A 72089-nucleotide genomic window follows, 5' to 3' on the forward strand; every position below is an offset into this window, starting at 1 on the left:
ATAGTTTTCCTTAGACTTATTCATAGATATTTGTTGTGAGTGGTATCATTTTGATGAAGTCCAATTTATCAGGTTGCTTTTCTCTTATTAGCTTTTGTTTTTGGTTTCAAGTCAAGTTTCTTTTCATAACAAGGTCATGAAGATTTTTCTTTTTTTACATTCTAACTTTCTTTTATTATATCATTGGTTCAGACCCCTATCATTTCTTTTTTGATGCATTTTATTGAGATATATTTGCCCACCAGATCATCATCTAAAATGTACAATCATTGGTTCACAGATTCATCATATAGATGTGCATTCATCACCACAATCAATTTTTTAACATTTTCATTACACCAAAGAAAAATAAGAATAAAAATAAAAGTAAAAATGAACACCAAAAACATCCCGTCGCCCTATCCCCCCTTATTATTCATTTACTTTTTTGTCCCCACTTTTCTACTCATCTGTCCATATGCTGGATAAAGGGAGTGTGAGCCACAAGGTCTTCGCAATCACACATTTACACCATAAATGCTATTTACTTATACAATTGTCTTCAAGAATCCAGGCTACTGGATTGCAGTTCAACAGTTTCAGCTATTTCCTTCTAACCATTCTAAAACACTAAAAACTAAAAATGGATACTTATATAATGCATAAAATATACTCCCAAATGACCTCTTGAATCCATTTGAAATCCCTCAGCCACTGAAATTTTATTTCATTTCATTTCTCTTCCACCTTTTGGTCAAGAAAGCTTTCTGAATCCCATGATGCTGGGTTCAGGCTCATCCCTGGGAGTCATGCCCCATGTTGCCAGGGAGATTTTCACCTTGGGAGTCATGTCCCCCATATGGGAGAAGGCAGTGAATCCTCCTGCAGAGTTGGCTTGGAGAGAGAGATCACATCCGAGCAACAGGAGGTACTCTGTGGATGACTCGGGCATAATTATAAGGAGGCTTAGCCTTTCCTTTGCAGTAAAAAGCTTCCTAAGTGCAAGCCCCAAGATCGAGGTTTTTGCCTTCTAAACTGTTAGTCCACAATGCCCGTGAGAATATCAGGAATTCCTTAGATGGGGAAGTTTAATGTTTCCACATTTCTTCCCAGTCCCTCAAGGGTGCCTTTGCAAATACTTGTTATTCCCTGCCCAAATTACTCTGGGATGTATCAGGGCTTCACACTAACCTGGACAATCCAACCAGATCTCACTTCCTATTCAAGGTTCCAGGTAATTATGGTGTTTGAATAAACTGACCATATGAGGTAAATTATATAGTGTGCTACAGAAAATATAGATTTTTCACCAAATATACATCTCTTCCTTTTGCTCTCACAGAGAAGTTGAAGTTTTGAAACACAGTCAATATCATCCTTTACCCTTTAGTCTGATTTACCTTAGTCCTAACCAATTCCATGTCATTCATATTTTTAACTGAAGTCTGATCTCTTTTTTCAGACTCTTTAACATTTGTTGTATGGGGTAATGCTGCCATTCATAGCTGTAGACTCTGGCTCTGAGTCTCAGCTGTCACACAGATACCTGAAGTTCCGGGGACCAACCTGGTTATACACAAAGAGCTCATCATCTCAGAATTTAGAAACAACCATTACAAGTCTTGAATAGATGTGACTGCTGTAAGAGCTTACAATCTAGGAACCTTTACAATAAGCCTTCCGCTGATAACCTATGCTCTCAGATTCACTTCTCAGATTTTGCACATTATAGTTAGTCCATATTAGTGAGGTGCTATGTTTGTCTTTTTGTTTCTGCCATATTTCACTCAACATACTCTCCCTTCACCTTATTCATGTCACACAACTTCATTCCTTCTCACAGATGCTCAATATTCCATTGTATTCATTCATCCCAGTTTGCCATTCTGTGCAATCAATTTTTCAACATTTTAATTATTTCAAAAAAAAAGTAGGAATAAAATAAAAATAAAAGAGAACACCCCAAACACCCCATACCTCTTAGCCCACACTATTATTTATTTATTCATTTGCCTTTGTTTTCTTACTCATCTCTCCCTACACTGGATAAAGGGAGTGTTAGTCACAACATTTTCACAATTACACAGTCACACCTTAAGAGCTATATATACAGTAATCTTAAGGATTCAAGTCTACTGGATTACAGTTCAACAGTTTCAGGTATTTCCTTCTAGCTATTCCAATACACTAAAAACTACAAAGGGGTATCTATATAATGCATCAGAATAACCTCCAGAATAACCTCTCAACTCTATTTGAAATCTCTCTGCCACTGAAAATCTATTTTGTTTCATTTCTCCTCCCCCTTTAGGTCCAAGAAGCCTTTTTCAATCCCACAATGCCAGGGCCAGGCTCACATCCAGGAGTCAAGTCCCACATTGCCAAGGAGACATAAAACCCTGGGAGTCATGTCCCACATAGAGGGGAGGGCAGTGAGTTTACCTGCAGAGTTTAGTTAGAAAGAGGCCACATCTGAGCAACAAAGGAGGTTTACAGGAGGTGACCCTTAAGCAGAATTATAAGTAGGCTTAGCGTCTCCTTTGCAGGAATAAGTTTCAAAAGGGCAAGCCAAAATATGGAGGGCTTGGCCTATTAAATTGGTAATCCCCAATGCTTGCAAGAACATCAGGAATTCCCAAAGTTGGGACGTATAATATTTCCACATTTTTCTTTACTTTCTTCTCTTCAAATATAAGCATTGAATGCTATAAGTTTTCTCCTAATCATTGCTTTAACTACCTCCTATAAATTTTGATATTTTCTCTATTTTTATTCAATTGAAAATGTTTTCTAATTTATCTTGGCCCAAGCTATTTAGAAGTATATTTTCTTATTTTCCAAATATTCTTGGATCTTCTAGAAATATCTGTGTTGAAATCTATTTAACCTTTTGCAGTCAGAGAAAATATTTTGTATTACCTTAGTTTAAATTTGTTAAGGGTTGTTTTGTTGCCCAGAATGTGGTCTATCATGGTAAATGGTTCATGTGCACTTGCAGAGGATGTTTATTCTGTTGTTTGATGGAGGTGATGCTTGTTGTAAATTGAATGATGTTTCACAGAAAGACATATTCTTAGTTTTAATCTATTCCTGTGAGTTTGAACCCACTGTAAATAGGACCTTTTGAAGAATTTATTTTAGTTAAGGTGTGGCAAACTGTGTCAAGATGAGCCTTAATCCTATTTCTGGAGGCCTTATAGAGAAGCCCATGGAGAGAAAGCCATCAGGAGAAATGAAAGCTTGAAGTCAATGGAACTTCTAAGAGAAGTTCCTTGCTATGGGGATTGCCATGAGACAGAAAAGCCAAGGACCCAAGTCTCATGGCAACTAAGACTAGAATGCCACAGTTTTGGGTTAGAAAGCATTGCATTGCTGATGCCTCAATATGGACATCTTCTATCCAATAAATTCCCATTGCTTAAGCCAACCCATTTTCTGTTATTTGTGATGGCAACTGAGAGACTATGACAGTGTTGTTCAGGTCTTCTATATTTTTAATTATTTTTTATTTGTTATATTTGGTTACTGTAAGGGAAGGGTTGAAGCCTCCAATTACAATTATGGATATATCTGTTTCTCTTTTCATTTTTATTCATTTTTAATTTATGTATTTGGAAGCTTTATTGTTAAGTGTATACACCCTTAAGATTGTCACTGTCTTCTTGATGACTTTACCCCTTCATCACAATTTCTGTCCTTATACTTGATTATATTCATATGAAGTCTATTATTTTTTAACATTTTAAGTTAATCTATTCATTTTATTTCTTGTAATGCAGTTTTACTGAGATATAATCACACACCATACAAACAATACAAAGTATACAATCACTGGCACACAGTATCATCACATTGTTGTGCATACAACCCAATGATCAATTTTAGAGCATTTTCATTACTCCAGAAGAGAAATAAAAATAAAAAAGAAAATCCAAATCTTCCCATACCCCTTATCCCCTCTTTTTATTGACCTATTGTATTGGGGTAGTAAATTTGTTAATGTTAGTAAAAGAGTATTAAAATATTACTGTTAACTGTTGTCCACAGTTTGCAATAGGCACATTTCCCTCATAACTCCCTCTACTATTAACTCCTTGTGATAGTGTCATACATTTGTCCTAGTTCATGAAATACCTTTTTATATTTGTACAGTTAATCATGGACATTGTCCATCACAAGATTCACTGTGTTGTTATCTTGTAATCTTGTATACTGTGCTGTAATCTTGTAAATTCCCATGTTGTAATCTCCAACTTTCCTTCTGGTGACATACATGACTCTAAATTTCCCCTTTCCATGACATTCACACACCATTTAACACTGTTAATTATTCTGACATTAACATGCTACCATCACCTCTGAACATTTCCAAATGTTTAAGTTCAACCTCATTAAACATTCTGCACATATTCAGCAACAGATCTCCATACTTTAGCCTCATTCTATATCCTGGTAATCTATATTCTATATTTTATGTCTATGAGTTTACATGTTATAATTAGTTCATATCAGAGGATTCATACAATATTTGTCCTTTTGTGTCTGACTTATTTCGCTTAGCATAATGTCCTCAAGGTTCATCCATGTTGTCACATGCTTCAGAATTCCATTCCTTCTTACCATTGAATAATATTCCACCTTATGTATATATCACATATTGTTTATCCTTTCAAATGTTGAAGATCACTTTGGTTGTTTCCAACTTTTTGCAACTCTGGATAATGCTGCTCTGAACATTGGTGTGCCAATGTCCATTTGTGTCCCTGCTTTCGGAACTTCTGGGTATATACTGAGTAGCAGGATTGTTGAGTCGTAAGGCAACTCTATATTACCTTCCTGAGGAACCACCAAACTGTCCTCCACATGGTTGTACCATTTTAGCAGTGAATAATTTCAATTTCTCCACATCCTCTCCAACACTTGTAGTGTCCTGTTTGTTTAATAGTGGCCATTCTTATAGGTGTGAAATGATATCTCATGGTGGTTTTGATTTGCATTACCCTAATAGCTAGTAAAGCTGAGCATCTTTTCATGTACTTTTTAGCCATCTCTATTTCCTCTTCAGAAAAATATTTATGCATGCCCTTTTCCCAGGTTTTAATTGCATTGTCTTTTTATTGTTTAGTTGTAGGATTTCATTATGTATTCTGGATATCAGACTCTTATCATATATGTGATATCCAAACATTTTCTCCCATTGAGTCAGTTGCCTTTTCACCCTTTGGCAAAGTCCTTTGAAGCACTGAAATATTTGATTTTGAGGAGCTCCCATTTATCTATTTTTCTTTCATTGCTTGAGCTTAGGGTGTAAAGTCTAAGAGACTACCACCTATCACTAGATCTTGGAGATGTTTCCCTGTAAATTCTTCTAGGAATTTTATGGTATTGTTTCTTATATTTAGGTCTTTAATCCCTTTTGAGTTAATTTTTGTGTAGGGCATGAGGTAGGGGTCCTCTTTCCTTCTTTTGGTTATGGGAATCCAGTTCTTCCAACATCATTTATTGAAGAGATGTCTGTCCTGGTTGAGTGGGCTTGAGAGCCTTGTCAAAAATCAATTAACCAGAGATATGAGGATCTATTTCTAAGCTTTCAATTCTATTGCATTGATCAATATGTCTATCTTTATGCCAGTACCATGCTGTTTTGACCATTATAGCTTTAGAATATTCTTTAAGGTCAGGAAGTCTGATACCTCCCACTTTCTTCTTTTTCAAGATGCTTTTAGTTATTCATGACTCCTTACCCTTCCAAATAAAATTGATTATTAGCTTTTCCAAATCTGCAAAATTGCCTGTTGGAATTTAGATTGGTATTGCATTGAATCTGCAGATAAATTTGGATGGTATTGACATCTTAACAGCATTTAGCCTTGTGATTCATGAATATGGAATGACCCTACATTTATTCAGGTCTTCTTTGATTTCTTTCAGCAATAGTTTGTACTTTTCTGTATGCAAGTCCTTTATTTATTTATTTTTTTTTTTTGGCTTTTATAAAAGGGGGTTTATTTGGTTACAGAGTTACAGTCTTAAGGCCATAAAGTGTTCAAGGTAAGGAATCAACAATAGGAGAAAGACCATTGGCATCCAGAAAACCTCTGTTAGCTAGAAAGGCACGTGGCTGTCATCTGTTCTGGGGTTCTGGTTTCAAATCGGCTTTCTCCCACAATGTTTCTCTCTAGGCATTTGCTTGCTCCTGGATTGCATTCTCTGTAAGCTGCAGCTCCTCCAAAATGTCACTCTAAGTTGCCCTGAGGCCTTCTGTGTGTGAACTCCTTTATACAACTGCAGTGATCCAATTAGCACCCACCTTGAATGGGCAGGGTAACACCTCCATGGAAATTATCCAATCAAATATTTCACTGACAGTTGATTGAGTCACATCTCCGTGGAAACACTCAATCAAAGAATTCCAGTCTAATCAACACTAATACATCTGCCCCCACAAGATTGCATCAAAGAACAAGGTGTTTTGGGGGACATAATACATCCAAACCAGCACAGGTGGTTATTTCTCAGAGTCTCAAATCAAGTCCTCTTCATTCTAAGTTCAGTTCACTTTCCCTTATTTCATGTTCCTCAGACAGAAAATAGGAGCTCACATCTTCCATTAATTAATTAATTCAGTACATACTTATTAGGTGCTCAGTATGCATGAGGTATTCTGCTAACTGGAGGTCTGTAAGACCTTAATATATATATATTTTTTTTAATCATCATTTTACTGAGATATATTCACATACCACTCAGTCATACAAAACAAATTGTACTTTCGATTGTTTACAGTACCATTACATAGTTGTACATTCATCACCTAAATCAATACCTGACACCTTCATTAGCACACACACAAAAATAACAAGAATAATAATTAGAGTGAAAAAGAGCAATTGAAGTAAAAAAGAACACTGGGTACCTTTGTCTGTTTGTTTCCTTCCCCTACTTTTCTACACATCCATCCATAAACTAGACAAAGTGGAGTTTGGTCCTTATGGCATTCCCAATCCCATTGTCACCCCTCATAAGCTACATTTTTATACAACTGTCTTCGAGATTCATGGGTTCTGGGTTGTAGTTTAATAGTTTCAGGTATCCACCACCAGCTACCCCAATTCTTTAGAACCTAAAAAAGGTTGTCTAAAGTGTGCGTAAGAGTGCCCACCAGAGTGATCTCTCGGCTCGTTTTGGAATCTCTCTGCCACTGAAGCTTATTTCATTTCCTTTCACATCCCCCTTTTGGTCAAGAAGATGTTCTCCATCCCACGATGCCGGGTCTACATTCCTCTCCGGGAGTCATATTCCACGTTGCCAGGGAGATTCACTCCGCTGGGTGTCTGGTCCCACGTAGGGGGGAGGGCAGTGATTTCACCTTTCAAGTTGGCTTAGCCAGAGAGAGAGGGCCACATCTGAGCAACAAAGAGGCATTCAGGAGGAGACTCTTAGGCACAAATATAGGGAGGCCTAGCCTCTCCTTTGCAGCAACCGTCTTCCCAAGGGTAAAACTTATGGTAGAGGGCTCAACCCATCAAACCACCAGTCCCCTATGTCTGTGGTCATGTTAGCAACCATGGAGGTGGGGTAGGCGAATACCCCTGCATTCTCCACAGGCTCCTCAAGGGGGCACTACATCTTTTTTTTTTCCTTGTTTGTCTTTTTTCTTTTTTTTTTTTTTTAACTTTCCCTTCTTTTTTAAATCAACTGTATGAAAAAAAAAGTTAAAAAGAAAACAAACATACAATAAAAGAACATTTCAAAGAGACCATAACAAGGGAGTAAGAAAAAGACAACTAACCTAAGATAACTGCTTAACTTCCAACATGTTCCTACTTTACCCCAAGAAAGTTACATAATATAGCAACATTTCAGTGAACTTGTTCCTACTACATCCATCAGAAATTAACAGACCATAGTCATTTCTGGGCATCCCCAGAACGTTAAATAGCTTATCTGTTCTTCTTGGATTATTGTTCCCCCTTCCTTAATTGCTCTCTACTGCTAGTTCCCCTACATTCTACATTATAAACCATTTGTTTTACATTTTTCAAAGTTCACATTAGTGGTAGCATATAATATTTCTCTTTTTGTGCCTGGCTTATTTCGCTCAGCATTATGTCTTCAAGGTTCATCCATGTTGTCATATGTTTCACGAGATCGTTCCTTCTTACTGCCGCGTAGTATTCCATCGTGTGTATATACCACATTTTATTTATCCACTCATCTGTTGAAGGACATTTGGGTTGTTTCCATCTCTTGGCAATTGTGAATAATGCTTCTATGAACATTGGCGTGCAGATATCTGTTCGTGTCACTGCTTTCCGATCTTCCGGGTATATACCAAGAAGTGCAATCGCTGGATCGAATGGTAGCTCTATATCTAGTTTTCTAAGGAACTGCCAGACTGACTTCCAGAGTGGCTGAACCATTATACAGTCCCACCAACAATGAATAAGAGTTCCAATTTCTCCACATCCCCTCCAGCATTTGTAGTTTCCTGTTTGTTTAATGGCAGCCATTCTAACCGGTGTTAGATGGTATCTCATTGTGGTCTTAATTTGCATCTCTCTAATAGCTAGTGAAGCTGAACATTTTTTCATGTGTTTCTTGGCCATTTGTATTTCCTCTTCAGAGAACTGTCTTTTCATATCTTTTGCCCATTTTATAATTGGGCTGTCTGTACTATTGTCATTGAGTTGTAGGATTTCTTTGTATATGCAAGATATCAGTCTTTTGTCAGATACATGGTTTCCAAAAATTTTTCCCATTGAGTTGGCTGCCTCTTTACCTTTTTGAGAAATTCCTTTGAGGTGCAGAAACTTCTAAGCTTGAGGAGTTCCCATTTATCTATTTTCTCTTTTGTTGCTTGTGCTTTGGGTGTAAAGTCTAGGAAGTGGCCTCCTAATACAAGGTCTTGAAGATGTTTTCCTACATTATCTTCTAGGAGTTTTATGGTACTTTCTTTTATATTGAGATCTTTGGTCCATTTTGAGTTAATTTTTGTGTAGGGGGTGAGGTAGGGGTCCTCTTTCATTCTTTTGGATATGGATATCCAACTCTCCCAGCCCCATTTGTTGAAAAGACCATTATGGCTCAGTTCGGTGACTTTGGGGGCCTTATCAAAGATCAGTCGGCCATAGATCTGAGGGTCTATCTGAATTCTCAATTCGATTCCATTGATCTATATGTCTATCTTTGTGCCAGTACCATGCTGTTTTGGCAACTGTGGCTTTATAATAAGTTTCAAAGTCAGGGAGTGTAAGTCCTCCCACTTCGTTTTTCTTTTTTAGAGTGTCTTTAGCAATTCGAGGCATCTTCCCTTTCCAAATAAATTTGATAACTAGCTTTTCCAAGTCTGCAAAGTAGGTTGTTGGAATTTTGATTGGGATTGCATTGAATCTGTAGATGAGTTTGGGTAGAATTGACATCTTAATGACATTTAGCCTTCCTATCCATGAACATGGAATATTTTTCCATCTTTTAAGGTCCCCTTCTATTTCTTTTAGTAGAGTTATGTAGTTTTCTTTGTATAGGTCTTTTACATCTTTGGTTAAGTTTATTCCTAGGTACTTGATTTTTTTAGTTGCTATTGAAAATGGTATCTTTTTCTTGAGTATGATCTATTCTGGAGAAAGTTCCATGAGCACTAGAAAAGTATGTGTATCCTGGTGATTTGGGATGTAATGTCCTGTATATGTCTGTTAAATCTAATTCATTTATCAGATTGTTTAGGTTTTCAATTTCCTTATTGGTCTTCTGTCTGGTTGATCTATCTATAGGAGAGAGTGATGTGTTGAAGTCTCCCACAATTATTGTGGAAACATCAATTGCTTCCTTTAGTTTTGCCAGTGTTTCTCTCATGTATTTTGTGGCACCTTGATTGGGTGCATAGACATTTACGATTGTTATTTCTTCTTGCTGAATTGCCCCTTTTATTTGTATGTAGTGGCCTTCTTTGCCTCTCAAAACATCCCTGCATTTGAAGTCTATTTTATCTGAGATTAATATTGCTACACCTGCTTTCTTTTGGCTGTAGCTTGCATGAAATATTTTTTCCATCCTTTCACTTTCAGTTTCTTTGTGTCCCTGTGTCTAAGATGAGTCTCTTGTATGCAACATATTGATGGTTCATTTTCTTTGATCCATTCTGCGAATCTATATCTTTTAATTGGGGAGTTTAATCCATTTACATTCAACGTTAAAACCGTGAAGGCATTTCTTGAATCGGCCATCTTATCCTTTGGTTTATGTTTGCCATATTTTTCCCTCTCTCTATTAATATCCTTTATTGTACCCATACCGAATCTCTTTAGTACTGAACCTTTCTCCAAGTCTCTCTGTCCTGTCTTTGTTTCTCTGTCTGTAGGGCTCCCTTGAGTATCTCCAGTAGGGCAGGTCTCTTGTTAGCAAATTCTCTCAGCATTTGTTTGTCTGTGAAAAATTTAAGCTCTCCCTCAAATTTGAAGGAGAGCTTTGCTGGATAAAGTATTCTTGGCTGGAAATTTTTCTCACTCAGAATTTTAAATATATCGTGCCACTGCCTTCTTGCCTCCATGGTGGCTGCTGAGTAGTCACTACTTAGTCTTATGCTGTTTCCTCTGTATGTGGTGAATTGCTTTTCTCTTGCTGCTTTCAGAACTTGCTCCTTCTCTTCTGTGTTTGACAGTGTGATCAGTATATGTCTCGGAGTGGGTTTATTTGGATTTATTCTATTTGGAGTTCGCTGAGCATTTATGATTTGTGTATTTATGTTGTTTAGAAGATTTGGGAAGTTTTCCCCAACAATTTCTTTGAATACTCTTCCTAGACCTTTACCCTTTTCTTCCCCTTCTGGGACACCAATGAGTCTTATATTCGGACGTTTCATATTATCTATCATATCCCTGAGGTCCATTTCGATTTTTTCAATTTTTTTCCCCATTCTTTCTTTTATGCTTTCATTTTCCATTCTGTCATCTTCCAGGTCACTGATTCGTTGTTCAACTTCCTCTAGTCTTGTACTATGTGTGTCCAGAATCTTTTTAATTTGGTCAACAGTTTCTTTAATTTCCATAAGATCATCCATTTTTTTATTTAGTCTTGCAATGTCTTCTTTATGCTCTTCTAGGGTCTTCTTGATTTCCTTCATATCCCGTACTATGGTCTCATGGTTCATCTTTAGTTCTTTGAGTAGCTACTCTAGGTGCTGTGTCTCTTCTGGTCTTTTGATTTGGGTGCTTGGGCTTGGGTTATCCATATCGTCTGGTTTTTTCATATGCTTTATAATTTTCTGTTGTTTTTGGCCTCGTGGCATTTGCTGAACTTGATAGGGTTCTTTTAGGGTTTGTAGACCTATTGAAGTCCTTATCTCTAATTTATCAGATCTACAGCTTCGTGGAGTACACTTTCTCTAACTAACCAGCAGGTGGCGTCCACGAGCCACCTGTTCTCCACAAGCCAGTTCTCCCCTGCTTAGCCTTTTTGGTGAGTGGGGGAGTGAGTCTTGTGGGGCCCTATTGGTGTACCAAGATTGCGTGTGTAGTTGGTGTTGCCTGCCCTGTATGTGGGGTGTGTTTCTGGGCAGTCGGGGAGGGGGGGTCGCCCTAACAATCAAATCTCCCTGATGATCCTAGAGTTTTAAAGCTGCTGCAATAGTCTAATCCTTCAGTTCAGTCCTGCCACAGTTTGTCTCTGCCACTGACCCACAAGTCTTTGGTATTGGTGTATGGCTCCTGAGACTTGCAAGTGGGCCCCTCTTCCAGGCTGTGCACCCCGGGTCCTCTGTTGAGGGATGACTGTGCTATGTCACAGGTGAGTGCCGTCCCCCCAGGGCAGTTCTGGGCTGCTGGGCTGTGTAGGGAGGCTCCCAGTCTGCTCAAATGATGGCTGAATGGGGCTTTGTTAATTCACACTGCTCCACCTTCCCAGCTCTGGGACATTCAGCTGAGGTTGCAGGGAAGGCTAATGTCCACGCCCAGTTTTGTGGTGTGTGCCTGTTATTTGAAGCACTTCCGTCACACTGGGTTGTCTGGGGCAGCTCTGGGCTATGGGGCTGGCGATGGGCAGGAGTGTTTCCTGTCCACCAGGATGGTGGCTGTGAGCAGACACCCCCCTTTTCTTGGGAAGTTGTGTTGTTTAGTGAATTTTCTCAGCCACTGGATTATTGCCTTTTGTCTCAGAGCTCTCTTAGTTCTGCTCTTGACTTGACATGCCCAAATTGCAATTCTTTGAAGCTTTCTGTATTGGGCTTCCTAGAGTAATTGTTTTAGAAAAAGAAAAAAGGATTTAAAAAAAAAAAAAAAAAAAAAAACGGCCCTCCTCAGAGATCTAATGGGTTATTGAAATGCTAATAGACAAAGCAACCAGGGCCATTAAGGAAAGGTCCACAGGGCAGAGAGATCAGCTTTTCTTTGGGATTTGCATATGCGCCTCAAGGCCTGAGCTCCGCCCTTCCCCTTTCTGTGTTCACCAGAACTCCAAAAATCCTCTGCTTTTATTTTGGAGTTTTTCGTGTTGTTTTTTTTCTATGCCTGTCTCCTCTCTGCTGGGCTGGCTGCTCTCAGAGTCTCTGGTGTCTGGTCTCAGTCTATCTATGGTTGGAGTTTGAATCAGTAGAATGAGTTTCCGATAAGAGCAGCCACTGCAGTTCTCCCTTCTCCTTCCCGGAGCTGACAGCCCCTCCTCCCCCAGGACTGAGCCTGGCAGGGAGGGGCGCGGGTCCCCTGGCCGCAAAAACTTACAGATTTCGCTGATCTCAGCAGTTCCACGTTTTCATGAGTGTTGTATGAAGTATGCCCAAAGACAGATTGCTCTGTGGTGTCCAGTCCACGCAGTTCCTGGCTTTTTACCTACATTCCTGGAGGAGTAACTAAAACTTACAGCTCACCAGTCTGCCATCTTGCCCCGCCTCCGCAAGTCCTTTAAATACTTGGTTAAGTTTACTACATATTTGATTATTTTAGTTGCTACTGTAAATGAAATTTTTTTGATCACCCCCTTGGGTAGCTCATTATTACTCTATAGAAACACCATTGACTTTTGCATGTTATTTTTGTATCCTACCACTTTGCTGAACTCATTTATTAGCTCAAGTAGTTTTGTTACCTTTTTTTCTGGATTTCTTAAATATAGGATCATGTCATCTGTAAATAACTACAGTTGTACTTCCTTCTTTCCAATTTGGATGCCTTTTATTTGTTTCTTCTCTATATGCTCTAGCTAGAATTTCTAGCACCTTGTTGAATAATAGAGTGAGCATCATTGTCTTTTTCCTGATCTTAGAGGGAAAGATTTCAGTCTCTTCCCATTGAGTATGATGTTAGCTGTGGGTTTTTTTATGCCCCTTATCATGTTGAGGAAGTTTCCTTTGATTCCTACTTTTTGAATATTTTTATCATGAAAGGTTGCTGAATTTTGTGAAATAACTTTTCTGCATCAGTTGTGATGATCCTGTGTTTTCCTTTTTGATTTACTAATGGGGTGTATTACATTAATTTATTTTCATGTATTGAGACACCCTTGCATACCTGGGATAAAACTCACTTGGTCATGAGGTATAATTATTTTAATATGATGTTGGATCCTATTTGCCAGTATTATGTTGAAGATTCTTGCATCTATATTCATTAGAGCAGTGGTCTGAAGTTTTCTTTTCTTGGAATATCTTTATCCAGTTTTGGTATTATGGTAATGTTGGATTCACAGAATGAGTTAGGTAATGTCCCCTTTCTTTGATTTTTTGGACGAGTTTTAACAGGAATGGTTTTTTTTTTAAATTTTATTTTGAAATAAATTCAAAGTTACAGGAACAGTTGCAAAAACAATACAAAACCCATGCACAGAACTCCAGCATACCCCAACCCCCCTCCCCCAATACCCCAGTCCACCAACTTTAACATCCTGTCACATCATCATTTCTTTCTTTCCCTCCCTCCCTATCACCCGTCATCTATTGCTGTCTTCTGAACATATGAGAGCAGTCTGCATAGATCCTTGAACAAACAATATAATTCACATATACATTTCCCATGAACAAGAACATTCTTTCATCCATTCCCATTAAGTGCAGCTAAGAAGTTCAAGAAATTCAACATTGATACAAAGCTTACATTCTATATTTCCTTTCTTTTCCCTTATGTCCCAACTGTGCCCCTTTCAGCCTTCTCTTCTCCATCCTCAGATCCTATCCAGGATCTTCTTTGACATTCAATTGTCATTGCCTGTTTATATTGCCTTTTTCTCCTTTTTTTTTTCTCAATTGTGGAAACATATATATAGCCTAAATCTTCCCATTCCAACCCCTCCCTAGCATCCCATTATGGGATTAATCACATTTAGAAAGTTGTAATGCTATCACCTTCCCAACACACATTACTAGAAATTTCCCTTCACCCCAAACAGCAACCCTACACTCATTTCTTAACTCCCCATTGCCTCTTCTCCCACTTCTCGTAACCATACTCTACTTTTCATCTCTATGGTCATGTTCTCTGATAATTTCTTTGTGTTTACCGTGGGGCTTAAATTTAACATCTTAAATCCATAACAATCTTGGTTTTCTTTGATACCAACTTAACTTCAATAGGACACATAAACTATGTTCCTATACTCCTCCATTCCCCCACCTTTATGTAGTTCTTATCAGAAATTACATATTATATATTGAGTCCAAAGCCACTGATTTGTCATTAGAGTTTATGTATTTTATAACTTGTAGGAAGTAAACAGTGGGGTTACCAATCAAAAATTATTGACTTCTATTTGTATTCCATTGTGGTCAGAGAATGTGCTTTGAATATATTCAATTGTTTTTTTTTAATTTATTGAGGCTTGTTTTATGCCCCAGCATATGGTCTATTCTGGAGAAAGATCTGTGATCACTAGAGAAAAATGTGTGTCCTGGTGATTTGTGATGTAATGCACTATACATGTCTGTTAAATTTTTCTATATCTTTCTCTCCTTTGTTTCTCTGTTGGTAGGGTTCCCTTTAGTATCTGAAGTAGGGCAGGTCTTTTATTAGAAAAATCTTTCAGCATTTGTCTGTGAAAAATTTAAGCTGTCCCTCAAATTTGAAGGAGAGTTTTGCTGGATAAAGTATTCTTGGTTGGAAATTTTTCTCTCTCAGAATTTTAAATATGTCATGCCACTGCCTTCTTGCCTCCATGGTGGCCACTGAGTAGTCACTACTTAGTCTTATGCTTTTTCCTTTGTATGTGGTGAATTGCTTTTCTCTTGCTGCTTTCAGAACTTGCTCCTTCTCTTCAGTATTTGACAGTCTGATCATAATATGTCTCGGAGTGGGTTTATTTGGATTTATTCTATTTGGAGTTCACTGGGCAAATATGCTTTGTGTATTTATATTGTGTAGAAGGTTTGGGAAGTTTTCCCCGACAATTTCTTTGAATACTCTTTCAAGACCTTTACCCTTGCCTTCCCCTTCTGGGACACCAATGAGTCTTAAATTTGGACCTTTTGTTTTATCTATGGTATCCCTGAGATCTATTTCAATTTTTTTCAATTTTTTTCCCCATTCTTTCTTTTGTTCTTTCATTTTCCATTCTGTGGTCATCAAGGACACTGAGTCATTGTTCAACTTCCTCTAATCTTGAATTATGAGTATCCAGAGTCTTTTTAATGTGGCCAACAGTTTCTTTTATTTCCATAAGATCTTCTATTTTTTAATTTACTCTTGCAATTTCTTCTTTATGCTCTTCTAGGGTCTTCTTTATGTTCTTTATATCCTGTGCCATGCTGTTCTTCATGTACTTTATGTCCTGTGCCATGCTTTCATTGTTTGATTTTAGGCCTTTGATTAATTGTGCCAAGTACTATGGCTTTTCTGATATTTTGATTTGGGTGTTTGTGATTGGGTTCTCCATATCGTCTGGTTTTATCATATGCTTTAAGATTTTCTGTTGTTTTTGGCCTCTAGGCATTTGCTTTACTTGATAGGGTTCTTTCTGGATATAATACTGATATCTAATTTTTCAGATCTACAGCTTGGTGGTGTATACTTTCTCTAACTAGCCAGCAGATGGCATCTGTGAGTCACCTATTCCCCTCTAGTCAGTTCTCCCAACTTTGTCTTTGTGGTTTCTTGTGGGGTTCAATTGGTGCACTAAGTTTGGGTGTGTTGTTGGTGCTGTCTGCCCTGAATGTGGGGTGTGTGTCTGGGTGGTTGGGGAGACAGGGCAGCTTTGATAATCAAACCTCCTAGGCGTTCCTGGAGATTTAAGGCTGTTATGAGAGTCTAAGCCTTCATTTCAGTCTTGCCACAGATTGTCTCTACAACTGACTCACAAGTCCTTGGTACTGGTGTAGGGTCCCTGGGAATTCTGAGCGAGTCCCCCTCCCTAGCTGTGCTCTTCCAGGACCTCTGCTGAGGGAAGGCTGTGCTACATCACAAGTGCGTGCCTGTCTCCAGGGAAGCCCTGTGCTGTTGGGCTTTGCAGGGGCATTCCCAGCCTGCTATAAAGATGGTTGAATGCAGCACATTAATTTCCCCCTTTTCACACAGCTCTGCCTTCCCAGCTCCAGGACAATTAGCTGTGTGTGCCCGAAAGGCCACTGTCCATGGCTGATATTGTGGTGTGTGTGTGGCACTGTGGGAAACACCCTTGGCATGGCTCTGGGCTATGGCTCTGTCCCCAGACAGGAGTGTCTCCAGCCCGCTGGGGAGATACCTGCAAGGGGCACAGTTTCTTTCTCCTTTTGGCTCCCCTCTATCCCCCTGGCGTCAAGACAATCAGGAGCAGGTGTGGGGAGGGTTATCCTCCATGCCATACACAGAGGCACTGGCTACAGCCTGCTCCTGCAGTGCTTCACTGCATGATTCTCACTGCCATATCTGCAACCACTCCTGGGTTTTTTCTTTTTTAAAGAACAAGTCCATCTCCAAATGCCAACCCATGGTTTTCCCACACTGCAGTGCAGCTGCTGGACTTTCTTCCAGCTTACTCACTCATTTGAGAATGCAGACTCCCAGTTTCACCAAATGCAAGGTCCCTGTGGATTCAGCAGACTTGTCCAGCTGGTGCATTGCTGGAACTGGTGTTCTGGGTCACTTTCTGGATTTTATCTAGTATTTTTCATGGAGGTGGTTTTTTGCCCTGTCTCACCTAGCTGCCATCTTAGGTTCTCTCCAGGAATGGTATTATTCTTCCTAGAATGCTTCGTAAAATTCACCTGTGAGCCATCCAGTCCAGGGTTTTCTTTGCTGATAGATTTTTTATGATAGATTCAATCTCATTACTTGTCATTGGTTTCTTGGTGTCTTCTATCTCTTCTTGAGTCAGTGTTGGTTGTTTGCATGTTTCTAGGAAGTTGTCAATTTCATCTAAATTGCCTAGCTTGTCGGCATACAGTTGTTCATAGTAACCACTTATGTCCTTTTTAATTTTTTCAGGGTGCATGGTAATGCACCCCCCTCTTGTTTCTGATTTTATTTATTTGCAGCTTCTCTCTTTTTGTGTTTGTTAGTCTAGCTAAGGGCCTGTCAATTTTATTGATCTTCTCAAAGAACCAGCTTTTGGTTTTATTGATTCTCTCTATTATTTGTTTTTTATTCTCCACCTCATTAATTTCTGCTCTAATTTTTGTTATTTCTTTCCTTCTGCTTGTTTTGGAATTAGTTTGCTAATCTTTTTTTTTCATAGTACCACAAGTTATATTTTATTACAAAATAGGGAAAATTATCTGCAAATAGCAATAACTGCTGTGGAGCTATATTATCTGATGAAACGAATGTAATTACTTACTGGAAGAATTATTCCTAATGAATGTTAGATTTAATAATACAGAAAAAAGAAATATATATATATTTACAAAAAAACAAAGGCAGTGAAACTTTCTCTAGCTATAACTGATAGTAAAAGAAAATATTTTTAGAGTGATCTTTTTAGCCATATGAACTACTTTTTTTAAGTGCCAAATAAATAAATGTATTAAATAACTATCTACTGAGATACTACTATGTTTAAGGCACTATAAACAAGAAATAACTAAAATTCAATATCAGAGTCCTGGATTTACAATATTGTATTTTTTTCACTGATTTCTTCACCTGCTTAATTTTCTTCCTTAAGACTTGATGTCCTGCCACTCATCATACAATAACCTGAATTGGGAGGAATGCCCAATATCACAGCATAAAATCTGTAAGTAAAACCTGAAGATCCCAGTAGTGAGACCCCCTCCCCCATAGCCCAAGCTGCAAAGCCTCATGGTGCCAGAGAAAAGCTCTCTCTCAGCAAGCAAATATAGCTCAGCTAAGCTCCAACTGGGTTTTTAAGTAGTGAGTGTGAACTGCTCACTTCAGGTATGAATCCCCCAAAAATAGACAGAGGCTTTGGGTGATGACTGACCTTGGAGAGCCGGAGGGTCACCTTGGACTAGGTTTGAAGGGGACTATCTGTTTCTTTTTTGGCTCAGTGGAGAAAGCCCCAGCCATTTTCATTTCCCAGTGCTGTGACTCAGAGAAGGGTGGAGATAGCACAAGCAGAGAAAGAGAGACCATTGAAATGCTAATGACCTCCCCCTAGGGGGTCTATCTTCTCCAAGAGGAAAGGGGTGGGGCCCTTTCCATTCAGAACCAGACCCCAGAGCCTGGGGGAACATGGCCATACCTCCTCACACCAGTCAAGAATTATAGGCTAAAAAGGAGAAAAAAATGCATGACCTGCAGCCATCTCCCTGGTGGGAGGGGGCACTCCTGCCTGGGGCCAAACCCATAGTACAGAGCCACACCAAGAAACCCAGTGTGACAGGGAGTCTTTCCTGCAGCACCACCCACACACCACAATATCAGCCGTGGTCAGTGGCCTTGAATACACCCATGGCTGATTGTCCCAGAGCTGGGAGGGTGGAGCTGTGTGGAAGGGGGGAAGTTAACATGTCCCATTCAACCATCTTTGAAGTGGGCTAGGAATGCCCCTGCACAGCCCAGCATCCCAGGTCTTCCCTGGAAGCTGGTGTGCATTTGTGACATGGTACTGCCCTCCCTCCCTCAGCAGAGGTCCTGGAAGAGCACATCAGGGAAGGGGGAACCACTCAGAAATTCCAGGGAACCTACAACAATATGAAGGACTTTTGGGTCAGTGGCAGAGAACAGCCTTAAATCTCCAGGAACACCTGGGAGGTTTGATTATTAAAGCTGCCCTTCCTACCTTACCACTCAGATGCATGCCCCTCATTTGGGGTGGATGGCACCAACAGCACACCCAAATTAAATGCACTGAGTGGACCCCACGGCGGTCAGATCCCCACACACCACAAAGACAGGGTTGAGGACAGCTGACTTGAAGGGAATTGGTGACTCACGGACACCATCTTCTGGTTGGTTGGAGAGAGTGTGCGCCACCAAGCTGCAATTTTGGCAAATTAAAGATCTAGTAAAGCAAATGACAAGGGGACAAAAACAACAGAAAATGTTAAAGCTATGATAAAACCAGATGATATGGAGAACCCAAACCTAAACACCCAAATCAAAAGATCAGAAGAGATACAGTACTTTGCACAATTAATCAAAGAACTACAGACAGGCAATGACAGCATGGCACAGGATATAAAGGACATGAAGAAGAGCATGGCACAGGATATAAAAGACATAAAGCAGACCCTAGAAGACCATAAAGAAGATATTGTAAGGGTAAATAAATAGAAGACCTTATGGAAATTAAAAAACTGTAGGCCAAATTAAAAAGACAGTGGATACTCATAATACAAGATTAGAGGAAGCTGAACAACAACTCAGCCTCCTTGAGGACCACAGAACAGAAAATGAAAGAACAAAAGAAAGAATGGGGAAAAAATAAAAAAAAATGAAATGGATCTCAGGGATACGATAGATACAATAAAACGCCCAAATTTAAGACTCATTGGTGTCCCAGAAGGGGAAGAGAAGGGTAAAGGTCTAGAAAAAGTATTCAAAGAAATTATTGGGGAAAACTTCCCAAACCTTCTACACAATATAAATACACAAAGCATATATGCCCAGTGAACTCCAAATAGAATAAATCCAAATAAACCCACTCCGAGACATATTATGATCAGACTGTCAAATACTGAAGAGAAGGAGCAAGTTCTGAAAGCAGCAAGAGAAGAGCAATTCTCCACATACAAAGGAAACAACATAAGACTAAGTAGTGACTACTCAGCGGCCACTATGGAGGCAAGAAGGCAGTGGCATGACATATTTAAAATTCTGAGAGAGAAAAATTTCCAACCAAGAATACATTATCCAGCAAAACTCTCCTTCAAATTTGAGGGACAGCTTAAATTTTTCACAGACAAATGCTGAAAGATTTTTCTAATAAAAGACCTGCCCTACTTCAGATACTAAAGGGAGCCCTACTGGCAGCGAAACAAAAATAGGAGAGAGAGATATAGAGAATTTTAACAGACATATATAAAATATTACACCGCAGGTCACTGGGACACACATTCTTCTCTAGTGATCATGGATCTTTCTCCAGAATGGACCATATGCTGGGACATAAAAACAAGCCTCAATAAAAAAATGAATTTGTTCAAAGCACATTCTCTGACCACAATGGAATACAAATAGAAATCAATAACCATCAGAGTCTTGGAGAATTCACAAACACCTGGAGGATAAAAATGAGGGGGAGATGAAAACATTCCCAGATAATCAAAAGCTGAGGGACTTCATCACCAGTAATCAGTCCTATAAGAAATGCTAAAGGGATTTCAGCAGATTGAAAGGAAGGGACACTAAACAATTGACTGAAACTACATGAAGAAATAAAGATTTCCAGTAAAGATCACATGGTAAATATAAATACCAATACTACTGTATTTTTGATTTGTAACTCCACTATTTACTTCCTACAGGATCTAAAATACATAAACTGTAATGACAAATCAGTGGTTTTGGACTCAATGTGAAATATGTAATTTTTGACAAGAACTACATAAAGTTGGGGGAATGATGGAGTATAAGAACATAGTTTATGTGTCATATTGAAGTTAAGTTGGTATCAAAGACAAACAAGATTGTTATAGATTTAAGATGTCAAATTTAAGCCCCACAGTAAACACAAAGAAAGTATCAGAGAATATGACCATAGAGATGAAAAGTAGAGTAGGGTTTCTGAAAAGTGTGGGAACGGGTAATGGGGAGTTAAGAAATGAGCATCAGGTTTCTGTTTGGGGTGAAGGGAAACTTCTAGAAATGGATGGTGGGAAGATGATAGCATTGCAACATTCTAAATGTGATTAATCCCATAATGGGATGCTAGGGAGGGGTTGGAATGGGAAGATTTAGGCTATATATATGTTTCCACAATTGAAAAAAAAAGTCTAAATAGATGACAATTAAATGCCAAGGATGATCCTGGATGGGATCTGAGGATGGAGGAGAGGAGGCTGAAAGGGACACAGATGGGACACAAGGAAAAAAAAAGGAAATACAGAATGTAAGCTTTATATCAATGTTGAATTTCTTGAACTTCTTAGCTGCGCTTAATGAAATTGCATAAATGAATGTTCTTGTCCATGGGAAAGGTATATGTGAATTATATTGTTTCTTCAAAGATACATGCAGCTTTCTCTCATATGTTCAGACGACAGAGCAATAGATGATGGATGATAGATAAGGAGGGAAGGAGAGAGGGAGGGAAAGAAAGAAACGGTGGTGTGACAGGATGTTAAAGGTGGTGGATCGGGGTATCGGGGGGGGGGGTCGGGGTATGATGGAGTTCTATGTATGGGGTTTGTACTGTTTTTGCAACTGTTCCTGTAAGATTGAGTTTATTTCAAAATAAAATTTAATAAATTAAAAAAAAGACGATGTCCTTGTTTTGAAACATATCAAAAATATCTACAACCTTATATATATATATCCATCCTCTCTGGAAAATTCTAGGTTATATGCTGTACTTAGAGTAACCATTTTATTATCCCTTTTCCTAACAGTATTGCAGCTACCAAAGCTTTCTCACAAGCCAAAGCTTCATCTTCTTTCCAATCACTTTTTGCCCAAAAATAGCTGAAGTGAAAGCTTGGCCACCAGTTTTTCCTGGGATTCCACTCTTCTTGAACCCAGGCAAGATGACTTCCCATTAAGGTCTGTCTCAGATATTTTCCCAAGTATTTCCAAGCAGTTATATTCTTGTTGCATCCAGCAAATTCTAAGACCGTAAATAATACTTCCAACCCCAATTTATGGTGATCTTCTTTTTCTCCTTTTCTAAGTAATCTATGAAATTCCAACATCAGTTTATGAGATGGTACAATTTGATACAAAATCTTAAGCACACTTATCAGTTTCTCTTCTGGTGCCTTCTCTTTCTTTAGGAAGTTGTGGATGGACCAACTTATGGGAAGGATGGGAGGTGAGCAAGATGGCACAGACTCAGGGCACCAGGAGGAAAGTCTGTTACCACTATGACGGGCATGTTGGAAATTACTATCATGGACAAGGTCACTTAATGAAGCCCCATTGAATCCACACAACTCACAATTTGCTGCTCAGCTACAGTCTCTACAAGAAGATAGAAATCTATCATCCTCATAAAGCCAATGCTGAGGAGATGACCAAGTACCACAGTGATGACTACATTAAATTCTTGTGCTCCATCTGCCCAGATAACATGTCTGAGTACAGCAAGCAGATGCAGAGATTCAACGTTGGTGAGGACTGTCCAGTATTTGATGGCCTGTTTGAGTTCTGTCAGTTATCTACTGGTGGTTCTGTGGCAAGTGCTGTGAAACTTAATAAGCAGCAGACAGACATCATTGTGAATTGGGCTGGGGACCTGCACCATGCAAAGAAGTCTGAGGCATCAGGCTTCTATTACCTCAATGATATCATCTTGGCCATCCTGGAACTGCTAAAGTATCACCAGAGGGTGCTGTATATTGACATTGATATTCACCATGGTGATGGCATGGAAGAGGCCTTCTATACCATAGACCAGGTCATGACTGTGTCCTTTCATAAATATGGAGAGTACTTCCCAGGAACAGGGGATCTATGGAATATCAGCTCTGGCAAAAGCAAATATTATGCTGTTAACTACCCGCTCTGAGATGGGATTGATGATGAGTCCTACAAGGCCATTTTCAAGCTGGTCATGTCCAAAGTAATGGAGATGTTCCAGCCTAGTGCAGTCATGTTACAGTGCAGTTCTGACTCCCTGTCTGGGGATTGGTTACGTTGCTTCAATCTGACCATCAAAGGGCATGCCAGGTGTGTAGAATTTGTGAAGAGCTTCAACCTGCCTATGCTGATGCTGGGAGGAGGTGGTTATGCCATTTGTAATGTTGCCCAGTGCTGGACATATGAACCAGCTGTGGCCCTGGACACAGAGATCCCAAATGAGTTCCATACTGTGACTACTTTGAATATTTTGGACCAGATTTCAAACTTCACATCAGTGCTTCCAATATGACCGACCAGAACACTAATGAGTACTTTGAGAAGATCAAGCAGTGACTGAGAACCTGAGAATGCTGCCCCATGCTCCTGGGGTCCAAATGCAGGCGATCCCTGAAGATGCCATCCTGGAGGAGAGTGCCAATGAGGATGAAGAGGACCCTGAAAAGTGCATCTCAATCTGTTCCACTGACAAATGAATTGCCTGTGAGGAAGAGTTCTCTGACTCTGATGAGGAGGGAGAGGGCAGCCACAAGAACTCTTCCAACTTCAAAAAAGCCAAGAGAGTCAAAACAGAGGATGAAAAAAGAGAAAGACCCAGAAGAGAAGAAAGAAATCACAGAAGAAGAGAAAACCAAGGAGAAGAAGTGTGAAGCCAAAGGGGTCAAGGAGGATGTCAAATTATCCTGAGCAGACTCTCCAGCTCTGGCTTCTTGCCAAGTTCCCCTACCCTTCTCCCCCAACCAAGAGTTTATATTTGCTATTTCTGTATATTTACATAAAAATATATTAAAGATGAATATTCCTAGGGACTAGACAGGAACAAGGACCCTAAGCCCAGGGTAGCTTTGCTGAGTGAACTCTTCTAGAAGCTGTCTTGCCATCCCTCCACCCCTCCCTCCCCAACTCATTTAATTTTGAACCCTAAAGGGTACCAGGTCTGGGTGGAAGGGCTACTTTAAGCACAGAACAAAATCCTGAAGTGCCAAGTGCTTGCTTAGTATAGTGGCTTTGGAAAGGTGCCCTTATTATTCTAGAAGGGGTGCTGGGCCTTCAGGGACCCTTTGTTCATTTCAGGCTCTTTAAAGTAACATCAGCCATTTTTAGATTGGTTCCTTTCTCATACCTTCCCATTGTTGCAGCCTGGCTCCAAGTGAGCCAAGAAACACACTGCCTGTCCTCTCTCTGCCCTCCCCCAGTTCTGCAGGTGGAGGTTGAGTTTCCTTTTTGAGATACTATTTTCATCTTTGTGAGAATCTTTGTAATAATAGGGTAATTTCTAAAAAAAAAGAAAGTTGTATAAGTAGATATGGGCATTCAGATTTGATGGGAACATTTCATCATATGCATAATTGGTGAGTATCTCTCGGGCTCCATCATGATCCCCATAGAATTCCAGCATCTCTACATAACTCCTCACAAAGGGGTCCTAAACTCCAGGAATTTGAATCAATGCAGAAAGATTTACAGATGTCTTCCAACTGTGGTTGAGCATATTCTGGGTTCCAGCAGTATAAGCATAATCATCCTCATCAAGCTTAGACAATTTCATCTTCTTTTTAGACCAGGTATAATACTGCAAAAGGTCTTTATAGGGCTGGATAAGGTTGATAAATATTTCCTGGGAAGATGACTTTTCACCATATCTCCATGTCTCTGCCTGGCTTAGATTTCTGTTTGCATCCTCAAGCATTCCATGATGCAGAAGATATAATGCATGTTGTAGGGAGATCTTCAAATAATTCAAGACACCAATATTTTTCATCTGGTCAACAAAGGTACTGAAAGTCTCAGTGTTGCTTTTGGGATGATAATATGGAATCTCACTTCCTAGCTTCCAAATAATCTCAGGTGCAGCATGCCTTTTGTGGGTATCTGAATCTTCCAAGATCTGCAAATAACTGCATGTATTCTGCAGCTTGCTCCCATTTGTGCTTCAGCAGAGCTTCTTGGATAAAACCTAAGCAAGCACTTGTTGTCTGAGCAAAATATTTCTCCTTTTTGCCTCCAGTTATCACATTTTCTATTTGCTTTTGGAGCCAAGGAAGGTACATTACTTTACCAGAGAGCACAGACATCTCCATCACTCTGTCACTGGCCTTGATAATTCTTCAATGAAATCACTCATACCTACTCCAAACTGAGATTATCAGTTACTTTCTGTACATCTTAACCTATAGGCTTGTGAGTCATGAAGAAAAAAGTCATCTTTGGATCTAATACATATTTGTTCAACAAAAATTTTTGTACTTGGGAGTTCCCACTTAAAGTGTGATGCCCTTTCACCAGGCTAAGCTTGGTATCCACACTCAGTGGCACAGCATGACCAAAACCTCACAGGCAGTGGCATTGCTGGAGCTTCTGTGAGTATGCAGAGAATCTGTAGTTTGCTAATCTTTTTGTAGTTCCTACAGGTGTGCAGTTAGGTATTCAATTTTATCTTTCTTCTTTTTTAATGTAGGCATTTATGAATTCTAAATTTCCCTCTCAACACTTCTTTCTCTGCAACCAATAAGTTTTTGTATCTTGTGGTCTCTTTTTCATTCATCTCAGGATACTTACTGATGTATCTTGCAATTTCTTCTTTGACCCCTTGATTGTGTAAGCATGTGTTATTTCATTTCCATATAGTTGTGAATTTTCCAGTTCTTACTTGTTATTCATTTCCAGCTTCATTCCAGTATGGTTCAAGAAAGTGTGTGATGGCTAGGTTCATGTGTCAACTTGGCCAGGTGATGGTGTCCAGGTGTCTGGTCAAGCAAGCACTAGCCTAACCATTGCTGCAAGGATATTTGTGGCTGGTTAATAAACCAGAAGGCTGGTTTATTAAATCATCAGTTGATTTTCTGCACCTGTGACAGATTGCATCAATGAAGGGCATGTCTTCCACAATGAGAGAATTCAATCAGCTGGATTTAACCCAATCAGTTGAAGACTTTTAAGGGAGAAAGAGAGAGGACCCTTACTTCTTCTTTGGCTAGCCAGTTAAGCATTTTCTGAGGAGTTCATTGAAAACCTTCGTTGGAGTTGTCACTTTGCTACCTGCCCAATGGAATTTGAACTCGTGCATCCCAAATTTGTGTGAGACACTTTTACAAAATCTTATATTTATAGCTCTCTTGTTGGTTCTGTTTCCCTTGAGAACCCTAACTAATACAAAGTGTTTGTGTAATTTCAAACCTTTTAAGTTTATTGAGACTTTTTTGTGACCCAACTAGTGATCTATTCTGGGATATGATCCATGAGCCCTTGCGAAGAATGCTTATCCTGTTGTTTTGGAGTTCTGTGTTCTGTGTATGTCTGTTTAGTCTAGTTATTTTATCATATTATTCAAGGTTTCTGTTTGCATAATGGCCCTCTCTCTAGACATTCTATCTACTGATGAGAGTGGTGGAGTGTTGGAGAGATATCTATTTCTCAGTTCAGTTTTGCCAGTATTTGTCTCATGTATTTTGGAGCACTGTTTTTAGGTGCATTACTATTTATGATTGTTATTTATTTTTGGTGACTTGCCCTGTTGTTAATATATAATGTCCTTCTCTGTATTTTATAACACTTTTGCATTTAAAGTTATTCTTTCCAATATTAGTATAGCAGTGGTAACTCTTTTTTGTTAATGTTTGTGTGGAACATCTTTTTCCAACATTTCACTTTCAAACATTTTTTTCTTTGTGTCTAAGTTGAGTTTTTGCAGATAACATATAATTGCATCATACTTTTATATCCATTCTGCCAATCTATGTCTTTCATTAGGGAGTCCAATCTGTAAACATTCAGTGTTATTACTGTAAAGGCTGTACTTAATGTAACCATTTTATCTTTTTGTTTTTATATGTTGTGATGGTTAGGTTCATGTGTCAACTTGACCAGGTGATGGTACCCAGCTGTCAGGTCAAGCAACCACTGGCCTAACTGTTGCTGTGATGATGTTTGTGGCTGGTTAATAAACCAACAAGCTGGTTTATTAAATCATCAGTCAATTGGCTGCAGCTGTGACTGATGATGCTAACAAAGGGCATGTCTTCCACAATGAGAGAATGCAGTCAGCTGGATTTAGTCCAGTCAGTTGAAGACTTTTAAGTGAGATAGATAGAGGATCTTCACTTCTTCTCCAGCTGAACAGCAAAGTGTTTCCTGAGAAGTTCATTGAAGTTGCCAGTTAATTTCCTGGGGAGTTCATTGAAAATCTTCATTGGAGTTGCCAGTTTGCTGCCTGCCCTATGGAATTTGGACTTATGCATACCCAGTTACATGAGGCACTTTTATAAATCTTAGAGATAACTCTCATTGATTCTGCTTCCCTAAAGAACCCTGATATAACTTGGTACCAGGAGTGGTTCTTGAGAAATAGAATCTTAAAATGGGCTTTTACAATTGTATTTTACTCTCATTAGATTCAAAGGCACTAGTGACTCCATTTCCAATAATCAGGATGGCACTGACAGTCCATGGCATGAGTTGGCAATGGAGATACACAAAATAGCACCATTTGCTTCTCCTAATCATACTCTTGTATGAAGCAAGGCTCTGAGTGACAGTGTTTTTGACCCTTTCAAAGAGTTTTGCAGAATTAAGAGGTATAATGATGTTGGCTGGGTGCTGTTAGATACATTGGATAAAGTTATAAGGGAAATGGATGAGCTAAAAGCTTCAAGTTTAAAACTTAAGTGCCTTATGACAGACATAAAGGTTTCTATGTGTGCCCTGAAAGAAAATCTTATTTCCTGTGGCTGCAGGCTTGAGAATTCTGAAAACCAGATGCAGACTCTCATTGTGTGAGTAGCAGATTTCAAATGCAAACTAACATCTCAACCTCTCAGGGTGTCTGCTGTTAAAGTGAAGGCATTAATTGGAAAAGAATGGGATCCTGAAACTTGGGATGGGGACATATGGATCAATAATAATGGCATTGAAGATATTGGAACCCCAGATTCTGCTGAGTCATTGTTAGATTTACCTGTAGTGGGCTGTCCTGAGGAAACAGCCCCCCACCTCCAGTCTGCCCTGAGGAAACAGCTTCCTCACCTCCAGTCTGCCCTAAGGAGCCTGCCATCCAAATTCCACCTAGAGATTAAACCTTCAGTACCTACTAATCCTGTAATCACCTTCCCTGAGGAAGCAGCCCTCACTCCTCTGTCTGGAGAGATTAATCCTATTTTATGAGATGAAAATGCAACAGAATGTTCTGAGGTAAATGGCTTGAGGGATACTTCTAATTCTTTTAATGACCCACTTCCACCACCAGTCTTTGCTTTAAGACCTATAACTAGACTAAAGTCCCAAGAGGCCCTGAATGGTGAGGTACAAAGTGTGACCCATGAGTAAATATGCTATACTCCAAAAGAACTGTATGAGTTTTCCAACTATACAGAAAGAAACCCAGGGGAATATGTGTGGGAATGGATATTAAGAGTGTGGGATAGTGGTGGAAGGAATATAAGGTGGGATCAGGCTGAATTTACTGATATGGGCCCACTAAGCAGAGATTCTACATTCAATGTTGTAAGTTGAAAGGTTAGAAAGGACATTAACAGTTTGTTTGGGTGGTTGGCTGAAACATGGATCAAAAGGTGGCCAGCATTACCTGAGGTTGAAATGCCAGAACTGCCCTGGTGTAATGTAGAGGAGGGGATTCAAAGGCTTATAGAGATTGGAATGTTAAAGTGGATTTATCATGGAAGATTTGCTCACGCACCCTGGAATGTCCAGAGGACACACCTTTTACCAAGACTGTGAGGAATAAATTTGTGAGACTAGCGCCATCATTCCTGAAGAGCTCTGAAGTTTCCCTTCTCTGTAGGTCAGATATTACTTTAGGAACTGCTGTCATTGAGCTGGAATCCTTAAACACAATGGGAATAATCAGATCCTGAGTCAGCAGAAGCCAAGTGGCTGCAGTTAATTGTCACAGACAAGGTGGGATGGCTACCATAATGGAAAACAGGCTCAAAGCAGCAATCAAATTAATATGACTCACAGAGACTTATGGCATTGGCTGGTAGATTATGGAGTAACAAGTAGTAAAATGGTTGGGCAATCAACTAAATTCTTGTTTGAACTGTATAAGCAGAAGAATTCTAGGTCAAGTGAACAAAGTTTACCTTGAATTACAAAAACAGAGTCATGACCCTTAATCAATTCCCAGACTTGAGACAGTTTACAGATCCAGAGCCCCTTAAATGAAGGGAAGGCCAGATACCCTTGGGGGAGGACCCTGTTACACTGCCAAAAATTTATACTGTAAATCTTCCTCCCAGCCTTCCCCAGGGGGACCTACAGCATTTTACCAGGGTAACTGTGCATTGGGGAAAAGGAAATGATCAGATATTTTGTGGATTATTGGACACTGGTTCCGAAGTGGCAATAATTCCAGGAGACCCAAAACATCACTCTGGTCCACCAGTCAGATTTGGGGCTTATGGAAGTCAGGTGATTGATGGAGTTTCAGCTCAGGTCCATCTCACAGTGGGTCCAGTGGGTCCCTGGACCCATTCTGTGGTTATTTCCCCAGTTCTGTAATGCATAATTGGAATAGACATACTCAGCAACAGGTAGGTTGCTCAAATTGGTTCCCTGACTTGTGGAGTGTGGGCTATTATGGTGGGAAAGACCAAGTGGAAGCAACTAGAACTGCCCCTGTATAGCAAATTAGTAAACCAGAAGCAATACCAGATTCCTGGAGGGATATCAGAGATTAATGCCACTCTTAAGGACTTCAAGAATGCAGGGGTGGTGATTCCCATCACATTCCCATTCAACTATCTTATTTGGCCTGTGCAAAAAACAGATGCATCTTGGAAGATGACAGTGGATTCTCATAAGCTTTACCAGGTGGTGATTCCAATTACAGCTGTTGTTCCAGAAGTAGTATCATTGCTTGAGCAAGTCAACACATCCCTTGGTACCTGGTATGCAGCTATACAGCTGGCAAATGCTTTTTTCTCAATAGCTGTTAGTAAGGACCACCAGAAACAGTTTGTATTCAGCTGGCAAGGCCAGCAGTTTACATTCACTCTGCTGCCTCGGGGTTATATCAACTCTCCAGCCCTATGTAATAATATTGTCTGCAGGGATCTTGATCATTTCTCCCTCCAACAAAATGTCACACTGGTCCATTATATTGATGATATCATGTTGATTGGACCTAGTGAGCAAGAAGTAGCAACTACTCTATATTTGTTTGTAAGGTATTTGCATGGCAGAGGATGGGAGATAAATACAACAAAAATACAGGGGCCTTCCACCTTAGTAAAATTTCTAGGTGTCCAGTGGTGTGGGGTCTGTTGAGATACCCCTTCTAAGGTGAAGGATAAGCTGTTACATCTGACCCCTCCTATGACCAAAAAAGAGGCACAATGCTTAGTTTGCCTCTTTGGATTTTGGAGTGCTACATATTCCTCATTTGGTTGTGCTACTCTGGCCCATTTACTGAGTGACCAGAAAAGCTTCTAGTTTTGAGTGGGACTGGAACAAGATGAGGTTCTGTGACAGGTCCAGTCTGCTGTGCAAGCTGCTCTGCCACTTGGACCATATGATCCATCTGGCCCAAAGGTGCCAGAAGTGTCAGTGGCAAATAGAGATGCTGTTTGGAGTCTTTGGCAGGCTCCTATAGGAGAATCGCAATGTAGGCCCTTAGGATTTTGGAGTAAAGCTTTGCCATCCTCTGCAGTTAACTACTCTCCATTTGAGAAACAGCTGTTGGCCTGCTACTGGGCCTTAGTAGAGACAGAATGCTTAACCATGGGCTGCCAAGTTAACATCAGACCTGAATTACCTATCATCAGCTGGGTGTTGCTGGCCCACCAAGCCATAAAGTTGGGCATGCACAGCAGCACTCCATCATAAAATGGAAATGGTGTATATGAGATAGAGCTTGAGTGGGTCCTGAAGGCACAAGTAAGTTACATGAGGAAGTAGCCCAAATGCCCATGGCCCCAAGTCCTGCCACCTTACCTTATCTTTCCCAGCCCACAGCTATGGCATCTTGAGGAGTTCCTTATAATCAGTTGATTGAGGAAGAGAAAACTTGGGCCTGGTTTACAGATGGTTCTGTGTGATATGCAGGTGCTATGTGAAAGTGGACAGCTGCAGCACTGCAGCCTCTTTCTGGGATGTCCCTGAAGGACAGTGGTGAAGAGAAATCCTCCCAGTGGGCAGAACTTTGAACTGTGTACCTGGTTGTTTACTTTGCTTGTTAGGAGAACTTGCCAGAGGTGCATTTGTATACTGATTCATGGATTGATGCTAATGGTTTGGCTGTATGGTCAGGGACTTGGAAGGAACATGATTGGAAGATTGGTGACAAAGAAGTCTGGGGAAGGGGTATGTGGATAGACCTTTCTGAGTGGGCAAAAAACATGAGGATATTTGTGTCCAATGTGAATGCTCACTAGAGGGTGGCTTCAGCAGGAGAAGATTTTAATAACCAAGTGAATAAAATGGCCCATTTGGTGGATACCAATCAGCCTCTTTCCCCAGCAACTCCTGTCATTGCCCAATCAGCTCATGAACAAAGTGGTCATGGTGGTAGGGATGGAGGTTATGCACGGGATCAGCAACATGGACTTCCACTCACCAAGGCTGACATGGCCACAGCCACTGCTGAGTGCTCAATCTGCCAGCAGCAGAGACCCACACTAATTCCCTAATACGGCAGCATTCCCTGAGGTGATCAGCCTGCAACCTGGTGGCAGGTTGATTACATCGGACCACTTCCATCATGGAAGGGGCAGCAATTTGTTCTTACTGGAATAGACACATACTCCAGATATGGGTTTTCCCTCCCTGCATGAAATGCTTCTTCCAAAACCACCATCTGTGGACTTACAGAATGCCTTATCCACCATCATGGTATTCCACACAGCATTGTTTCTGACCAAGGAACCCACTTCACAGCAAATGAGGTAAGGGAATGGGCACATGCTCATGGAATTCTGTGGTCTTACCATGTTCCCCATCATCCAGAGGCAGCTGGGTTGATAGAACTGTGGGATGGCCTGTTGAAGACTCAATTTCAGCACCCAAGTAGGTGGCAATACCTTGTAGGCCCGGGTCAGTGTTCTCCAGGAGGCTGTGTATGCTCTGAATCAGCATCCACTCTATGGTGCTGTTTCTCCCATAGCTAGGATTCATGGGTCCAGGAATCAAAGGGTGGAAACAGGAGTGGCACCACTCACTATCACTCCTAGTGATCCACTAGGTAAATTTTTGCTTCCTGTCCATGCAACCTTAAGCTCTGCTGGCCTACAAGTCTTTGTTCCAGAAGGAGGAGTGCTTCCACCAGGAAACACAACAATAATCCCATTGAACTGGAAGGTAAGACTACCACCTGGCCTCTTTGGGCTTCTTATTCCTGTGAATCAACAGACAAGGAAGGGGGATTACTGTACCAGCTGGGGTGATTGATCCTGACTATCAAGGGGAAGTAGCACTGCAACTACACAATGGAAGTAAAGAAGAGTTTTCCAGGAATACAGGAGACTCCCTAGGGCATCTCTTAGTACTACCATGCCCTGTGTTTAAAGTCAATGGAAAACTGCAACAACCCAATCCAGGCAGGACTACCGATGGCCAAGAAACCTCAGCAATGAAGGTTTGGGTCACCCCACCAGGCAAAGAACCAGACCAGCTGAAGTGCTTGCTGAACATAAACGTAACATGGAATGGGTAGTGGAAGAAGGTAGTGATAAATATGAACTATGGCCATGTGACCAGTTACAGAAATGAGGACTATGATGTCATGAATATTTCCTCCTTGTTTTATTATGAGTATTTTTGTATTTGTTTGTAAAGCAAATATCTTTGCTTTCTTCTCTGTCTTATCCCCTTATCTTATGACATAAGCTGTATTGTTCATTTTGCTGTATTTAAGCTAAAGGAAATCAATTTTAAGAGTTAATGTCACCCAAGGACTTGCACCCTCTTCTGGAGCAATTTAATGTATTTCTGGCTGTATGCTGCACAGTGGAGTATTGTTAGGTGAAATATATGTCTGCTATTGTTCTCTACTTAGAGATAAAGTATGGGTTTAGGTGATGTGTATAACTGCCAAGTTGACAAGGGGTGGACTGTGATGGCTAGGTTCATGTGTTAACTTGGCCAGGTGATAGTACCCAGCTGTCTGGTCAAGCAAGTACTGGCCTAACTGTTGCTGTGAGGATGTTTGTGGCTGGTTATTAAACCAACAAGTTGTTTATTAAATCATCAGTCAATTGGCTGCAGCTGTGACTGATGACATCAACGAAGGGTGTGTCTTCTACAATGAGAGAATGCAATCAGCTGAATTTAGTCCAATCAGTTGAAGACTTTTAAGAGAGACAGATAGAGGACTTTCAGTTCTTCTTCACTGACCAGCAACGTGTTTCCTGAGGAGTTTGTCAAAGTTGCCAGTTCATTTCCTGAGGAGTTCATTGAACACGTTCACTGAAGTTGCCAGTTCGTTTCCTGAGGAGTTCATCAAAATCTTCATTGGAGTTGCCAGTTTGCTGCCTGCCCTATGGAATTTGGACTCATGCATACCCACAGTTGTGTGAGACACTTTTATAAATCTTATATTTATGGATATCTCTCATTGATTCTCTTTTCCTAGAGAACCCTAATACATATGTAATACCTTTTCATGTCTCTCTTTTGACACTTTTATTTACTCTTACATATAATCTTCATTCCTATACCTTTCCTCAATCCTCTCTCTCCTGTCTTCCTTTCAGCCTGCAGAACTCCCTTCACAGTTTCTAGAATTGTAGGTCTCTTGTTGATCAACTCTCCAGTTTCTGTTTATCTGTGACTATTTTAAATTTCTCTCACTTTTGCTGTATAAAGAATTCTTGATCAGCAGTTTTTCTCTTTCAGTACTTTAAATATATCATAGCACTGCCTTCTCACATCCATGGTTTCTGATGAGAAAACAGGACTTAGTCTTATTGCTGTTGCTCTGCATGTGGGTGAAGTGGGCTCCCTCCCCTTAATCTGTAACAAGAGAGTCCCCTTCCCCCTCAACTGGTAATGACTGCAAAGTAAACATTAAAGCCCTGAGAGGAAGGGAGTGAAACTGTGCTGTTTTAGGGAGTGAAACTGTGCCATTTTAGGGAGTGAGACTTGCAGATGTATGCATTAGCCAAGCGTAACCGTTCCAATAATTAACCATTGCACCAGCCTTGAGAAAATTTCTCAAGGTTGCTAAAGATCTTAAGCACCCATTAATTAACCGCCAACTCTGCTTTTGTCAAAGTAGCTTGCTTGCATTTTCAGGATGAGATTTCTGCCCATATAAGTCTCAAGCACTCTCCGGTCGGGCTGCTGCTGTTTACTAAACTCCCTGTGTGGAGTGACAGGCAGCAGCCGCCAGCTGGCTGACTAATAAAGGCTCTTTTAAATTCTATTTGGCTGTCTCGTACCTTAACTCGCTGGCACCATAACATTTGGAGGCCCCAGCGAGAGTAGTCCTCGGCGTATTCCGAGGCTTATCAGTTGAGACAAGGTCCAACTACCGGTCTTCCCCCAGGGGGGTGTGCATGAGAGACGTTCCTCAGCCCCGGCGGAGAACCGGGTGGTCAGGCCTCAAGATTCGAAAATCTGCCCCTGGAGCCATCTGGACGTGGGCCCACAACAGTAAGAGATCTCTAATCTGGTCTGGTGGGGTACCCCTTTAGGGTCTTTAGGAGGGCTGGATGCAGCCATAACTCCGAGACCCGGCCTTGGACCACGACGGTGGCCGGTGGCCTCAGGTTTTAGGTTCTGGTACAGGTTTGGAATTGGTCTCTTAGCGCAGACCTAGTCTCTGTTTTGTGTTTTGTTGTTAGTGTCTTTGTTCTGTTCTGTTTCTGTTTTGCCAACCAGCAGTCCCGCAATGGGTCAGACTCCATCTGCTTCCGCTTGTTCTCCGTTGCAGTGTTTCTTAAAAAATTTTCAGGACTTCTGCCGACGAGCTGCTGGGTCAGGTGCCACGGTCAACCCAGAAACTCTTAGGGCCCTTTGTGAGCTCGAATGGCCAACTTTTCCAGACTCTAATTGGACCCCCGAGGGCACCCTAAACTTGCCGATTGCTTTTCAGGTTCAAAGAGTAATTTATAGAAGACTAGGACATCCGGATCAGATTCCCTATATTGAAACCTGGATCGACGTCCTCGCTGACCACCCCAAATGGCTTAAAAACTGCTCACCACCTAAATTGTCTAAAGCGCGAAATGTGCTTGTTCTAAAGGGACCACCCAAAAGGCCCCCAGTCCTCAGTCCCCCCTTGTCACGGCCCCCACCATATTCTGTAGGGCCCTCTGCCTCCAGTCCGGAGCTCTCCGCCTCCGGCCCGGGACCCTCTGCCTCCGGTCCGGAGCTCTCCGCCTCTGGCTCGGGGCCCTCCACCTCTGGCCCGGGGCCCTCCGCCTCTGGCCCAAGGCCCTCCTCCTCCAGTCCAGAGCTCTCCGCCTCTGGCTCGGGGCCCTCCGCCCCTAGCCCGGGGCCCTCCTCCTCCAGCCCGGAGCTCTCCGCCTCCGGCCTGGGACCCTCCACCTCTGGTCTGGAGCTCTCCGCCTCTGGCTCGGGGCCCTCCGCCCCTAGCCCGGGGCCCTCCGCCTCTGGCCCAGAGCTCTCTGCCTCTGGCTCAGGGCCCTCTGCCTCCAGCCCAGGGCCCTCTGCTTCCAGTTCGGGCCCCCCTACCCTAAGTACAGAAGGACCCCTCATTCCCACTCCGGATTCTACCACGCCCCCGACAACTCTCTCCAGCCCCCCACCACGCCCGTTCTGGGAGTTCATATGGACCACAGGGTCAGGTCTTTGTCCCCGCTCAATTACCCCTGAGACAAGTCATTCAAGGCCCACCCGAAAACCCAAAACCCTTTATGGTCTATGTTCCTTTTTCCACCAGCGACCTGTACAATTGGAAAAATCAAAACCCCTCTTTCTCTCAAAACCCACAAGGACTAATCTCTTTGTTAGAATCCGTTTTCTTTACCCATCAGCCCACATGGGACGACTGTCAACAACTTCTGCAGACCCTTTTTACATCAGAGGAGAGAGAAAGAATCTGTGCCCAGGGATGAAAATTAGTCATGGGGCCAGACGGTCTGCCGACCATGGAAGTAGACCACCTCGAAGCTGTTTTTCCCTTCACCCAACCCCGGTGGGACCCTAACACTGACCAAGGTAAGAGAGCTCTTGAACGGTACCGCCAGACTCTAATGGGGGCTCTCCGAGCAGCAGCGCAGAGGCCTATGAATATGTCCAAGGTAACTGAGGTGACTCAGGGGGCCACTGAGTCCCCCGCCGCTTTTCTAGAGCACCTCCAGGAGGCTTACCGGTTATATACCCCTATAGATCCGGAGGCACCAGAAAACAGGCGAGCAATTAATATTGCCTTCGTCGCCCAGTCGGCCCCAGATATAAGAAAAAAGTTACAAAAGTTAGAAGACTTTGAGGGAAAAGTACTGAGAGAGTTGGTGGAGGTTGCTCAACGAGTTTTCAATAATAGAGAAAGTTCCGAAGACTTAAACAAAAAAATGGCGAAGGTTTTACTTGCTATGAGTGAACACCAAACACGGAATAAAAACTGAGGAGGGGGTCAGAATTTCAGAGGAAAGTCTGGGGGAGGAAATAGGCTGTCCGGCGGGAGAGGAGGGCGAAAGGGGCCCTCTCTAGGCCAAAACCAGTGTGCTTTCTGTAAGGAACAGGGGCATTGGAAGAACGAGTGCCCAAAAAAATCCTACCCAGGGCCGCCAAAGGTTCTCCTTGAGAAGGAAGATTGATGAGGCCGGGGCTCCGCCCTTGGCCCCCAGGAGCCCAGGGTCACTCTTACAGTAGGGGGCCAAAATGTTGACTTTTTAGTGGACACTGGGGCGACTTTCTCTGTACTCCAAGAGGCAGAAGGCCCTTTATCGCAAAAACGGACCCTGATCCAAGGGGCCACTGGAGGAATCAAGTCCTATCCATGGACACAGGCCCGAATAAGTAACTTAGGGGAGAAAACCATTACTCGCTCTTTCTTAGTTATGCCTGAGTGCCCCTACCCTCTAGTTGGCCACGACTTGCTCCACAAACTGTGAGCAACCATCTCCTTCCGACACGAAGGGCCAGAAGTAAACTTCCCAAAGCAACCAAGTTCCATCTTAATTACCTGCCCTCTGTCTGAAGAGTACCTCCTCCTAGCCGGGGAGGATACTAATAAACAAAATGCTGAACTCTTAGTGAAGTGGCAGAAAGAAATACTGGAGGTGTGGGAGGAGATGAACCCCCCGGGGCTAGCTGGCCACCCCATTGTTGTTCAGCTCCTAAGCAGTGCCACACCTGTCCAGGTCCGGCAGTACCCAATGAGCTACCGAGCTAAGAAAGGAATAGCTGTCCATATTAGAAGACTAAGGGAAGTGGGGATTCTTGTGCCCTGCAAGTCCCCTTGGAACACCCCACTCCTACCCGTCCAGAAACCAGGGACTGAGGACTTCAGGCCAGTACAAGACCTACGAGAGGGCAACAAAAGAGTCGAAACCATCCATCCAACTGTCCCTAACCCATATACCCTGCTCAGCTTACTCCCCCCCGATCGAAAAGTGTATACTGTACTAGACCTAAAAGATGCTTTCTTCTCACTACCCCTGGCCCCCGTCAGCCAGCCCCTCTTCACCTTTGAGTGGACGGACCCCAAAGTAGGGGATTCAGGACAATTAACTTGGACTAGACTGCCCCAGGGTTTTAAAAACTCCCCCACTCTTTTTGACGAGGCCCTAAGCCGGGACCTACTAGAATTCCGAGAAAAACACCCCAAAGTTACTGTCCTCCAATATGTGGATGACATCCTCCTTGTGGCAGAATCTCCCAAAGAGTGCCAGAAAGCAATGGAGGGGTTATTGAAAACCCTCGGGCTGTTAGGATACCGGGTGTCAGCAAAGAAGGCACAGCTTTGCATTTCACAAGCCTCTTATCTTGGGTATAATATAATTGAAGGAAAGAGAACATTGTCTAATAAACGTATTCAAGCCATTCTCCAAATTCCAGCACCCTGGACAAAGCGACAAGTCAGGGAGTTTTTAGGAGCGGTTGGGTATTGCCGGCTATGGATCCTTGGGTTTGCCGAAATAGCCCGCCCTCTTTATGCCAGTACCGGGGGGAAGGGCGCAGAACTAACTTAGACTGACAAAGAGGAAGGGGCTTTCCAGACCTTAAAAAAGGCACTTACCCAAGCCCCAGCTTTAGCACTCCCAGATCTCAGAAAACCATTTCAGCTCCATGTAGCTGAGGGGCAAGGGATAGCAAAGGGAGTGCTAACACAGCGCTTAGGGCCATGGAAACGGGTCGTGGCTTATCTTTCAAAGTGCCTCGATCCCAGTTGCGGCAGGCTGGCCTAACTGCCTCCGGGCCATTGCGGCCACCGCCTTATTAGTTAAAGAAGCCTCTAAACTCACCTTTGGGCAAGAACTGCAAATCATCGCCCCCCACGTGGTCAAAACCCTTCTCAAAAGCCCCCCGGACAGGTGGCTTTCTAATGCAAGAATTACTCAATACCAAGTTCTTCTCCTTGATCCATCCAGAATAAAGTTTCTTCAAACCTCAGCTTTAAACCCAGCTACTTTGCTGCCAGAGAATAATCCCAGCCAACCCATTCATAACTGTGTCGAAACCTTAGCTGCAACCACCAACCTGCGTGAAGACCTAACTGACCTGCCACTTCAAAACCCAGATGAAACTCTCTATACTGACGGGAGCAGTTTCATTCAAGACGGGACTAGGGTCGCTGGAGCAGCAGTAGTAACGGCCTCTAAGGTAATATGGGCCCAAGCCCTAAGCCATGGGACGTCTGTGCAAAAAGCTGAGCTAATAGCCCTCACCCAAGCTCTTCGATGGGCCAAGGAAAAGGCGGTGAACATCTACACGGACAGCCGATACGCATTCGCCACCGCACATGTGCATGGGGCCATCTATCAGGAACCCGGCCTCCTAACCAGTGGGGGAAAGGACATTAAAAATGCCTCAGAAATACTAGAGCTTTTAACAGCCCTTTGGCTTCCCAGAGCAGTAGCCATAATCCACTGCAAAGGACATCAAACTTCAAACAGACCCGAAACAAAGAAAAATGCTTTCGCCGACCAGACGGCCAAAGAAGTGGCCCTAAAACCAGTGGGGCCTCTCCAAGTCTTGCCCCTCCTACCACCTCGGGTACTAAAAGCTGTTCCAACTTACTCAGACTCTGACATTCGTCTAGGTCAAGGACTCCAAGCTAGAGAAAATCCAGAGGGGTGGAAAGTCCTCCCCGACTCTAGAATTCTCCTACCAGAGGCACTTGGAAGAGACTTAATTTCAAAAATGCATCAGAGTACACACCTGGAAGGGACAAAATTAGCTGAATTGCTAAAAACTGACTTCTACATACCTAAGCTTTTTCAGGTTGCAAAAGAGATAAGCAGAAGATGTCACGTCTGCGCCCAAGTTAACCCAAGCCATGTAAGTACCCATGCTACCCCCAGTCACAGCCTAAGAGGTCAGCTCCCAGGAGAGCAATGGGAAATAGACTTTATGGAACTGCCTCCTGGACCAGGGGGATATAAGTACTTACTTGTGTTGGTGGACACCTTCTCAGGATGGGTTGAGGCCTACCCAACTCGGTCAGAGTCAGCTCAGGTAGTAGCTAAGAAATTATTGGCTGAAATTGTCCCTTGGTTTGGCCTACCGGTAGCAATGGGGTCTGACAATGGTCCGGCTTTTATAGCCCAAGTTACCCAAAACTTGGTAAAAGCATTAGTAATTAAATGGAAGCTACACTGCATCTACAGACCGCAAAGCTCAGGACAGGTAGAAAGAATGAATCGGACACTTAAGGAAACCCTCACCAAACTTAAATTAGAGACTGGCGGAAACTGGGTGAGCCTTCTTCCGTTTGCCTTACTTAAAGCTAGGTGTACTCCTTATGTAAAAGGTATTACTCCATATGAAGCTATGTTCGGCAGGCCACCCCCGCTCCTCCCCAAGTTAGGGGAGGAGCAGCTTGCCTCCCTGTCTAACTCTGAACTTCTCAAGTCCTTACAGGCTTTACACTACAGCTCCAAAAACATCCATCACGTTGTCAGCGCCCACTGTCTGAAACCTGACACCGCGGAAGAAGAAACCCCTACTGCTGAACCTGGTGATTTAGTGTGGATCAGAAAAAGGAATCCCTCCTCCCTCGAGGCACGCTGGGCTGGGCCTTATCAGGTGATTCTAAGTACACCGACTGCCGTGAAAGTCGCAGGTAAAAGATTTTGGATACATCGCTCACAAATTAAAAAGGCAGACTCCAACCAGAACGCAGAATGGTCCATACAAAAAACATCAGATCCCCTAAAACTTCGGCTGCAGCGACGTACACCATTATGCTGACTCTAGTAACAATGCTAGCTGCCGAGAACCCCCATCAAGCCACTAATTATACGTGGCAGTTAACTCGCACCATTGATGGAACAGTGGTCAGCCAGATTAGCACCCCTGGCAGCCCTAAATTTGTTTTTGACCTATGTAAACTCTTTGGGAGACTCTGGAATCTACCAGAAGCTGTAAATACCTATTTGAGAGGGGGAAGAGTAGAGCTTAGGGGCTTCGGTTGTGGTAAATTAGAACTAGAACGAGGGCTATGGCATAGTCAACATTACATCTGTCTGCAAAGAAGTGCCTCAAAGTGTGGGGGAGAGGATGATTATTTCTGTTATAGTTGGGGCTGTGAAACCATAGCCCCATGGAAAAATGTAGATCATTTATTAAAGGTCACCAGGGAGATAAGGCCAGAAGCTCCTATTAAAAATTGTGTAATTGGGAACTGTAACCCTGTTACTGTTGAACCACAGCAGTATTGGGAAGATTCCCAGTGGTTGGGGGGAAAAACATGGGGATTGCGCCTATATGTATCAGGATATGACCCTGGAGTGTTATTCACTATTCAAAAAAGGAAAATTCCTAAGCCCTTAAATCCAATAGGCCCCCTGGACCCCATCGACATCAAAATACCTGTAACAACTACTCCTTTCCCACTTACCCGTCCTTACTCCACCATAAAAAGCCACCCCTTATCTCCAAAAGCAACTCCCCTCCCTCCACCTCCAAACTCCCGACAAGAGTCTCTATTCAATACACTTAAACTCATGTTTAAATTCTTAAACCAAACTTCCCCCAACTTAACTGAAGATTGCTGGCTATGTCTAAACCCCGAACCACCCTATTATACAGGCCTGGGAGCTAACCGGAGTATAGGAGTAACTAACAATGACATTCAAAATATCTCCCTATCAAATATTCACCAAAATTCACACTATTGTCCCTGGGGCACTACCCCTAAGCTTACTTTAGGTGACTTTCAAGGACAAGGAACATGCTTTCAGTCCCCTCAATTCCCTCTATCTACTTCTCCTTACGTTAATTCTTGCACCTCTGTAACCATTTTTAGCAACAGCCCGGCAGGTCATACCGGATACTACTTAGTAGCGCCCAAAGGAACATGGTTTGCCTGTACAACGGGGTTAACACCGTGTTTATACACCCCCCCCCCGCCCTCATGCAACCTAAGACTCCAGGACTATGCATTCTCACCCATGTCCTTCCCCAAGTATATTACTACTCTGGTGAGGGAGGTAGGGAGCACTTCGGGCTAACTAACCTCAAATGAGTCAAGCGAGGGGGACCAATACTAGTGCCAGTGCTCCTGGGACTTAGGGTAGCTGTGGCAACCACAGTAGGAACCACAGCACTTGTCACAGGGGACCAAAATTTTAAAAGCCTTAGTACTCAGATTGACCAGGATCTAAAAACCTTAGAAGAGAGTGTTACTAAATTTGAGGAGTCCTTAAGCTCATTGGCAGAAGTAGTGCTTCAGAATCGGAGGGGACTCGACCTTGTATTCTTAAAGCAGGGAGGGCTTTGTCTAGCCTTGGGGGAAGCATGCTGTTTTTATACTAACCACTCAGGTGTAATTAAAGAAAGTTTAAGCCAACTCCAAAAGAGAATACAGGATAGAGAAGAGCAAAGGAAAAAAGAGGCAAATTGGTTTGAAAGTATATTTTCTCAATCTCCATGGTTAACTACCTTAATATCAGCAGTTGCTGGACTCCTGGCTCTTATCATGTTAGCCTTAATCATAGGCCCCTGTGTTATAAACAGTTTAGTTAAATTTGTCCAACGGTGTATTCAAAGCGTGAAGCTTATGGTTTTGCAGTCCCAATATCAATATCAATTCTTACTCTCGGAAGAAACAATGATTTGATTCTCCCTAAAAACCAGTGGGGAATGAAGTGGGCTCCCTCCCCTTAATCTGTAACAAGAGAGTCCCCTTCCCCCTCAACCGGTAATGACTGCAAAGTAAACATTAAAGCCCTGAGAGGAAGGGAGTGAAACTGTGCCGTTTTAGGGAGTGAAACTGTGCCGTTTTAGGGAGTGAGACTTGCAGATGTATGCATTAGCCAAGCGTAACCGTTCCAATAATTAACCATTGCACCAGCCTTGAGAAAATTTCTCAAGGTTGCTAAAGATCTTAAGCACCCATTAATTAACCGCCAACTCTGCTTTTGTCAAAGTAGCTTGCTTGCATTTTCAGGATGTGATTTCTGCCTATATAAGTCTCAAGCACTCTCCGGTCAGCCTGCTGCTGCTTACTAAACTCCCTGCGCGGAGTGACAGGCGGCAGCCGCCAGCTGGCTGACTAATAAAGGCTCTTTTAAATTCTGTTTGGCTGTCTCGTACCTTAACTCGCGGGCACCGTAACAGTGGGGAATTGCTTTTCTCTTGCTGCTTTCAGGATTCTCTCTCATTTTTAAAATGCAATTGTACTGAGATATATTCACATACCAGATAATCAGCCAAAGTGAACTATTAATGGTACATGGTGTCATCATAGAGTTGTGTGTTCATCACCACAGCCAATTTTTGAACATCTTCATTACTCAAAAAAATAAAAAATAAGAATAAAAATAAAAATGAAAAATAACACCCAGAATATCCCATACCCCTTAACCACCACCCCCAATTATTAATTTAAATTTGTCTTTATTTTCTTACCCATCTGTCCATACACTGGAAAAAGGGATTGCCAGTTACAAGGTTTTCACAATTACACTGTCACACCATAAAAGATATATAGTTTTACAATCATCTTCATCAAGTCTACTGTATTACAGTTCAACAGTTTTAGGTATTTCCTTCTAGCTATTCTAGAACACTAAAAACTAAAATGCTATACCTATATAATGCATAAGAATAAACTCCAGAATGGCCTCTCAACTCTATTTGAAACCTCTCAGCTACCGAAACTTTATTTTGTTTCATTTCTATTCCTCCTTTTTGTCCAAGAATGCTTACCAATCCAATGACACCAGGGCAGGTTCATCCCCAGAAGTAATGACCCACATTGCCAGGGAGACTTACACCCCTGAGAGTCATGTCCCACATAGGGGAGAGGGCAGTGAGTTTACCTGTAGAGTGTGCTTAGAGATAGAGGCCATATCTGAGCAACAAAGGAGGTGCTCTGGGTGGTGACTCTTAGGCATAATTATAAGTATGCATAGCTTCTCCTTTGCAGGAATAAGTTTTATAAGGGCAGGTCCCAAGACCAAGGGCATGGCTTATTAAATTGGTAGACCAAAATGCTTGGGGGTTGTGCCAGTTTGAATGTATTATGTCCCCCCAAACACCATTATCTTTGATGTAATCTTGTGTGGACACATGTTATCAGTGTTGATTAGGTTGTAATTCTTTGAGTGTTTCTTTGGAATGGGCCCCACCCAACTGTAGGTGATAACTCGGATTAGATAATTTCCATGGAGGCATGGCCCCACCCATTCAGGGTGGGCCTTGATCAGTGGAGCCATATAAATGAGCTGACAAGCAGAAGGAACTCAGTGCAGCTGCAGCTGTGAGTGATGTTTTGAAGAGGAACTACAGCCAAGAGGGACACTGAAGAAAGCACAAGAGCTGCAGATGAGAGATATTTTGGAGATGGTCTTTGAAAGCAGGCTTTTGCTCCAGAGAAGCTAAAAGAGGACAAAAACCCCAAGAGCAACTGAGAGTGACATTTTGGAGAGAAGCTGAAGCCTAGAGAGGAACATCCTAGGAAAAAGCCATTTTGAAACAAGAACTCTGGAGCAGATGCCAGCCAAGTGCCTTCCCAGCTAACAGAGGTTTTCCGGACACCATTGGCCATCCTCCAGTGAAGGTACCTGATTGCTGATGCATTACCTTGGACACTTTATGGCCTTAAGATTGTAACTGTGTAACCAAATAAACCCCCTTTTATAAAGGCCAATCCATTTCTGGTGTTTTGTATTTGGCAGCATTAGCAAACTAGAACAGGGTTACATCAGGAATCACTCAGATGGGGAAGTTTAATATTTCCATATTTTTCCCCAATCCCTCAAGGGAACTTTGCAAATGTTTTTGATTCTCTTCCCAAATTACTCTGGGATGTATCAGGCTATAGCACTAACCTGTAGAAACCAAGCTCACACTCCCTGTTGAAGTTTCCATGTAATTTTGGTGTTTGAATAAACTGAACACAAAAGTTAAATTAGAGAGTGTGCTGAAGAAAATAGAAATTCTGCATCAAATAAATATCTCTATCTTTATTCTCACACAGAAGTTGAAGTTCTAAAACACAGTCAATATCATCCTTTACCCTTTATCCAGTTTGCCTTAGTCCTAACCAGATCAGCTTCACTCATATCTCTAAATGAAGTCTTGTCTCTTTTTCAGCTTTTTAAACAGTTGCTGTATTGGGTAATTCCAACTTTCATGGGAATGACCAGGTTACACACAAAGAGTTCAGCATCTCAGAATTTAGTAATAACCATAACAACTCAAATAGATGTGATTGCTGTAAGAGCTTACAATCTAGGAATCTTTAAAATAAGCCTTCCCCTGATAGCCTATGTTCTCATATTCAATTCTCAGAGTTTGCACATTATATTTAGTAAGTATTCATGAGGCATTACAATACTTGTCCTTTAATTTCTGGCTTATTTGACTCAACATACTGCCCTCAAATTCCATTCTCTTAGTTGCATACCTCACAACTTCATTCCTTCTTGCATCCACTCAATATTCCTTTGTATGTATACACCGCAGTTTGCCATTCTGTTCATCAATCACCTTAGACCACCTCCAGCCATTGTGAATCATGAATACTGCCACCATAAACACCAGTGTGCTAATGCACATTCATGTACCTGTTTTCATTTCTTCCAAGTATATACGAAACAATGATGTCAAAAAACCAATGGCAAACTCATACTTAGCTTCCTGTGGAACAACCACACTGCCCTCCAGATGGGCTGCATCATTCTACTGCCACAAAAAAAGTGATTGTCTATCCCTTTTCTCCAGCAGTTGTATTCCTCTGTTTATGTTTTAAACAGTTTTATTCACACAGCATACATTCCCTCCTAAGTAAACAATCAATGGTTCCCAGTATAATCACATAGTTATGCATTCACCACCATGATCTATATGAGGACATTTTCATTTCTTCTGCACAAAGTGGAAGAGGAGAAAAAAGAAAAAAAGAAAAAGAAAAAAATGATAATTAAAAAATAAAACAAAATAAAATAAATAGGTCAGGCAACATCACCACCAGGAATCCCATGTGCCTCCCATACATCCCTGACTTACAGACATTTAGCTTTGGTATATTGCCTTTGTTACACTTAATGGAAGAATATTACAATGTTACTGTTAACTATAGACTCCAGTTTGCACTGATTATATTTTTCCCCAGTACCATCTAATTTTCAACACCTTACATTGTTGACATTCATTTGTTTTGCCTCATGTAAAAACATTTTTATATTTGTACATTTCATCACCATCATTGACCTCTCTGTTTCACTAAGTTATACAGTCCCAGTTTTTATCTTCTGTCTTTACTTCTAATGTCATGAATTCCCCTAGCCTTCTTCTTTCAGCTGTAGTCATGGTCATCTTTGCTCAGTGTATTTACAATACTGTGCTACCATCCAACTGTTTTGTGCTATCCATTACTATATCTATACAATCAATCTTGTTGAACATTCTATAGTCCTTCAGCCTCAAATGTGCAATCTCTACCATCTTTCTATCTCCTGATAACCTGTGTTCTCAGGTTTAATTCTCTAAGTTTGCTCATTAATTTTCATTCTTATTAGTGAGACTATGCAGTCTTTGTCCTTTTATTTCTGGCTAATTTTCTCAACATAACATCCTCAAGGTTCATGCACATTTTCATATGCTCTGTGACTATTCTGTCTTAATGCTGCATAGTATCCCATCATATGTACAGTTTGTTTTTTGATGGACATTTGGACTGTTTCCATCTCTTGGCATTCATGAATAAGGCCACTGTAAACATTGGTTTATAAATGTCTGTTCGTGACTTAGCTTTGAGTTCCTCTGGATATATACCTAGTAATGGAATTGCTGGATCATGTGGCAATTCTATACTTTGCTTCTTGAAGAACCACCACACTGCCTTGCAGAGTGGCTGCACCATTCTACATTCCCACCAACAATGAATAAGTGGGCCCTTTTTTTCCACATCCTCTCCAGCACTTGTAATTTTCTGTATTTTTTATGATTGCCATTGTAAGAGGTGTAAGATGATATCTGATTTTGATTTTGATTTTCATTTCCCAAGTAGCCAGTGAAATAGGGCATCTTTTCATGTTTTTGGGCAATTTGTGTTTCCTCTTCAGGAAAGTGTCTGTCCATGCTTTTGCCTATTTTTTAATTGGGTTGTTTGTCTTTGTATGTGGAGTTGTAGGATCTCCTTATATATTCTGCATATTAAACCCTTATCTGTTATGTCATTTCCATATATTCTCACCCATTGCGTAGACTGCCTTTTACTTTTCACTAAATCTTTCTTGAATGCTTCGTGTAAAATTAACATGTGAAGCCATATGGTCCTGGACTTTTCTGGGAGCTTTTTGATGACTGATTTAATCACTTTGCTGGTGATTGCTTTTTTCAGGTCATCTGTTTCTTCTCGAGTCAATTTTGGTTGTTCATGCTTATCTGGGAAGTCATCCATTTCATGTACATTTTCTCATTTATTAGCATATTGTGGCTCACAGCATCCTCTCATTATCTCCTTTATTTCTACAGTGTCAGTAGTCATGTCCCTTCCCCCATTACTGATTGTATTTATTTGTATCCTCTCTCTTTTCTTGTCAGCCTAGCTAAGGTTCTGTGCCAGTTTGGATGTTGTATGTTCCCCCAAATACCAAGTTCTTTAATAGAGTCTTGTGGGGGCAGACATATTAGTGTTGTTTAGGTACAAATCTTTGGATTAGGTTGTTTCCATGGAGATGTGACCCACCCAGCTGTGGGTAATAACTTTTATTAGATTATTTCCATGGAAGTGTGGTCCCACCCATTCAGCACAGGTCTTGATTAGTTTACCTGAGCCCTGTAAGAGCTCAGACAGAAGTTCAGTGCTGCAGCTTAGAGAGACATTTTGGAGACAGCCATTGAAAGCAGACTTTTGCTGATGCTTTGAAGATACTAGCCCAGAGTTTGCCCTGAGAAGCTAAGCCTAGACACATTTTAGAGAATGCCATTTTGAAATGCAACCTGGAAGCAAGCAGATGCCATCCATGTGCCTTCCAAGCCAACAGGTTTTCTGGATGCTGATGGCCTTTCTCCAGTGAAGGTATACTTATGTTTATGCCTTGGTTTGGACATTTATATGGCTGTAAAACTGTAACTTTGTAACCAAATAAATCCCCTTTATAAAAGCCAATCCATTTCTGGTATTTTGCATAATGGCAGCATTAGCAAACCAGGACAAAGTCCATCAATTTTATTGATTTTATCAAAGAATCAACTTCTGCTTTTGTTGATCCTCTCTATTGTTTTCATGTTCTCAATTTCATTTCTTTCTGCTCTAATATTTGTTATTTCTTTCCTTCCATTTGCTTTGGGTTAGTTCACTGTTCTTTCTCTAGTTCCTCTAGGTGAACAGTTAAGTCCTCAATTTTTGCTCTGTCTTCTTTTAAAATATCAGAATTTAGGGCAATAAATTTCCCTCTCACCACCACCTTTGCAGCAACCCATAAGTTTTATTTTTTTTTTTTTGATTTACAAAGCCTACGTTTATTATAAATGAGACCAAACAGATAAAGTCAGATATTCAAAATGAATTTTCCCTGAATTTACAAATTGAATTTTAAAATTACTTTACAGAACAGTTTTACCACCCTATGCCAAAGGACTCTTTCATGTGCGTCAATTCTGGATATAGAGTTTTAAATGTCTGAAGACCTTTTTAAATGCACCTATATAGCATATGAATTTATAAAATACTATCACTGATAAACCATGTTATCACCGAGAGTGTTTAAGAAGTGCCATTACACATGAGTTCCTGAATGTTCACAATTCCATCAAGCATAGATTTGTGAAAATTTTCATTTTGGATACGAAGTAATGTGCTTTCTTCACATCATGTCCTCGCTTTTCATGCAGAAGGGACTTGATTCCTCTAAGATTAAAAAATAAGCATGTCCTCCATTAAAAATATCAAAGACAAAAAGTCATCAACTCTTCTTAATGATTCATAAGCGGCTCCTAATCTTCCTTTTATTTTACTGTATTTAAGAACTCTTCTTCTTGAAGTTTTAATTTGAAGTCCTCTCTGATTCTTTCTAGCAACTCTGGCTTAAAAATAACATCCAATGCTGTCATTGCCAGAGCTTTGGCTGTACGCAAAGTGTAGAACTGAGCTTTTTGTGATCCTGCAGCTTCAGTATATTGTTCAGTGTGATTCAGGGCGTCAGAGCCGATGTAAAAGTATGGATGAATTCCAGGGACCACAAAAGAAACATTTCCAAAATCAGTAGATCCTGATGGGCTATTCAACATTGCATCTTCTGAAATGAAGTCGATTCCCAGCTTTTTTCCATTTTCCATATAAGCTTTCCATAGGCTTTTATTGGGAAGAACATTGTAGTAATCATGTTTTCCACCTTTAATTTCTACTGTACACCCAGTAGCCAAAGCTGCCGCTCTGAAGCAATCTTCTGCCTTTTTGGTCAAAACTGGAAGTTCTTTCATTGAGGGCGCACGGATGTAATAGATTAATTCAGAATAAGAGGGAATGATATTGGGTTTTACACCACCATTTTTTATTATACCATGAACTCTCCAAGTTGGTTTCATTTGTTGTCTTAACACAGACAGATTGTTGTAGGCGAGAACAGCAGCATCTAACGCATTTACTCCTTCCCAGGGATAAGCAGCAGCATGAGATGCTTTTCCATAGTATTTCACAGTCACATCATGTTCAGCAACATCAGGTAGATAAGCAGCATTTTCTTGGGATGGATGGGCCATAAAAACAACATCAAGATTTTTAAAAGCTCCTGCTTCAATTAAATCAATTTTCCCACCACCATCTTCTTCTGCAGGTGTTCCCAAGACAATTACTAATTCGATTCCACCAGTTCAACCAGGCAGATTTATTGGTCACCAAACACCTTCACCGGCGGAGGCGGCCCGAGGAGGCTCTCGAGGGCCCCCTTTACGCCCAGCGCGGCCGCCGCGCCGACCTCGGCAATCAGGTTGTGGCCGCAGGCGTGCCCGATGCCGGGCAGCGCGTCGTACTCGCAGAGGAAGCCCAAGTGCAGCGGCCGCGGCCCGGCGCTCGGCGCTTCCGGGCCGCCCGCCGGCTCCCACTCGGCCCGGAAGGCCGTAGGCAGCTCGTAGTGAGGCTGCACCGTCCAGGCGGCGGCTGGCGGCTCATGCTCAAAAAAGCGCGTCAGTATGCTGTGGGCATGGCGCTCCTCGTAGGCCAGCTCGGGCTCGCTCCAGATCGCGCTGCTCAGGGCCCCCAGCCGCTCGGCTGCCTCATCGATGCGCTCTGCAGCGCGCAGCTTCAGCACCTCCCATAAGTTTTAATAAGTTATGTTTTCAATCTCTGTTGCCTTGAGATATTTACCAATTTCTCTTGTAATACCTTCCTTGACCACTGGTTTTTAAGAATGTTTTGTTTAACCTGCATATATTTGTGAATTTTCCAGTGTTCTGCCTTTTATTGATTTCCAGCTTCATTCCATTAAGATATGAGGAAATATTTTGTATAATTTCAATCTTTTAAAATGTATTGATAATTGCTTTGTGACCTATCATGTGCTCTATCCATGAGTACTTGAGAAAAATATGAATCTTGCTGATGTGGGGTGTAATGTTCTTTAAATGTCTGTTAAGTCTAGTTCATTTATCATACTATTCAGAATCTCTGTTTCCATTTCATTCCTCTGTCTAGATGTTCTATCCATTGATGAGAGCAGTGTATTGAAGTCTCCAACTCTTATTATAGAGGTGTCTACTTCTGTCTTAAGTGTTGTCAGTGTATGCCTTATGTATTTTGGGGCTCTTGCTCAATACATAAATATTTATGATGTTTATGTCTTCTTGATGAATTGATCCTCATTAATACATAATGTCATTCTTTGTGTCTTTTGTTTTATATTTGAATTTAATTTGTTTGATATTAGTATAGCTAATACTAATATCTTTTCTGGTTGTTGTTTGCATGAAATATCTTTTTCCAACTTTTCACTTTCAACATATTTTTTCCTTAGGTCTAAATGAAGTCTCTTTTAGACAGCATATAGATGGGTCCTGTGTTCTAATCCATTCTGCCAGTCTATATCTTTTGATTGAGGGGTTTAATCCATTAATATTTAATGTTATTAGTGTAAAGGCAATACTTTCATCTACCATTTTGTCTTTCAGATTTTATATGTCATATCTTACTCTCTCTCTCTCTCTCTTTACCCTTACTGATAGTCTTCATTTCTACACTTTTCTTCAAACCTCTCTCTCTTGTCTTTTCCTATCTGCCTGTAATTCTCCCTTTAATATTTCTTGTCGAGCAGGTATCTTATTCACAAACTTTCACTGCATCTGTTTGTCTGAAAATATTTTAAACTCTCCATCATTTTTGAAGGACAATTTTGCCAGATACAGAATTCTTGGTTGGCAGTATTTCTCTTTCGGTATCTTAAGTATAACATACCACTGCCTTCTTGCATGCATCATTTCTGCTGAGAAATCCACACATAGTCTTATCAATCTTCCCTTGTATGTGATGGATTGCTTTTCTGTTGTTGCTTTCAGAAATTTCTGCCTTTGAAATTTGACAATATGATGAGTAAGTTTCTTGAAGTAGATATATTCAGATCTATTCTCTTTGGGTTATGTTGTGCTTGTTGGACTTAATTTTTAGGTCTTTCATAAGAGATTTAGCAATTTTTTTTAACATGCTTAATTAGTTGGTTCAACTCCTGTTTCTTGTTTGAAGTGTTAGCTTTTTCACTTGACTGGACATATCCTGTTTTTTTCTAATGTGACTCATACTTTTTCATTGTCATATAGGCATATTGTTTCCTTGATTACTTCTTTCAAGATGTTGTTTCACTCTTTTACCTATGGTTTTCTTTTTGTTTGGCTTTGTTCTCTATTTGTTCTTTGGCAATCAGTTCAACTTATTCTAGACTGCTAGCATAGCTTCTGTTTAACTGATCAGAATTTTTCAGCTCTGGTTATTCTGGCTCTTGTCCTGCCTATATGGAACCTTTTTCTATTAAGGAGGTTCTACCCAGATATGATCAACCCCAACAGGGTTTTCCCAGACCAGATAGGCCCATGTCTCAGGAATAGGGTGTAATAAGTATGTTTCTGTAAGGATGAAACCCAGAAGGTTGTCAGACTTTCCTGTGAGGCCTCTGGACTCTGTGCTTTACCTATGCTGTCCAGCAGGTGGTTCTTGTATGCCTGCAGCTTCCCTCTTCCACAAAGACATGTGGTACCTTAAATTCTCAGCAGATCCTGTCTCTGCCAGGGACGTGGTTGAAGTAGAAGGCAATATCAAACTGCTCTGTTTTTCTTTTTTATTCTGCCCCTGAAGTCTGAGTACTCTGGAGGAAGGCAGCCACTTGAACTTGGCCCCACTCCCTTTTCTGTTGGTAAATATGCCCTATAGGGAATAGTCTCTTTCACTCAAATCCTTACTTTGTCTCTCAGGCTTATCTTAACTCCACCCTTGATTGGGTTAGCATGGAAAATTGAAAATACTTGAGGCTTTCTCTAATGAGCTAATTAGAATAGTTTAAAAAATAAAAAAAGAGAGGGCAGGGGGCAAGATGGCAGCATAGAGAGGAGTGGAAGCTAAGTAGTCCCCATGGAACAACCAAAAAAAACAGAAACAACTAGTAAATAATCCAGAATAACTGCAGGGGGACAAACAAGACCATCCACTCATCATACACCAACTTGAATTGGGAGGAATGCCCAAGATCACAGCATAAAATCTGTAAGTAAAACCTGCAGATCCTAGTCATGAGACACCCTCCCCCATAGCCTGAGCTGCAAAGCCTCATGGTGCCAAAGAGATGCTCTCTCCCAGCAAGCAAATATAGCTCAGCTGAGTTCCAACTGGGGTTTTAAGTAGCAAGTGTGAACTGCTCACTACAGGTACGAATCCCCAAAAAACAGACAGAGGCTTTGGGTGACGACTGACCTGGGAGAGCCAGAGGGTCACCTTGGACTAGGTCTGAGGGGGACTATCTGTTTCTTTTTTGGCTCAGTGGAGAAAGCCCCAGTCATTTTCAGTTTCCAGGGCTGTGACTCAGAGAAGGGTGGAGACAGCACAAGCAGAGAGACCATTGAAATGCTAATGACCTCCCCCTAGGGGGTCTATCTTCTTCAAGAGGAAAGGGGTTGGGCCCTTTCCATTCAGAACCTGACCCCAGAGCCTGGGGGAACACGGTCATACCTCCTCACACTAGTCAAGAATCACCTGCATCACCTGCTAGGCAGAAAAGCACAGTGACCTGAGGCATCACAGGGTGGAGCAATTTTCTAAGACACACCCTCAGGGAAACCAGATACTGAATATTTCTTCCCTCTGGGACCTGAGCCTGTTCTGATCTGGGAAAACCTGATTTGGATAACCAAGGAAACCATGCCTAGACAACAGAAAATTACAACCTACACTAAGAAAAACAAAGTTATGGCCCAGTCAAAGGAACAAACATACACTTCAACTGAGATACAGGAATTTAAACAACTAATGCTAAATCAATTCAAAAAGTTTAGAGAAGATATCACAAAAGAGATAGAGGCTGTAAAGAAAACACTGGGCATACATAAGGCAGAAATCAAAAGTTCAAAAAAACAACTAGTAGAATCTATGGAAATGAAGGGCTCAACACAAGAGATGAAAGACACAATGGAAACATACAACAGCAGATCTCAAGAGGCAGAAGAAAACACTCAGGAATGGGAGAACAAAACACCTGAAAGCCTACATGCAAAGGAGCAGATGGAGAAAAGAATGAAAAAATATGAGCAACGTCTCCGGGAACTTAAGAATGAAGCAAAGTACAATAATGTATCTGTCATTGGTGTCCCAGAAGAAGAGAAGGAAAAAGGGGCAGAAGCAATAATAGAGGAAATAATTAATGAAAATTTCCCATCTCTTATGAAAGACATAAAATTACAGATCCAAGAAGCACAGCATACTCCAAACAGAAGAGATCTGAATAGGCCTATGCCAAGACACTTAATAATCAGATTATCAAATGTCAAAGACAAAGAGAGAATCCTGAAAGCAGCAAGAGAAAAGTGATCCATTACATACAAAGGAAGCTCAATAAGACTATGTGTGGATCTCTCAGCAGAGACCATGGAGGCAAGAAGGAAGTGGTGTGATATATTTAAGATACTGAAAGAGAAAAAACACCAACCAAGAATCCTATATCTGGCAAAGCTGTCCTTGAAATATGAGGGAGAGCTCAAAATATTTTCTGACAAACAATAAGAGACTTTGTGAACAAGACACCTGCCCTACAGGAAATACTAAAGGGAGCACTACAGAGTGATAGAAGACAGGAGTGCATGGTTTGGAACACAATTTTGGGAGATGGTAGCACAACAATGTAAGTACACTGAACAAAGATAACTATGAATATGGTTGAGAGAGGAAGGTGGGGAGCATGTGAGACACCAGAAGAAAGGAGGAAAGATAAAGACTGGGACTGTGTAACTTGGTGAAATCTAGAGTATTCAAAAATTGTGATAAAATGTACAAATATGTTCTTTTATGAAGGAGAACAAGCAAATGTCAACCTTGCAAGGTGTTAAAAATGGGGAGGCATTGGGGGAGGGATGCAGTCAACATAAACTAGAGACTGTAACTAATAGAATCATTGTATTATGCTTCCTTTAATGTAACAAAGGTGATATATCAAGGTAAATGCAGATAAGAGGGGGGGATAGGGGAGGCATGTTAGACACTTGACATTGGTGGTATTGTCTGATTCTTCACTCTACTTTGACTTAAGGTTATTTTTCCTTTTGCTGCTTCCTAGCTGTCATTTTTTTCCTCTTTCTTTTGCCTCTCTACCTTCTTTGACTCTCCCTCCAGCCTTGTGGAAGAAATGTAGATGACCTTATATAGATAGTGGTGAAGGTGGTGAACACATAAATATATGACCATACAGAGAACCATCAACTATTTACTTAGGATGGAATGTATGGTGAGTGAACAAAACCGTATTAAAAAAAAATGGGTTGATGACAAAACCTTGAGGGCAATATACTGAGTGAAACAAGCCAGACACATAAGGACAATTATCACAGGGTCTCACTGATAGGAACTAATTATAATATGTAAACTCATAGACATGAAATATAAGGTACCAAGATATAGGATGAGGCTTAAGAATGGGGAGCGATTGCTTAGTATGAGCAGAATGTTCAACTAGGTTGAACTTAAATGTTTGGAAATGAACAGACATGTCGGTAGCATGATGTGAGAATAACTGTGCCGAATGGTGTGTGAATGAGGTGGAAAGGGGAAGCTCAGAGTCATATATGTCACCAGAAGGAAAGTTGGATGTCAAAAGATGGGAGTGTATAAAACTGAATCCTATGGTGGACAATGTCCATGATCAACTGTACAAATACTAGAAATTGCTTCCATGAACCAGAACAAATGTATGACAATACAGTTAGAAGTTAATAATAGAGGGGCATATAGGGAAGTAATACATATCTATTGCAAACTATATACTACAGTTAGTAGTATTTCAACATTTTTTCATAAACACTAACAAATGTACTATACCAACACTACTAGTCAACAATTGAGGGGGGTTGGTTAGGGATAGGGGAGGATTCGAGTTTCCTTTCCTTTTTGTCTTTTTTTATCTTTCACTTTATTTCTTGTCTGGAGTAATGAAAAGTTTCTAAAAAATGAACAAAAATTAAGTGTGGTGATGGATGCACAGCTGTATGAGGGTACCCAGGGGAAAGTGATTGTACACTTTGGATCTCTGGATAATTGTATGGTATCTGAACAATCCCAATAAAAATTAAAAAGGAAAAAAGAAAACTAATTGAGGCTTGGGAAGAAAGAAAAGGGGGGAAGAAAACTTTTCTTCTTTAATGTTCATAATTATCTACATTTGAGTTATAAAAAGTGTGATATACAAGCACAATTATTTGCCTGACATCATAACTGAGATTATCTATCTATCTATCTACCTACCTATCTATGTACCTACCTACCTATCTATCTATCTACCTACCTACCTATCTATCTCATATATCTGATCTAATCTACCTAATTATATAGATCAGGATAAAGAAAAAGTCTATTACTTGACTGCATATACTCAAACTACAAACTTTCCTAATTTTACCATCAGTTTAAAACTATATATAGTTTATGCTTTTTCAGGTACAGGAGTATTTTAATAAAGGGGCAAAACTTTTCAAATTCTATCAATCCTTCTTTATTCATTCATGGATTATCCTTTTATGGAATATTATGTGTTTATCCCTAAATGGAGTTCCATAGTCACATTGTATCTCTTTCCCTGACTGGCCTGGTTTTCCCTGTCATCTGTTGGGGAATACTTTTAAATACAAATTTTGTTCATATCCTAAGCCAAACAAAATTTAGCAGGTGAACATGAATAAAATTCTTGAGGATAAAAAAAAATAAAAATAAATAAAAAAAGAAAAGAAAGTAAATTCCCTTTTCAGAGCCAGCTCTCAGCCCCCAAGTTTCACCAGTCAAAAGCCAGAGCTGGTACTCAGCTTTTCTTAGGGAACAGTCCTTTTCCAGTATTCTGAGCTTGGCCAATTCCAAAAGCCTCTCTTTTTATTCATTTATTTTATTTCATTTTTCATCACTCCCACTTCCTCTCTTCCGGAAGGGTCCTCAGGGTTCTTTTCCTTCTTGCTTCATGCTTATCTGTGCTCACAGCTTGTATTTAGTAGCCCATATTTGCTAATTGAAACTGCAGTTGGAGCTTGGTTGAGCTACCTTGCCTCACTCCTAGTAGAGTCTGCTTCTTTTTCCCACAGGGAAGTGTTCTAACACAGCCTCCCATGACAGTGAGGAAGGGGCACCAGTTTCTGCACTTTGGAGTCTTTACTTAGAGTTCTATGCTGTGATCTTGGCCCTTCCACCCATTCCAGACTTGCACACGATATGTGTCCAGTTGTGGATGGCACCAAAACTTGTTCCAGACTTCCTGGCTATTTACTAGCTGCTCTAGAGGACTAACTAAATTCCACAACTCCCTATGCCACCATCTTGTTCTGCCCTCATCAGGATTCTCTCTTTATCTTTGGCATTTGACATTTTGATTAGAATGTGTCTTAGAGTATGTATATTAAAATTTATTCTGTTTGGAATATATTGTACTTCTTGGACATGTATATTTATGTCTTTCATAATGGTTGGGTAATTTTCAGCCATTAGTTCCTCAAATATTCTTCTTTTGCTTTTTCTTTCTCTTCTCCTGAGTCACCCATGGTGCAAATGTTTGAGCACTTCGAGCTATTGTTGAAATCCCTGAGGCCATGCTCATTTTTTCCATTCTTTGCCTTTCTGTTCTTCTATCTGTAAGATTCTGATTGTACTATCTTCTAGTTCACAGAGTCTTTCTTCTGCATCTTCAAATCTGCAGTTGTATGCCTCCAGTGTATTTTTAGTGTCTTCTATTTGCCTTTTATTCCCATAGTTTCTGTTATGTTTGTTTTCATAATTTCAAATTCTTCTTTATGTTCACCAAGTGTCTTCTAAATATCTTTTATATATTTAGTCCTATCTTCCTTCACCTCCTTGAATTAATTGAGGAGATTTGTTTGAGCATCTTTTATTAGTCGTTACAAATTCTGAGTGTCCTCTGAAATTTTAATTTTTTCCTTTTTTGGACTATATATTTATATGTATTTTTTTTTTTTTTTTGCTGTGTTCTCTCTCCTGTGATTCTTTTTTTTTAAACTCATTTTATTGAGATATATTCACATACCATGCAGTCATACAAAACAAATTGTACATTGATTGTTCACAGTACCATTACATAGTTGTGTGTTCATCCCCAAAATCAATCCCTGACACCTTCATTACCACACACACAAAAATAACAAGAATAATAATTAAAGTGAAAAAAGGCAATTAAAGTAAAAAAGAACACTGGGTGCCTTTGTTTGTTTGTTTGTTTCCTTCCCCCATTTTTCTACTCATCCATCCATAAACTAGACAAAGGGGAATGTGGTCCATATGGCATTCCCAATCCCATTGTCACCCCTCATAAGCTACATTTTCATACAATCATCTTCAAGATTCATGGGTTCTGGGTTGTAGTTTGATAGTTTCAGGTATCTACCACCAGCTACCTCAATTCATTAGAACCTAAAAAGGGTTGTCTATATTGTGCATAAGAGTGCCTACCAGAGTGACCTCTCGGCTCCTTTTGGAATCTCTCTGCCACTGAAGCTTATTTCATTTCCTTTCACTTCCCCCTTTTGGTCAAGTAGATGTTCTCCATCCCATGATGCCAGGTCTACATTCCTCCCCGGGCATCATATTCCATGTTGCCCGGGAGATTCAGTCCCCTGGGTGTCTGATCCCACATAGGGGGGTGGGCAGTGATTTCACCTTTCAAGTTGACTTAGCTAGAGAGAGAGGGCCATATATGTATTTTTCTACCTTGCAATTTTAGGCTGACTTCTTAGCATCTGAGCATCTTGATGTGTTTACTCTGAGTTGCCTATGGTTTTATTGCTGATTGGCTTTGTGTTAAGGCTATTGTTTGATATTTGCTTCAACTTTGGCTCAATCTTTATAATTGCCTGTGTTTAACTAATAAATTTTTTCAGCTATTCTTCATCTGATACTTGCCCTTGCTATGCAGTACAATTTTTAAGATTGCACTATTTGTGCAACTGTTTCACCCCCTGGGGGAAATCTTCCATTCCTCTCTTCCTTCTCTGGGAATCTTTGTCTGTTCTGCTTGTGTTCATTTTGCCTTTATCATTTTTGTTCACTCCTTTATGGGGAGAAAATTCTAGGAGGAGGGTCACCCCAGACAGGACTTTCTAAGTCAGTATTTCTCAACTACAACAGAACCAGAAACCCATGAAAGTGTGCAGACCAGCTCTACAGAACCCTAAGGAGAGGGTAAGGAAAGATGGCAAAACGCCTTTTTGATGGCTGTGCATTCCTGCCCTGCCCAACAGATGGCACCCTTCCTCAAACTTCTCTGCAGACCTTTCAATGTCTACTGGCTCTGCCCCTGTTTGGGTCAGGGTTGAATCAATAGCTGGCTTATCTCTATCCAGGTTCAGCTAAAACAACAGCATACAACTTGGACTCAGTGATCCAAATTCACCAATCAAAATTCATTATCAGCACTTTGCCATGACCCCCTCACTCTTGGGGAAGAGGACTTCAGGGTCCTTTCTGCCCACAGCAGCAAGCCAGGGACTGGATATAGAAATGGCCAACCCCACAAATGGATGATGAGCACTGGCAGTCACTGTGGAGTGAACTACTCTCAGTCCCTTCTTCAGTACCTCAGCTTTTACAATTTTCTCAGTGCTGTACAGTGCTCTTTTCTTAATACTGTACAGTGTTTCCCTGGCCTCTGGAGCCCCAGAACAGTTGTTTCCAGAAGTTCCTGCTTTCCCACTAGCTGTTTTTGGAAGAGGAGTGGGCCCTGGAGCTTCCTATGCCACCATTTTCCCCAGAAGTCTCTCCCTTTGCAAATTATTTTAAAAATTGGGTAATTTGTCTATTAATTCTTTAATTGTAAGGGATTTATAAATGCACTTTTGATAGCAAACCATTACCACATATATGGTATTCAAATATATTCTCCCATTCTGTTTGTTTACTTTTTAATTTCTTGATGATGTCCTTAGATGCATAAAAGTTTTTAACTTTGATGAGGTCCTGTATGTATTTTTCATTTTGTAACTAGTGCTTCAGTTAAGTCATTGTTTTGAGACCTTTCTTCTTTTTATGGGTAAACATTTGCCTATTTGCATGGTCTTTGCTGCATCCTATAAGTTTTGGTATTTGATGTTTTTCTTTTCATTAATCTCAAGATACAACCTACTTTCCCTTTTGATTTCTTTTTTTAACCCAGTTGTTTAAGAATGTATTGTTTAATTTCCATATATTTATGAATTTTCCCTTCTTCATCTACCATTGATTTCTAGCTTCACTCCATTGTGCTCAGAGAAAATATTGTGCATGATTTGTATCTTGCACATTGTTTTGTGATGTAACATATGGTGTATCCTATTGAGTGATTTGTGCACACTTCTGAATAAGTGCTCTGCTGTAGTTCTAGTTGGTGTATAGTATTTCAAGTCCTCTAGTCCTCATTGATCTTCTGTCTAGATGTTCTATCCATTATTGAAAGTAGTGTATTGATGTCTCCTACTATTATTGTAGATCCAGATATTTTCCCTTTAAATCTATCAATGTTTGCTTCATATATTTTGGTGTTCTATATTAGGTGCATATATATTTATAATAGCATGATTTCAGTTGTCTCTTCTTCAAGTTCACTAATTTTTTCTCTGCCAGCTCCAATCTGCTTTTGAACCCCTCTAGAGAATAGTTTTTTAAATTTGTTACTTTTTATTTTTACCTTTGTTGGGTCCCTTTACAATATTTCTATCTCTTTATTCATTTTATCTTTGTATTCATCTACCATTTTCCTAATGTCTTTTGTTTATTTGTCTGCTTTTCTTTAGCTCTTTGAGCATATTTAGGACTTTTATTTTGATGTCATTTTCTGGAAGGTACAAGGTTTTGCATGCCACATTGATGTTTTCTAATTCTTTATCCTGCTCCTTTGCACAAACCAATATTTCCTGTTTCTTCTTATGTTTTGTAATATTTTGTTGCAACCTGATCATTTTGATATTAAAATGTGTTATCACTGAAATTGAGACTCTGGGGAATCTGATTCTTAAACGTATATCAAGCTAGTGTTATGACAGATATTTCCTTGAATGCCAGGAGCTAGGAAAAAGTTAAAAGAAAAAAAAGAGAACACCTTTCCCAGTATTTGTATATTGGCCTGTGCTAGTGATCTCCTTCAGAGTTGAAATATATGATGAATTTAGAGAAAATGCCAAGTCACAAGTGTAGTGATTCCCTGGTCTTTTCCATGCTTGCATATTGTCCTGATCATGCATACATGTCCTTAGGAATTCTTCCATTTGCATGGGTATGAATTTCCTCATTCCCTTAAGAAACTGTGTTTCCTTATGATCCCAGGTGCTATGCTATATATCCTATTTCCCCAGAGAGCTGAAATTTTACTATTCTCCAATACAATTCTGTAGAAACGCTCTGTGAGCCACCTCTAGATGCAGGGAAAGTTCTGGATTGGAGAACTTCTGACATCAGTCCTTGTTCAGTCCTTCAGGCTTCCCCCAGATAGATTTGTACAGACATACATGCATCCTATTATGTGCACAAATGTTACTCTGCTTTCTCTGGTGCCTGGGCCAAGTCTCTGCACTGGAAGTGTGTGTCTTCTCTGTACTGTTCTGGTGAGATGATTGGGTGAGCAGGTGGGATTCCAGGAGATCCTACTGCTTTTAAGTTGCATTTTTTATTTAACACTTGCCCTCTTACTGCAATACTTGAACCATTTTCTGGAGCTTTGAGAAAGATATTTCTGCTTGTTGTGATTGTTGTTCAAAGCTTCTGTGGGGCAATGTAGTCATGGAACATCTCACTCTTCCTCATGATCAGTGCAGGGCCCTCTCCCTTCAATTTTGTAAATGTTTGTTTCATATATATTCAAGCCCTTTTATTAGGTGCATATATATTTATAATTATTATATCTTCTTGAGGAATTGATCCTTTTGTCAATATATAATGTACTTCCTAAGTTTTCTGGAGCAATTTTTTACTTAAAGACTCCTTTTTGAAGAGCTCCTACACAAGTATGCTCCCCATTTCTCCCTTGGTTAATATTTTTTTTTGGCTTATTTGTTTTTTATAATTCAATTTTAATGACATATATTCACATACCATATAATCATCAAAAGTGTACAATCAATTGTTCACAATATCATTATATAGTTGTGCATTCATCACCACAATTAATTTTTGAAAATTTTCATTACTGCAAAAAATAAGAATACATATTTAAGAAAAAGGAAGACCCCTCTCTAATATATATTTACTATTTGTCTCCATTTTTTTACTCATCTACCCATATGCTGGATAAAAGGAGTGTGAGTCACAAGGTTTTCACAATTACACAGTACACAGTGTAAGGTATATAGTCTTCAAGGTTCATACATGTTGTTACATGTATAAGAGTTTCATTCCTTTTTATGGCTGAAAAATATTCCATTGTATGTATATACCCCATTTTGTTTATCCATTCAGTAGTTGATGGATGCTTGATTGCTTCCACCTTTTGCCAATTTTGAGGAATACTGTTTTGAACATTGGTGGCAAATATCCATTTGAATTCCTGCTTTCAATTGTTTTGGGTGTATACCTAGTAGTGGGATTGTGCAGTCATATGGTAGTTCTATACTTAGCTTTCTGAGAAAAGAATGAACTGTCTTCCACAGCAGCTGCACCATTTTACAAAGCCACCAGCAATGATTGAGTGTTCCTATTTCCCTGCATTCTCTCCAACACTCGTTACTTTCCATTTTTTAATAGCAGACATTCTAATGGGTATGAAATTGTATCTTATTGTGATTTGATTTGCATTTCCTTGATGGTTAATGATATTGATCATCTTTTCATGTGCTTTCTAGCCATTTGTATATCTTCTTTGGATAGATGTCTATTCAAGTATTTTGACCATTTAAAAAATTGAGTTTTTTTGTCTTTTGTGGCTAAGTTGAAGATTTTTTATATATTCTGGATATTAAATGTTTATTGGATATGTGGTGCTTCAGCACAACTCAACCCAAGACCAAAGAACATGACAGGCAAAAAGTCACCCATAAGTTTTAATTAGGGACTTACTTTCAGGAGGATTTTTTTCCAGTGGCAGCCAATTGGGAAATGGAAGTCAATGATCCATGCAAACAAGAGGAAGAGGAGGGCCTTATATAGTTCAGCAGAGACTTGCTATGTTTGTTTACAAAGAAGCCTCAGCTGAGTCTCATGAAAGTTAATGTCAACAGAGCCTTATGGATTTGGTTAAAAGAAAACTCAGCTTAGTCTCATGAATGTTGATTACCAACAGTGATTGTGCCCAATGAACTTCAATGTGTGTGCTCTGGTCATGCAGGCCTGCTGCATGCTCAAGGCTCCACCCTTTTCCCTAAGGGAGAAGGGGTTCCAACCCTGGGATTCCACATGTGGTTTCCAAATATTTTCTCCCATTGTGTAGGTTGCCATTTTATTTTCATGATAAAGTCCTTTGTGTCTCAAAAGTTTTTAATTTTGGTGAGGTCCCATTTATCTATATTTTGTCACTTGTACTTTGGGTGTTGTGCTGGTTTGAAACCGTTATGGACCCCAGAAGAGCCATGATCTTTTAACACAATCTTGTTAGGTGGGAACTTTTGATTAGGTTTTTTCCATGGAGATGTGGCCCACCCAACTTTGGGTGGGAACTTTTGCTTGAATATTTCCATGGAAGTGTGACCTCTCCCATTCAGGGTGGCTCTTGATTAGTTTTCTGGAGTCCTCTAAGAGAGCTCATGGAGAGAAGGAACACAGAGAAGCTGAGAGAGAGATTTTGGAGAGAAGCTAAGATATGTAATCCAGAGGTTTCCCCCACAAAAAGCTAAGAGCCAACACAGACCCAGATACTTGGAGATGCAGACAGAAAGATGTTTGGAGACATTAAGCTAAGAGATGTAGCTCATAGTTTGCTCCAGAGAAGCTAAGTGTGAACCCATAGATGCCTAAAGAGAAGGCCACTGGAATAAGAAGCTGAAAGCAATGCAACCTGGGAGAAAAGGACCAGCAGATGCCAACCGCATGCCTCCCAGCTGACAGAGGTGTTCTGGATGCCATTGGCCTTTCTTCAGTTAAGGTGTCCTCTTGTTGATACCTTAGTTTGGGCACTTTTATGGCCTTAGAACTGTAAAGTTGTAAACAAATAAATCTCCTTTATAAAAGCCAATCCATTTCTGGTATTTTACATAATGGCAGAGTTAGAACCAGACCAGGTGTAAAGTCTAAGAAACGATTGCCTAACACAGGGTCTTGAGATGCTTACCTCCATTTTCTTCTAGAAGTTTGATACTTCTGGCTGTTATATTTAGATCCTTTATCCATTTTAAGTTGAATTTTGCATAAAACATGAGGTAGGGATCATCATTTTTTTTTTGAAATGGAGATACAATATTCTACCACAATTTTTTGACAAGTCTATTCTTTACCAATTTAGTGGTCTTTGCCCCCTTGGCAAAAATCAGTTGGTCTTCAACATGAGGGTTGATTTCTGAGCCCTCCATTTAATTCCATTCATCTATATGTCTCCCCTTGCGCCAGTACCATGCAGTTTTGTTACTGTGACTTTGTTATATGTTTTAACACCAGGAAGTGTGAGTCCCCCAACTTCATTCTTTTTTCAAGGTGGGTTTAGCTATTCTGAGCCCCTTACACTTCCACACAAGTTTGATATTGGCTCTTTCATTTCTGCAAGGAAGATTATTGGAATTTTTATTGGGATAGTGATGAATCTATAAATTGCTTTGGGTAGATTTGACATCTTTTTTTCTGCTGTATATTCTTTTTACAAATTAGGGAAATTTTAGATTTACATAAAAGTCATGAAAAAACATATATCATACCCATACACCTCTCTATTGTTGATGCTTTGCATTAATGTGGTACTGTATTAGTTAGGGTTCTCTAGGGAAAGAGAACCAGCAAGAAATATCTGGAAATGTGAGATTTTATAAAAGTGTTTCATGCAACTGTGGGGATGCATGAGTCAAAATTCCATAGGGCAGGCAGCAAAATGGCAACTCTGATGAAGGTGTTTGAAAAAATCCCCAGGAGACCTGGCTAGCTGAAGAAGAAGAAGTGTAGGTTCTCTCTCTTCTTCCTTAAAAGTCTTCAACTGATTGGTTAAATCCAGCTGATTGAATTCTCTCATTGCAGAAGACATGCCCTTTGTTGATGTAATCAGTCACAGATGCAGTCAATTGACTGATGATTTAATAAACCAGCCTTCTGATTTATTAATCAGCTACAAATGTCCTTGCAATAATGGTAAGCCAGTGCTTGCATGACCAGACACCTGGCACCATCACCTGGCCAAGTTGACACATAAGCCTAACCTTCACAGTCCACCCCTTGTCAACTTGGCAGCTATTCACATCACCTTAAAACATACTTAATAGATAAATAGAACACAATAACAAACACATGTTTTGCCAAAGAATAGTCATTTGTCCTGCGTACACTAAATCTCACCAGAATAGTGTGCAAGTGCTTAGGTAACATTCACTCTTCAACTCGATATCCTATAACTTAAATACTATGAAATGAATAATACAAATTATGTCATTCAATAGGGGATGAGATAGAGAAGGAAACAAAGATATTTGTTTTATGGACAAACACAAATGTACTCATAATAAAACAAGAAGGAAACATTCATGCCATCATAGTCCTCATTTCTGAAACTGGTCATGTGGTCACAGTTCATATTTATCACTACCTTCTTCCACTACCCATTCCATGTTCCCTTTACCTTCAGCAAGTGCTTCAGCTGGCCATGGTTCTTGGCCTGGTGGGGTTACCCAAACTTTCATAGCTGAAGTTTCTGTTCCATTGGTAGTCCGGCCTAGTTTGGGTTGTTGCAGCTATCCATTGACTTTTAATCACAGAACATGGTAGTACTAGGTAGATCCTAGGGGATCTCCTGTATTCTAGGAAAATGCTCCTTTACCTCCATTGTGTAGCTGCAGTCCTATTTCTCCTTGATAGTCAGGATTAATCACCCCTGCCAGTATAGTGACCCCCTTCTGTGCCAGTTGTTTAAGAGGCATGGGAAGCCCAAAGTGGCCAGGTGGCAGACCTAACTTCCAGTTCAATGGAATTGTTTTATCTCCTGGTGGAAGCACTCCTCCTTTTGGAACAAAGACTTGTAGACAAGCAGAACTTAAGGTTGCAGGGACAGGAAACAAAAATTCTCTTAGTGGATCACTAGGAGTGATAGTGAGTGATGCCACTCCCATTGCCACCACTTGATTCTTGGGCCCATGAATCCTAGCTATAGGAGAAACATCACCATAGAGTGGACACTGATTCAAAGCATATGCAGCCTCCTGGGGAAGACTGTCCCAGTCCTGCAAGGTGTTGCCACCAAGTTGGTGCCATATTTGACTCTTCAAAAGGCCATTCTGTAATTTGGGCAGATAATAAAAAATATATTTACAGCCTCCCCCTCCCCAGCCCCGAGGATCTGGGGGAAGGTGCGGATGTGTTGGACATCCTCACATGGACTGGTGTTGATGTTGTCATAAACATTGGGACTGGCGGTTTGATGTGCTGAGCCCTCGAGCATGGGACTTGCCCTTATGAAGCTCATTACCACAAAGGAGAGTCTAAACTTGCATGTAATGGTGCCTAAGAGTCTCCCCCTGAGTACCTCTTTGTTGCTCAGATGTGGCCCTCTCTCTCTCCAACTGAGCCATCTCGACAGGTGAACTCGCTGCCCTCCCCCCTACATGGGACCCGACTCCCAGGGGTGTAAATCTCCCTGGCAATGCAGAATATGACTCCCGGGGATGAATGTGGACCTGGCACCGTGGGACTGAGAGTATCTTCTTGACCAAAAGGGGGATGCAAAATGAGATGAAATAGTTTCAGTGGCTGAGAGATTTCAAATGGAGTCGAGAGGTGACTCTGGTGGACATTCTTATGCACTATACAGATAACACCTCTTAGGTTTTAATGTATTGGAATAGCTAGAAGTAAATACCTGAAACTACCAAACTCCAACCCAGCAGTCTGGACTCCTGAAGACAATTATATAATAATGTAGATTACAAGGGGTGACAGTGTGATTGTGAAGACCTTGTGGATCACACCCCCTTTATCTAGTGTATGGATGAGTAGAAAAATGGGGATAAAAACTAAAGGACAAATGAGGTGGGATTGGGGGATGATTTGGGTGTTCTTTTTTCACTTTTATTTTTTATTCCTGTTCTGGTTCTTTCTGATGTAAGGAAAATGTTCAGAGATAGATTGTGGTGATGAACGCATAACTATGTTATCATACTGTGGACAGTGGATTGTATACCACGGATGATTGTATGGTGTGTGAATGTATTTCAATAAAACTGAATTTAATAATAAAAAAAAGGCCATTCTGCCATTCTATCAACCCAGCTATCTCTGGATGATGGGGAACACAGTAAGACCAGAAAATTACATGAGCATGTACCCATTCCCTTACTTCATTTGCTGTGAAGTGGGTTCCTTTATCAGAAGCAATACTGTGTGGAATACCATGATGGTGGATAAGGCATTCTGTAAGTCCACAGATGGTGGTTTTTGCAGAAGCACTGAGTGCAGGGAAGGCAAACCCATGTCCAAAGTATGTGTCTATTCCAGTAAGAATGCCCCTTCCATGATGGAAGTGTTCCAAAGTAATCAACTTGTCTCCAGGTATCAGGCTGATAACCTCAGGGAATGGTGCCATATAGGGGACTGAGTGGGAATATCTGCTGCTGGAAGATTGGGCATTCAGCAGTGGCTGTGGCTAGGTCAGATTTTGTGAGTGGAAGTCCATGTTGCTGAGCCCATGCATAACCTCCATCTCTGCCACTGTGACCACTTTGTTCATGAGCCCATTGGGCGATGACAGGAGTGGCTGGGGAAAGAGTCTGACTGGTATCCACATAATCGGTCATCTTATCCATTTGATTATTAAAATCTTCCTCTGCTGGTCACTCTCTGGTGAGAATTCACATGGGATGCAAATATCTTCATGTTTTTTGCCCACTCAGAAAGGTCTATCCACATACCCCTTCCCCAGATTTTCTTGCCACCAATTTTGCAATTGTGTTCCTTCCAAGTCCCTGACATCCAGCCAAACATTAGCAACAGCTCATGAATTAGTATACAGCCATACTTTTGGCCAGTTCTATTTCCAGGTAAAATGAACAACCTGGAGCACTGCTTAAAGCTCCACTCACTGGGAGAATTTCCTCTCACCACTGTCCTTCAGGGACAAACCAGAAAAGGATTGCAATGCTGCAGCTGTCCACCTTTGGATGGTACCTGTGTATCTCACAGAACCATTTGTAAAGAGGCCAGAGTTTTCTCTTCCTCAGTCAACTGAATATAAGGAACTCCCCAGGAGGTCATAGCTCTGGGCTGGTAAAGGGAAGGTAATGTGGCAGAAGTGGGGGCATAGGCATTTGAGCCACTTCCACATGTAACTTACTTGTGCCTCAGGACCTGCTCAAGATCTCATACATACTGTTTCCATTTTTTTAATGGAGTGCTGCTGTGCATGACCAAATTTATGGCTTGACAGGTCAGACAACACCCAGCTCATGATAGGAAACTCAGGTCTCATGGTAACTTGGTGGCCCATAGTTAAGAATTCTGTCTCTACTAAGGCCAAGTAGCAGGGCAAAACCTGTTTCTTAAAAGGAGAGTAGAAATTTGCAGAGGATGGTAAGGCTTTACTCCAAAATCTTAATGGCCTGCATTGTGATTCTCCTATAGGAGCCTGCCAAAGACTCCAAACAGCATCTCTATTTACCACTAACACTACAAGCACCATTGGATCAGCTGGATCATATGGTCTAAGTGGGAAAGCAGCTTGCACAGCAGCCTGGACCTGTTGCAGAGCCTCACCTTGTTTCAGTTCCCACTCAAACCTAGATACTTTTCTGGACACTCAGTAAATGGGTCATAGTAGAACACCCAAATGAGGAATATATTGTCTCCGAAATCCAAAGAGGTCAAATAGAAACTGTGCCTCATTTTTGGTCATTGGTGGGGTCAGATACAACAGCTTATCCTTCAACTTAGAAGGGATATCTTGACATGCCCCACACCACTGGACACCTAGGAAATTTACTGAGGTGGAAGGCCCCTGTATTTTTGTTGAATTTATTTTGCATCCTCTGACATGCAAATGTCTTACCAATAAATCTAGAATGGTTGCTACTTCTTGTTCACTAGGTCCAATCAACATGATATCATGGATATAATGGACCAGTGTGATGTCTTCTGTGTGGGAGAAATGATCAAGTTCTCTGCAAACAATATTATGACATAGGACTGTAGAGCTTATATATACCTGAGACAGGACAGTGAAAGTATACTGCTGGCCTTCCCAGCTTAATGTAAACTATTTCTGGTTGTACTTACTAATAGTTATTGAGTAAAAAGCATTTGCCAGATCAATAGCTACATTCCAGTTACCAGGGTATGTGTTGATTTGCTCAAACAATGATAACACATCTGAAACAGCAGCTTCAATTGGAGCCACCACCTGGTTAAGCTTAAGATAATCCACTGTCACCCTCCAAGACTTATCTGTTGTCTGCACAGACCATATAGGGGCATTGAATGGGGATGTGGTGGGAATCACCACCCCTGCTTCCTTCAAGTCCTTAAGAGTGGCATTAATCTCTACAATACCTCCAGGAATCCAGTGTTGCTTATGATTTACTATTCCACTGGGAAGGGGAAGTCTAGTGGCTTCCACTTGGCCTTTCCTACTATAGCCATCATTCCATGAGTCAGAGAACCAATATGGGGATTCTGCCAGTTTCTGAGTATACCTATTCCAATTATGCATTCCAGAACTGGGGAAATAACCACAGAATGGGTCCAGGGTCCACTGGATCCACTGTGAGATGGACCTGAGCTAAAACCTCATCAGTCACCTGACCTCCAGAAGCCCCTACTCTTACTGGTGGACCAGAATGATGTTTTGGGTCTCCTGGAATTAATGTCACTTCTGAGCCAGTGTCTAATAATCCCTGAAATAACTGATCATTTCCTCTTCCCCAGTGCACAGTTACCCTGGTAAAATGCCATAGGTCCCTTTGGGAAGGCTGGGAGGAAGATTAACTGCATAAATTTTTGGCAGTGTAACAGGATTCTTCCACAAGGGAGCCTGTACTTCCCCTCATTCATGGGGCTCTGGATCTGTAAACTGTCTCAAGTCTGGGAATGATTAAGGGGCCATGACTCTCTGGTTTTGTAATTCAAATTAGACTTTTATTCACTTGACCTAGAATTCTTCTGCTTATACAGATCAAAGAAGAATTTATTAGACTGCCCATCTATTTTACTTCTAGGTACTCCATGATCTACTAGCCAATGCCATAAGTCTCTGAGTCAGATGATTTAGACTGCTGCTTTGAGCCTGTTTTCCATTATAGTAGCCACACTCACCTTTTCTTTGGTGATTAACTGCTGCCATGTGGCTTCTGCTGACTTGGGATCCAATTATCCCCATTGTGTTTGCAGATTCCAGTACAGTGATAGCAGTTCCCATGGTAATATCTGACCTACAGAGAAAGGCAACTACAGAGCTCTTCAAGGATGATGGAACTAGTCTCACAAGTTTATTCCTCACAGTCCTGGTAAAAGGTGTGTTCTCTGGACATTCCTGGGGTGTGTGAGCAGGTCTTCCATGATAGATCCACTCTAACACTTTAATCTCTCTACCCATTGGATTTCCTCCTCTACATTATACACAGGAAGTTTTGGCATTTTTACCCGAGGTAATGTCAGTCACCTTTTGATCCATGTTTCAGCCAACCACCCAAACAAATTGTTAACACCCTTTCTAACCCCTCAGTCTACCACACTGAATGCAGAATCTCAGTTTATTGGGCCTATATCAACAATTGTAGCCTGATCCAACTTTTATTCTTTCCACCATTATCCCACACCTTTAATATCCATTCCCACACATATTCCCCTGATTTGTGTCTATATAAATTGGAAAACTCATTTTGTTCTTTTGGAGTATAGTGTACTTTCTCATGGGTCACACTTCGCCTGTTGGGTCTTTAGTCTAGTTATAGATCTTGAAGAAAAGAGTGGTGGTGGGGGTGGAACATGAAAAGAACTAAAAGTATCTCTCCAGCCAATTACCTCAGGACATTCCATTGCAGTTTCATCTTGTGAAACAGGATTAATCTCTCCAGACAGAGGAGTGGAAGTTGCTTCCTCAGGGGAGGTGATTACAGGTTTAGCAGGCACTGAAGGGTTACTCTCTTTAGGTGGAGGTTGGATGGCAGGCTACTCAGGGCAAACTGGAGATCCTGAAGCTGTTTCCTCAAAGCAGGCTGGAGGCTGGGTAGCTGTCTCCTCAAGACAGACTGGAGGTGATGGGGGCTGTTTCCTCAGGGCAGACCATTACAGCTATATCTAACAAAGACTCAGCAGAATCCAGGCTTACAAAGTCCTCAATGCCATTATTACCAATCCATATGTCCCCATCCCAAGATTCAGGATCCCATTCTTTTCCAACAAATGCCTTACTGTAACAGCAGACACACTTCAAGGTTGAGATTTTAGTTTATGTTGTAAATCTGCTGCTTGCCCAATGAGACTCTGGGTCTGTTTTTCAGAAATCTCAAGACTGTAGCCTCAGGAAATAAGATTTTCTTTAAGGGCATACATAGAAACATTTACATCTTCATATGGCATTTAAGCTTCAAATTTGAAGCCTTTAGCTCATCCTTTTCTTTTTTAACTTTATCCAGCATATCTAAGAGCAACCAGCCAACATCATTATACCTCTTAACTCCACAAAACTCTGTTAAGGTGTCAAAAACACTGTCACTCAAAGCCTTGTTTCATACAAGAGTATGATTAGGGAATCAAATGGCGATATTTTGAGTATCACCATTGCCAACTCACACCATGGACTGTCAGTGCCATCTTGATTATTGGAAATGGAGTCATTAGTGCCTTTGAATCTAATCAGAGTATAAAACGAATTGTAAAAGCACATTTTAAGATTCTGTTTCTCAAGAACCACTCCTGGGACTCTGCTGTATTAGTTAGGGTTCTCTAGAGAAACAGAACCAGCAGGAGATATCTGTAAATATAAGATTTTATAAAAGTGTTTCACACAACTGTGAGAATGCATGAGTCCATATTACATAGGGCAGGAGGCAGAAGTCCAAATCTCATAGGGTGAGATGCATGAGTCCATATTTTGTAGGGCAGGCAGTGAACTAGTAACTTCAATGAAGGTGTTTGATGAACTCCCCAGGAGATGGTGACTAGCTGAAGAAGTGTAGATTCTCTCTTTTTTCCCTTAAAAGTCTTCAACTGATTGTATTAAATCCAGCTGATTGAATTCTGTCATTGTGAAAGACATGCCCTTCATTGATGTAATCAGTCACAAATGCAGTCAATTGGATCATGATTTAATAAACCAGCCTTTTGGTTTATTAACCAGCTGCAAATGTCCTTGCAGTAATGCTTAGGCCAGTGCTTGCTTGGCAAGATAACTGGGCACTATCTTCTGGCTAAGCTGGCACATGAACCTAACCATCATAGGTACCTTTGTTACAATTAATGTTAGAATATTTAAATAGTACTATTAAGCATAGTCCATACCTCATACTTAGTGTATTTTTCTCATATACCACCCTATTATTAACACCTTATATTAGTTTTATTCATTTGTTATAATTCATAAAAGAACTTTCTTACACTTGTACTGTTAACCCCAGCCTATCTTCCACAATAAGGATGACATCTCAATGATATTTAGTCTTCTAGGCCATGCA

The 72089-nt window shown here is 40.9% G+C and overlaps 1 protein-coding gene and 2 pseudogenes across 1 annotated transcript; 1 reads left to right on the forward strand and 2 right to left on the reverse strand.

Annotated features, from left to right (window-relative positions):
• Positions 1 to 17965: 17965 nt before the first annotated feature.
• On the reverse strand, positions 17966 to 25197 carry LOC119523114 (annotated as a pseudogene).
• LOC119523113 lies at positions 22315 to 23759 on the forward strand (annotated as a pseudogene).
• A 23351-nt stretch (positions 25198 to 48548) lies between the features above and the next one.
• On the reverse strand, positions 48549 to 63574 carry LOC119522176 (peptidase M20 domain-containing protein 2-like). Its single transcript, XM_037820819.1, has 3 exons — positions 63569 to 63574; positions 49507 to 49918; positions 48549 to 49462 (listed from the first exon to the last, which is right to left on the reverse strand). The coding sequence occupies exons 1-3, from the start codon at positions 63572 to 63574 to the stop codon at positions 48618 to 48620; spliced, it is 1263 nt and encodes a 420-aa protein (XP_037676747.1). The 3' UTR covers positions 48549 to 48617.
• Between the last annotated feature and the right edge of the window lie 8515 nt (positions 63575 to 72089).

This window comes from Choloepus didactylus, chromosome X, assembly GCF_015220235.1.
Source record: "Choloepus didactylus isolate mChoDid1 chromosome X, mChoDid1.pri, whole genome shotgun sequence".
NCBI lineage: Eukaryota > Metazoa > Chordata > Mammalia > Pilosa > Megalonychidae > Choloepus > Choloepus didactylus.

Bases quoted from the DNA above. Each gene is read 5' to 3' on its own strand.
- LOC119522176 (XM_037820819.1), bottom strand. The intron at 49,463-49,506 runs GTGACCAATAAA...GAATCGAATTAG, and splicing joins TCCGCCGGTGAAGGTGTTTG to TAATTGTCTTGGGAACACCT.